At 42.3% G+C, this 63,980-nt stretch overlaps 2 protein-coding genes across 4 annotated transcripts; one reads left to right on the top strand and one right to left on the bottom strand.

The window, feature by feature from the left end:
* The first annotated feature begins 3,262 nt into the window (after positions 1 to 3,262).
* On the top strand, positions 3,263 to 61,270 carry LOC139915470 (HMG box-containing protein 1-like). Of its 3 annotated transcripts, none has more exons than XM_071904109.2 (13): positions 3,263 to 3,377; positions 4,217 to 4,324; positions 5,298 to 5,520; positions 6,233 to 6,362; positions 7,210 to 7,321; positions 7,842 to 7,951; positions 8,410 to 8,566; positions 8,803 to 8,947; positions 9,491 to 9,609; positions 10,782 to 10,965; positions 11,377 to 11,518; positions 11,624 to 11,975; positions 61,178 to 61,270. In XM_071904109.2, exons 1-12 carry the CDS (start codon positions 3,284 to 3,286, stop codon positions 11,639 to 11,641), a joined length of 1,542 nt encoding a protein of 513 aa, XP_071760210.2. In that variant the 5' UTR covers positions 3,263 to 3,283; the 3' UTR covers positions 11,642 to 11,975; positions 61,178 to 61,270. The 3 variants fall into 3 exon arrangements, with proteins under 3 accessions (XP_071760210.2, XP_078138301.1, XP_078138302.1); XM_078282175.1 differs by having other exon boundaries at positions 10,779 to 10,965; XM_078282176.1 differs by lacking the exon at positions 61,178 to 61,270 and having other exon boundaries at positions 10,779 to 10,965; positions 11,624 to 11,994.
* On the bottom strand, positions 18,415 to 55,087 carry ptprz1b (protein tyrosine phosphatase receptor type Z1b). The gene is made up of 31 exons (XM_078282227.1): positions 55,078 to 55,087; positions 54,760 to 54,936; positions 52,293 to 52,444; positions 51,524 to 51,619; positions 50,563 to 50,629; positions 49,234 to 49,391; positions 48,137 to 48,287; positions 45,219 to 45,403; positions 43,094 to 43,220; positions 42,927 to 42,967; positions 41,863 to 42,375; positions 40,790 to 40,955; positions 39,844 to 40,065; positions 34,724 to 34,868; positions 34,509 to 34,600; positions 33,620 to 33,705; positions 31,254 to 31,274; positions 29,018 to 29,114; positions 28,848 to 28,930; positions 27,377 to 27,511; positions 25,951 to 26,082; positions 25,173 to 25,330; positions 24,845 to 24,980; positions 22,624 to 22,770; positions 21,895 to 21,988; positions 20,071 to 20,144; positions 19,665 to 19,793; positions 19,378 to 19,530; positions 18,899 to 19,041; positions 18,664 to 18,799; positions 18,415 to 18,558 (listed from the first exon to the last, which is right to left on the bottom strand). The coding sequence occupies exons 1-31, from the start codon at positions 55,085 to 55,087 to the stop codon at positions 18,415 to 18,417; spliced, it is 4,170 nt and encodes a 1,389-aa protein (XP_078138353.1).
* Positions 61,271 to 63,980: the final 2,710 nt, after the last annotated feature.

Genomic DNA, 63,980 nt, shown 5'->3' with positions numbered 1-63,980 from the left:
TATGATTAAACATCAAAATCATGATGATGATATTCAGTTCAATCCCTAAACCCAGAACTCTGCAGATTAGAGCAGTCAGCTGCTTACTTCCTGCCAAATGGTGTCATAATTTTATGACACGTGAACAACTGACATTAAACACCTCCTCACTAGTAAATAAGCAGTTCATCAATGTGTGGACTCACCAAATAACACATCAACATGATTACACATTTGCTCTCTCTGAATTTTATGATATTAGAGCAACTACTGAACTTTTACCCAACTATTCTGTACCATTTCAGTCAATTTGCAATTTTACAACAGCAAGGAAACTTCAGTTTTTTTTGGTTGAAGTGCATATTTACCTCTGGAAACACACCTTCCTCATGTGTGACACTTCTCACTCTACAGTTTAGTCTCTATTACAGCAGTATTAGCTGAGAGGGCGTTGCTTACTGGAATTATGAGTGCAGTCATGTCACTGAAGCACCTATAAAAAATGTCCTTAGGGGTATTATGGGTTTTATACAACAGCTACCAACATGTGTAGTGTTTGAAAGGTTTTCTCCAAATGAGTGTAGGTGTACATACTTAAGATTGAAAACAATACAGAAGGATGACTGGATACCACAAGAACTGACACAGCAGCCACGTCTCGCCTTGTTTTGTGGGAATTATACACAGTTGAAACATGTTTTTAAACAGTCAGACTTGGCTGAAACTACCGGTTTTACAAGTTGCATTAAATCCATTTGGATACATAACAAGGCAGGAGAAGAGATTTTTATATATTTGTCTACATCTGCAGACGGAACAGCAGGTATGTATTTGCTTGTTTTGACAATATTACTGTGTAATTGTGCAGCCACACTTTTATTGTTTGGAGTGTTTACTATCTGTTTTTATTGATTTCTCTCTGTTCACACATGCACACACACACACACACACACACACCCTTAATTGGCACCCTTGTAATGCTGTTCAACTTTTAATATGTAGTAAATGAGTCATTTTTTAGGTGTTATTTTCACTGCCATTGCAATAAAGTTATTTTTTCTAGCACAAAGCACGCTGTCGCCTCTATCTCACAGACTCACCAACTTAGTCTGGTGTTCATAATATTGTCATTACAACCTCTACATGTTGGAAAATAGATATAGAATAGAATAGAAAGTAGATATACAGATTATAAAGGAGATTCAATATCGTTTCATTGTTACTTTCAAAGATTTTACTGTTTTTCCTCATTTTAACCCACCCATTGTTTTATTATTGTGGCGATGATAACAAGAGGACAATCCAGATCTCTCTCGACCAATGAGAGCGAGAGAAGCCGCGGATTGACGTGGCATCTGACCAATAGCATCGCTCGGGGAAACATGTTTACACCAGCCCCCCTCCCTGTACAAGGCGACTGTTTCGGTGAGTTCAAGAAAGTTCATTGAAATCTTTTTGTTTAAAAGCGTTAAATTCAGAACTAATTGCACCGTTTAAATGATTTCATTTTCAACCGAGTACACGACAAAAAACGTAGAAATGACAACGCTTACTTTTGTCGTAAATGACATTTCAATGGTCGCTCCGTAAATGTTCATTGTTGACGTTTGTTGTTTTGTTGTAGCAGCTTTGCGCAAGACGGGAGGCTGGCTCGTCCATTTTTAAAAACATTTAGTGACATTTTCCAAGTCTGATTCTCTAAATATCGTTTATTAATTTGTTAGTGTACATTCAGACAGTAAACTCGGGCTCATTTTCGTCGACGTATTTCAACGGTACTTTGTTTCGTGACAGCCAACACTGCTTCGTTTTAAGCTAACTTTTACGAAACAGAAACACTGTCATCATTAGCACTTTGTAGCAACATATTACCGTGACGCATTTCAGCATAGTCTGATTATATTGGGTATATATTTTCATGTTTTTTTTTCATTACCAACTACTTATTTCAAATGAATTATCGCTGCCCTTCTCAGCATTGAATGAATGAGTTTTTAATGCGCATGCGCGAAGGATCTGAAAGTTTATAAACAAGCAGAGATCACATGACAAGCATATTGCGAAATTGATAAGAGACTAATATACACGTTCCTGTCATGTTTACACTTTTTAAAACGCTCAAAATATGCAGATATATCACGTATGTTTATAAATGCATTGTAAATATATTAAATAGTGGACTGGGGCAGCTGAAATGTTTTGACACTTGGGTGAGATATTACATAATGACAGCCAGCCAAGTGCCCCTATCTCACCCTCTGTCACCCTATGTCACCCTATCCATTTATAGCCTATACATTGGAGCTGGGTGTGTGTGTGTGTGTGTGAGAGAGAGAGAGAGAGAGAGAGAGGGAGGGGTGGATAGAGAGTAGAGTTTGACTGATATGGGTTTTGGAAGGCTGATACCAAAACCAATATCTTTAGATTGAAGTCGCCAATAGCTGATATTTTGTGCTGATGTTGAATATCTTCACATTTGAGCATTTTTATGCCAAAAAATTACAATTATTCAGAGTTTCCCCCCCAGGATTTTCTTCTCATCTGGGTGGAAAAGCTTCTGAAACAGCATTCAGAGCATCATGTGACACTAAAACTCTCCACTGAAACCCAGACTGATGAAAGTCTTTTAGTGTCAGCAGCTCTTTAAGGCAGAGAGACCCAACCACACCTGTTCAATGGTAGAGAAACTCTGGGAGACAGTATTGCCTTTAAAGGAATTAATTTACTTCCAACATAATTGGACAATTAAATGAATAAATAAAATGTGGAAAGAAAATGAAATTCTGCTGCAGGGTTTACAGGCTGTTTTTCTGTAGCTGTGGTCGAGAGTAGAGAGAGAGAGTGTGTGTGTGTGTGTGTGTGTGTGTGTATCTGTAATACCTGAATCCGATATTCTTAAGTGCATACGGCAGGGTGAAGTAGTGATTTAGTGGGGTGAAGTAGTGACTATTTTATGTTTTGTTTTGCTTTATCTTACTTTATTTTATTTATTCACTTTATGCCTTGTGTTGTGATGTTATCTACTATTTGTTTTGTGGCATGATTGTTTTATTACATTGTCATTTTATATACTGTGAAGCATTTTGTAAACTATGTTTTAGAAAAGTGCTATATAAATACAGTTTATTATTTTTATTATTATTATTTTTATTAGACCATCCCTCAACCTGATGTACTTTTTTCCGTAATAATATAATGAAAACCGACTCTTTAGTTCAGATACAGTACAGTAAAACTGTGTGTGTGTGTGTGTGTGTGTGTCAGCAGCAGGAAGAGAGTGTTTACGCCTGTGAACGTCCCTAACATGGTGTGGGAGGTCGTGACCCCAGCCGTGCTGTCCAGTGACCCCAGACACCGCGACCCCCTTCCGGCCCCCGAGCCACAGTTTGAACACACAGGTATCCACGGGCCAGAGGACAGAGATCATGTTCATGCATTTGTCCTGCATCAATACTGCAGACAGTTCTAGTAGTTGAGACAAACTAGTAGATTGTAACACAGAACTCTTACTGTAGGATAGAGATAGATCACAATTGTGCAACTTAGAACTCTATAATCTACTAGTGGTAGGATAGTAAATAATCATCAAATAATCATAGTTGTAGTGACAAATTTGTCATTTTATTTCAAGTGGGTTCCCTTTTCCACAATCAGGCCATTTTCCTGGAAATAGCAGGAATGAGAAATTACACCAAATGGCCACTGGAGGAAATAGTGAATAGTAAGATCAAATAATCTATTATTCAATATTTGTAATAGCCTAGAAGTGTGATGTAATTTAGGAGAAATAAAATAAGATACAAAAAAAAAGTAAAAAAATAACCAAAAAAAAATGGCGATAATATTGTATACCGCGATATTTTGGCGGGAGTAAATATTACATTTTGGATATTGCCCAAGCCTGTTTGTTAATGAAGATGAAAAAAAGTCCAAAAGAGGAAATCAGATGCATCCAAGTTAATTCAGCTGATTGAAGACAGTGTGTAGTGTGTGTGTGTGTGTGTGTGGTTTCTGGGAAAAGAATACAATAAACAAATCAAGTGGACGTGTTTTCATCCACTATAATATAATTACTTTAGTTGACTAAAATCACAGGCTGCGTTTAAATAATTGATCAATGGACGAATTAATCAATATGTCACAACTGAAATGTGACTCAGTTACAAAGCCGCTTTCGTCAGTGACTACATTTCTAAAAGCTGACGATTTCCTCCTGTCGGTGCGTTCTGCCTCCCAGGCGTGATGACGGACGCCGACAGAGACCAATCACAGGACGAGCTGCGCTGTGAGGAGCGCCTCCCCTCCTCGCCCGGCGGCCCCACCAGCGACACGCACATGGACTACGGTACGGAAGACTTTACACAGGTTTAACATGTTGGTGGCAAAACGCACCCAAAAACAAAAGTGTGGGACAATTACAGAGGATCAAAGAAGGGATTTATGGATGTTTTATATTTGACATTTCATGCATTTTTATATAAAGTACATTATATTGTGCTGTCAGTCAGTGTTGTAAGAGTAAAGGCCCATTCACGTCTAAAACGATAATTATAAAGATATACTATATACTAGATATACTATAACTATAAAAAGATTTAAATTGATCTAAGTAACTACAATGTCTGTGTTCCCATGACAACGATACCTATAAAATCATCCAAAACCATAACTAGAACTGTATTTTTGTGTCGATCTCAGAGCAAATTTTTGGATGCAAAGCCAACGATAGAACATTTTCGACCAATCAAATTAAAGTTTTAAGAAAGATTGTAGTGTTGTTGTAGTGTGAATATATGTAGTTATCGTTCTAGATGTGAATGAAAGAGTACTTTTTTTTTTTTTTCACCTTTTTGCCGATGTTGCTGGACTCAGTGTCTCAGTCTTTCCGGTAAACAGCACATTTCTGTTGATGACTCATCCTGCACTCAGGGGGCGGAGGCAAAAATGTCATCCAATCAAATTTTGATAACTGTCGGAATTATTCCCCCCACCGCCCGCTGTTTTTTCCCAGCATGCAGCTCAGTTCAGCTGCAGCATGGACAAAGGAGTGTTTCTATTTCTGGCTGCTTCACCTAAAACTCTTTTCCCAGACGGGCGACGGAGGCGTAGAATATTCCTCCACAACCACTTCCTTCCTCCATATCATTAATATTCAAATAAGCCCCTCCCACTGACACTTCCCGCCCGAACTTTTTGTTTCATTCAGAAATATGTCAATACACAGAAGCAAATCACGCTCTCCTCATGCTCTTAAGTGTGAGTTTTGTCGTGGAAACAAACAATTTGAGTGGCGATGTTGGTTTGTTTTCTCCTCCCAGACGACCTGCCGGAGCTGCAGGAGGTGCAGGAGGAGGTGGAGCAGACGGCGCCTCCCGCCTACCAGGTGGAGGTGGGCGTGTCGCACCAGGAGCGGCAGGGACACACACACTCGCACACACACACACACAGCCCGGCGCCTCCCGACACACACTGGCTCACACAGCTGGCTCACATCGCCACCGGACCGCAGAGCCCGCTGCTGCAGGGGTCTCCTCACAGCAGGTAGGCACACACACACACACACACACACACACACACACACTCACACATTGCTGTTGACTCATCTACAGTGTTATATGGATTTCACATTCAGGAATACATAGAAGATAAAAACTTACTTGGTCTTTGGATGAAGGGTGTTTGTTGGCCTCCATGTTAAATCCTGCTAAAACAGAAACGGCTAAGACACACACACACACACACACACACACACACACACACACACACACACACTTCCCTCTGGTCTGCTACCAGCAAAAGTCAATAATAGATGAGGGTGTTCAGCGTTTTACATTGCTACCATATATACAAATACAGATATACAAATATATCCCCAAAATGTCAACTTTTCAGGAATGAAGACAAGAGCAGAGTCTTGTTTTTAACTTGATGATAATGTATTTTTCATTTTATCCTACGGGGTTTGAAAGGCTTTCATCAGCCCAAGAGACTGGGCAATTTTCTAAACCCATAGAGCAGTATGGAGTATATTAGTCAAGATTGTAGTTTATCAGGTTTTCACATGACAACAGCGAAATGCTCCTAAAAGAGCCGGCTGCTGGAAAAATGAAAAAGCAGCACATGTGCAACTTGAGAAACAAAGTAGGGATTTATGGTTATTCAATCATTTTTGCAGCTAAATTTGCTTCCAGTATTCTTAAACTTGATTTGGAGTAAAACAAGCTGAGGTCAGTTGTTGTTCTGTGGTTTTCAGCTCGTCTCCGGTCCACATCTTGGGCACCAGCAGTAACCTGCACTCCTACGCTCGTCCTCCTCCTGTGTGCAGCAGCGGCAGCGCCCCGTCGCCCCCCAGAGGCCGGGGCAGGCAGCGCAGGCGCAGCAGGGTATGACGCTTCCGCCTCCGCTTCCTCCGGTGCTTCACCGTTACCCGTCCTCTCTGTATTTACATCCAGACTCAAGTCCTGATTCTTCAGTGTTGCCTACATCTTACCTTAACTCCCATCTTATCCGCCATTTATTTCTGTTTGTCTACTTCGCTGCAGTCTGTCATCCACTTATTCTTCTTCGGAGCGTCTGGTATTCTCACATCCACTCAACACACAACTAAGATAAGATAAGATAAGATGAACTTTATCGATCCCCTAGGGGAAATTCGGGTGTCACAGCAGCGATGTACAGTACAGTAATAGAACAAAGAGAAGGCAATAAAAAAAAAAAAATAGAATAAGAATAGTGCAGAAAGGATATAGGCAATATACATAAACAATATAACAATATAAATATAAAAGGATTAAAAAGTGTCTCAGTGTTCAAAGTGTCTGAGTGCTGGTTCTGTCTCTTTTTTTAGCATCCTTGTTTTTATCTGTCTGGTGTCTTTTATTTTCTGTGAAGCACTTTGTGACAATCCTGTTGGTTAAAAACATGAACTTGACTTCCTGAGTTCCTGCACTGTTAGCATGCACACATTGACACTAAAACTGTTACAATATTAACAGGCCATTTTTGAAAAACCGCAGGACAAACTTAGTTATTTATCTCACAGTGTGTCACAAAAATGCTAATTTAAAAATGCTAAACACTAATTTAAATATTACTGTTAGCTGAAAATCACTTCAAGAGCTATATGGCAAAAGAATAACATTTTTTGTTATTATTATTTATTATTATAATGAATAAAAAATGACAGATGTATTGAAGTGGCTGTAACGCACGGCTGATTTGTCTCCACAGACGAGCAGTGAGAGCGGCTCTGCAGTTTCCACCAGATCCTCCCTGTCTGATGATGAAGACATGGGCTGGAGCTTCTCCTGGCCCCCCACCGCCTGGCACTGCTTCCTCAAAGGTACACACACACACACACACACTCTCACACACACATATATATATATATATATACTATGGTTGAACGATCAGATTCCCTTGCCATTTTTTGCCAATTTAAATAGCCTTGACCTTTGGTAATTTAATAATAATAATAATAAACTTTATTTATATAGCACTTATCAAAACGCTTTATTTTTTTGTGCTTTACAAAACAGAGAGAAAAATAAGTACATAAAAAAGACATAACAATAAAATGCATATACATAAAAAGCTAAGACATCAGAGGTTAAAATCACAAGGTAATAAAGAAAACAACCCAAAAATTAAATGTAGCCTAGTGCAGGACGGTCAAACCAGGAAGCACACAGGGATGAAAATTACACTCAGGTTGATTTAAAATGTATTTGAACGTAAACACTGCTGCCTCATAACTGCTTCACCAGTTTCTTTCTTGCCTGCAAAGGTTTATGCTGTAAAATGTGTAAAATTTCAGTTCATGTCGTCATGTTGGTTTGTGAGCAGCTGTTCTCTGCTGTCAGGCACTCGTCTGCGTTTCCACAGGGGCTCGAACGTGGAGTGGCAGGACGCCGAGGACCTGGACTCTGCTGAGGAAGACTCCGGTGAGGAGGAAGAGTCTGGATCTCTGAAGGTACGAACGCAAGCAGTCAGCGGCTGAATTGATCTGGAATTGATTTAAAATTGTTTGAATTGCGAGTCCATTGTTTTTTTAAATTTAGTCTCCATCTTTGTTGCTCGGCCTCATTGCTGTGGTGTTTCGGCACTGCTCTTCCCGCAGATCACCTGTCAATCAAACAGTGTGGGCGGAGCTCGGATTTCTCTTTTCTTTGTCTGTTCAGTTCTTCTTGAATGCGTTTTCCGGTTTGTTTGGAATCAACAGAAGAAGAAGAACTGGGTAGTTAGCATGAGCAGTGATAGCCACCATGACTGAACAGACAAAGAAGAGAGAAACGCAAACTGCATCGACAGTAAATCCAAGCTCCGCCCACACTGTTTGATTGACAGGTGATCTGTGGGAAGAGCAGTGCAGAAACATCACTTCAACATCTTGAGTAAAACCCTCGGTGAAAGCTCCTCTGCGTCCTGCAGGGTTACGGCTCAGAGGGTCTTCAGCTGGTGGAGCATGTGGAGGTGGTGTTGTCCGGTCAGTCCGTGCTGCAGCTGACCTTTGACCCCGGTGCGTTCGGACACGCCCCCCTGACCGCCCAGTGCCAGCTGGACCACCCCTTCTACGTCAGAAACAAAGGTAGACAAACCAGATTAAAATGTATTGGATGGTGTGTGTGTGTGTGTGTGTGTGTGTGTGTGTGTGTGTGTGTGTGTGTTTACAGTATAAAGAAACTGTAATTTATTCAGTTCAATTCAAACAACAGCATTGACTCAATTATTTCTTAATATACGGGTTAAACTCAAGCTAGAAAGTTTTCACCATTTGAATTTCTCTCCCTCTCTTTTTTCTTTCTCTCTCTCTCTCTCTGTCAGGATGGTCGTCGTTCTACCCCAGCCTGACCGTGGTGCATTATGGGATACCCTGCTACGAGGTGGAGGTAGGAGATGTGTGCCTGCCTCCGGGACACAGAGACGCCGTACACACCGACGACTCGCTGGTCTTTGACACGTTCAGGAGGTAAAACACATCTTTATGACCAAAAAAAAACACACAATCTTTTCAGAAAATGCTTCCAGACAAGGTGGGTGGTGCTGGGATGCATGAACTTACTGTTTTGGCGACTTATAATCAGTGCAACACAAGAATAAGCTTCAGTGTAAATTACTTAAACCAACGGGAAATGGAGGGATAATTAAAAATACAAGAAGGAATGAGTTGCATAAATATCTGAGGGTGTGATTTTGTAGGGTCATGAAACTGGGAAGGAAACAGAAATAGTAGGAGCAGGAAAGAAATAACTAGCAAACATATAAATGGCGTAAATATCAATTCTAACCAATATAGAACAGTCCCGCCCCTCCGCCCCTCCCGTCAAATCAAGCTGCCCTTCTCTCCCTAACTGATATTCCATTGGTTTAGACATACATCAAATTAAGGAAGTAAAGATGCTGTTTCTTTAAACTGGTATTCTCCTTTCAGTGAATGGTCTTAAGGGTAATGTATAAAACGGTTGACCAGCAGCTGGATGAGTGTGTGTGTGTGTGTTCCTGTCCTCCTCAGTTATGACTTCACCCCTCTGGACTCCTCGGCGGTCTACGTGTTGAGCAGCATGGCCCGCCGGCGGAGAACCTCCCAGTCCAGCGGGGGCGCTGTGTCCCCAGACAGAGACACGATGCAAGGTAATCCATGTGAAAGGTCTTAAAGGTCAGTCAGAGAGTTGTCGTTGAGTTGAGCCGCCCTGCTGGCTCCGGTGTCTTTGGGTAGTCTATATGAAGTCCGTATGAAGTGCCCATAATAGCTTTGTTTAACTGTTGTCCTCTACTGTCGAGCACCAAATCCTTCTTTTTCAAAAAACTTAGTTGGAGCGCATTGGACATATATTTGGGTTGATCAGAGAGTAGCCTGGTTCCAGACTCCTGAATCGCTCGAAGAAACAGTTGAGCCAATCAGTGCCTTTGTGGGCGGGACTAAAGTTTTAACCGTTTGTGCGACGGTTTTTCATTGGTGTTTCGGCAGAATAGATTTGTTGAAATTACCTTAACCAACATATTGTCTGCAAAAGTGATATTTTTGTCAACGACCAACATTCTTGGTGCAGTTGGTAAACGTCTGGCTAACCATGATGTAGAGGCTGACTGGCTGCAGCATCATGTGACTGAAGTGACGTCAGAGCTGCTGGATACATCAGTCACTAGTGATCGGTTCAGATACGTCGGTCGCTAGCGATCGGTTCAGATACATCAGTCACTAGTGATCGGTTCAGATACGTCAGTCGCTAGCGATCGGTTCAGATACATCAGTCACTAGTGATCGGTTCAGATACATCAGTCACTAGTGATCGGTTCAGATACGTCGGTCGCTAGCGATCGGTTCAGATACGTCGGTCTCTAGCGATCGGTTCAGATACATCAGTCACTAGTGATCGGTTCAGATACGTCGGTCGCTAGCGATCGGTTCAGATACGTCGGTCTCTAGTGATCGGATCAGATACGTCAGTCACTAGTGATCGGTTCAGATACGTCGGTCTCTAGTGATCGGTTCAGATACGTCAGTCACTAGTGATCGGTTCAGATACGTCGGTCTCTAGTGATCGGTTCAGATACGTCAGTCACTAGTGATCGGTTCAGATACGTCGGTCTCTAGTGATCGGATCAGATACGTCAGTCGCTAGTGATCGGTTCAGATACGTCGGTCTCTAGTGATCGGTTCAGATACGTCAGTCACTAGTGATCGGTTCAGATACATCAGTCACTAGTGATCGGATCAGATACGTCGGTCTCTAGTGATCGGTTCAGATACATCAGTCACTAGTCACCTCCGGTCTCAAAGTGAACTTGCTTTAACCCAGCAGGCGGCCGCAGCCCCGGCCCCTCCCACTCTCCTCACCGGAAGCCAATCAAGAGCCAGAACGCCGGCGCACCAGGAAGTAATAATGCCACGCCCACTAAGTGCAAGCGGCCAATGAACGCCTTCATGCTGTTCGCCAAGAAGTTCAGGGTGGAGTATACACAGATGTACCCGGGCAAAGACAACAGGTAGGGGTGTGTGTGTGTGTGTGTGTGTGTGTGTATAAATGCGTATGTGTATGATTTTCTGAATGTGTGATGTGCATGTGTGTATGTATCTGTATATAAACGTGTGTTTGTGTGTTCATATATGTGTGAGTGTATGCACGTGTGTGAGTGAGCGCTGTGTGTGTGTGTGTGTGGGGTGTGTTTGGTGTGTATTATGTTTGGTACGTGTGTGTGATTTGTCTGTGTATGTGTGTGTGGTGTATGTATGTTAGTATATGTTTATATGTGTGTGTGTGTGTATGCATGTAAAGCAGTCTACATCTCAATCTTACCCATCTCTCCTGTGTGTGTGTGTGTGCGTGTGCGTGTGCGTGTGCGTGTGCGTGTGCGTGTGTGTGTGCGTGTGTGTGTGTGCGTGTGTGTGTGCTGCAGAGCGATCAGCGTCCTCCTGGGTGAGCGCTGGAAGAAGATGCGCGGCGAGGAGCGGCGGGCGTTCACCCTGCAGGCCAAAGCCCTCGCCGACGAGCAGAAGAGACTCAACCCAGACTGCTGGAAACGCAAGAGAACCAACTCTGTGAGGACACACACACACACACACACACACACACACACACACACACACACACACACAAAGTAGTGTGTTGTATGTCTGTCTAACTTGTATTCTCTGTCCCAACAGGGCTGTCAGGGAAATTAAGGCTACAGACAGGAAGAGAGGACAACTGACAGAGACTGCAGGAGCGCACACACACACACAAACACACACACACACACACACACACAGAAACAATTCCTTAAGAAAAGAGGACTATGCCTAATTTACTAACTGTGCTTGAATATTACATATATATTTTATTCTATATTTTTAATGACAGACTTGCCTTAATCTCCCAAAGTGAGGATTTTATTCAGTTTTTTTCGAGGATTCCCTCAAAGCTCGTTGCAGTAAAGTGAAGCACGACCAACAAGCTCTGTGTTTGGCGGCCATTTTGAGCCGCTCTGAAGATGTCCCTTCCTCTCGCTTTTTAAAGGTGCGATGTGTTACATTTTAACATCAATAAATCAGTTCTTCCAGAGCAAACGGAGCTAAAGCTGAAAGAGTTTCTGGCAGCAGATGGTGGAAGGAGGGAAAGGAAGATGGAGAAATCACTTCCAACATGTTGATCCTCTTCAGGGAGGGGGAGTGGGGGGGGGCAGGAAGCAACGGGGCTGATGGGAAATGTAGTCTGATAGAGGAGTGAGATAGAGAACAATCGGCTCCAACATGGACTCACTGGTTTACAGTCATTAGACCAAGATATATTGATGTTTAAATATGCGACACAGCACCTTAGCATCACTCTTTAGAGGAAGTCCTGACATTTTAACAGAAAATTCTACTCAAAACTTATTTTTCCAAATCAAACCAAGGAGCAGATCATCAGGGTTTTAGCTGCCATTGGATTTCATCTCCACCAGTGATTTTACAGCAATGTGGTAATGAAAAAAAATTGCTTCTTTTAAAATGCTTCTCAGAATTTTTCAGTTCAGGTTATTTCATACCAGAGGCTTGAAACAGGTGGAACTTGTGGTGCTGTAGTGATCCTTTTTTTAAATTTTTTTTATAGCAAAAGTAGCAAGGGAGTTTGGTGAATATAGAAAGTCTATTTTCTCAAAATAAGATATTAAGAAATGTATTATTATGCAGTATATGCCTGTATTTGTACTAGACTATATATTTTAACTCTGCTGGCCAAGGGGACGTTTACTAAAAACCCAGAACAGTGAATTTGTGCGACCTGTAACCTCTCTGGGAGCCCGTTTACCAAGCCTCAGCTCAGAGGGTTCAGAAAACAAAGTCAAAGTTGTTCAAATGAGAGAAACTGATGGAATGAATCCACTTAAATTATGTAGTTATTGAGTAAATTGAAATATGCTATTATGTAAAAAAGTATTGTCATAAAAGTAAGAAATTGACATGGGTATGTTACAGAATAGTGCCACTGCAGCAGAGGCAGCAGGGTGAAGCAGTGCAGGACTGGAGTCAGTCAGCATCCTCCCTGCTGAAGTGTCCCTGAGCAAGACACTGAATCCCTACCAGCTCCAGACCCTGACCCCTGACCTCTGACCTCTGACCCCTGACCCCTGACCTCCCCAGAGAGGAGCAAGAGAAAAGAGAATTTCCCTACAGGGATCAAGATAGTGTCATATTATTGTTTTTGAATCTAACATCTCCATGTGCCATAATATAATGAGAATATAACATAGGTTGTGTTTTATAAAACTATATCAGCGTATAATTAAGGACATTTAAGTAAACACAGTTTACTAAAAGTCAAGGAGCACAGTGCAAAAATTGGAGTTTTAGCTAAATATTTCTCAGAGGTAAAAATGATCTGATTGGTTGAGTTAAACCTCAGTGGGCGGAGCCAAAGAGCCACAGTTTTTCGGAGCGGAAGTTAGCTAACTGACAAACTTTAATAGCAAAGAAGGAACTCTGGTCAAAATATACATAAAAATATAAATGCCATTGACTTATTTTTTCATTCCTTCATGACCATGGCATCATGATGTTGAAGGTCAGCAGCTAGCTAACTAGCTTACCTAGCTAGCTATAGGCTAGTATGGCTAGTTTGAACTTGAAGGTCAGCTAGCTAACTAGCTAACCTAGATGACTTAGTATGATAGATTGTATTTTTTCAGTTAGCAGCAGAGCGCTAGGCTTCATAATATTAGCTTCCTCCTCTCTTACCTCTTGTCTTTTTCACTGAGCTTCAGTCTAATGTTACTTAGCCAGAAAAACTGTGGTTCTTTGGCTCCGCCCACTGAGGTTTAGCTCAACCAATCAGATTATTTCTGCCTCCAGAGCAGCTCTGCCTCTGAGAAATGTCTGTAGAACTAAAACTTCAATCTGCTGCAATCTTATTTTCTTCCATATAAAACCAATGAATGAAGACAACAGCGGTGTCATGAGGGTTTCGTGAAATGAAGTTCATACAGCGGTGAGAAAGTTTGAGAAACATCCAGAATTTTCTGCATGAAGTTGACCTCAAATGTGTTTATACCTTCACCTCAGTCCGTCTAACAGATAAAGACAACCTGACTTAACAAATGACACACAAACATTTCACTTTTTCATTTATTTGGTGAGGAAATTGACAGCATCTGATGTCTTTGTATGTGAGGTTCATCAGTTTAAAGGAAGATCTGCTCACAGTTCAGGTCATGTTTATGCAAAAATGGGATCACAAACCTTTTCTCACCACTGCATCTGAGTGTGTTTAAATGCAAATATCCTGGAGTCATTTTGGTATTCAGTTGTGTGTTGGCTCATGTAAACATCATATCCCGTTTACAGTAACTCCAAAGACTCTTAAGAGTAATTGGGAGAAAATGTGCCAATACACAGAAAGTGTGAGGTGTGAGGTTGTGGGCTGTGGTGACGGTGTGGTGTAGATGTGGGTGTGGAGAAAAAGATTTGGTTCTAGGATGCCAGAATTTACCATCAAGCCTTCTCTAGGTGTTGTGGATCTAGTTCAGCCTAATCCGGTGTGGCCGAACCTCCGGACTCAGCTCAGAATTTGAATAGAATTTTTCACAGCGACAGAAAAAAAACATTTTGCGTAACTCATACTCTCACTGCACAACAAGGTTTATCTTCTACGCACTATATACACTTTATCTTACATGACTGCTACAGTGTAATGTGTAATGACAGATATTGATATGAAATACAGAAATATATATATTTTTTGGTTTTTGACTTAATCTTTGTTAACCGGTCATGGTTGTGCATTGATTATTTGACCTTTTGGTTTTTTTTTTCTTTACTATCACACCATGTACAGGTCCTCTTGAAATAATGGCACACAATGCAATGTAATATAGTATAAATAAAAGCATGATGAATCTGTCATATTATTCGTCCTGTGGTTTTTACATTGTTGAAGTCAAACCCCGCCCACCTGGGACTCCAAGCACGTTAAAACAAACACCCACCCAGACCTTTTTTCACATTTTTCATTTAAAAAATTGAGGATTATTCCGCCACCAAACCTCCTCCTGAGAATAGGAAAGTGACAACAAATAAGACAAGTTTAAATCACAAATGAGGTTTGAACCAAATCTTTAATCTTGTTGCTTCAACCTTCTCTATATACATACTGAGCCGAGTCATGGCTGGAGAAAAAGGTGTAGACATTAAGCTCCTACTGTGATCATAAAGATAAAAAAAGAGAAAACATTCCATTATAACTATAAACGTGATCAATATTTCCAGCTAAAATTATCAAATTGAATCCACACAGTTATATATTTGTAAATGACTAGAAAACCACTTTTATAGTAAAATAGAAAATATATAGAGGTATAAACATAATTTGGCCTTTCGATGTATTCAGGGATATTTACATAAAAAGAGTTAACGAGCAATTCCTCCACTTTAAGATGTCTCTCTCCCTCCTCGGACGTATTACAGTTAGACAATCTGAATATTCAGTCGCGATTCGTGCCATTTTGCATCCCCGGGCGAGTTAAACAGAGACGGTATGCTAGGAGGGACGCAAAACGCTTACAGACAAGACAGAAGCTGCAACATCGAGTGAAAGCAAAGGGTTCAGAGGTCGACCGATCGCGTCTGGGGAACCGTTCGGATTCCCTAAAGATGCGTGAGCCCTGCTGGTTTTGCAGTCCAGGCAGGCTGAAGCGAACACGCACGGCAACGAGCGCCGAGGTGAATCCGGCGATGTGATGTCACAGCCGACACGAGCAGAGCGCCACGCAAAAGCCGCGTTCACACTGCAGGACGACATGATTTTGTTTGGATGACTGTTCACATCCGGTCCAGGATGAAACCCAGATCTGATACTAATATGAACCGACAGTAAGACGCCACATCTGTTTTCGTACCTTACGTTTCTTCTGGTTTCGAACACATTTCGGTCACAGTTCGCGTCTTCAAATTTTGACTGAATTGAGTCGTCTTTCCAAATACCGATCGAGCTATCTGACTCTCTTTTCATTGTTTTGTCTCGGTGTCCTCCATGCTAAATGCTGCTAAATTATGACACCCGTCTCAGATGAATGATGTAAGATTTATTTGTTGCCATGGTAACAGTGGCATTGTGATTTGAGCGTTCAAGGCCTCGGGATCCGATGTGACTCTGATTAGAAAACATCAGATCTGAGTCACGTGTGAAGGAAAAATCTGAATTGGTGAAGAAACTCGCAGCTGCAGTGTGAACGGAGCCGAAGGTCCACGAGTGAAACGTGGCTGTGTGTTAAAATATAACAGATCACCTGCTTTTACTACCTACTCATTATTTGCTGTCCAGGCAGGTCAGCTAAGAGCGAAGTCTTATTTACACTGATGACACAGTAAAAGATGTGAAGGCATATTTTCATTCACTTCAGTCTGGCAGTATTTTTCTCTTTCCATACCAAGAGCTTTCAGATGCGAGCGGTTAAATTCAAGACAAACCCAGAGACTAACGAGCGCAACGAGACAGAGTTCACCTTTAAGAAAATAGATAGAGATCACAGATCATTATTTTGGCATATTAGTCACATAGCCGTTGTATCAAAACAGGTTTTAAAGTACAATAACATGAATTACAAAAGGCACAGAGCAGCAGAGAGCATGGAGCCGGCTGCAGCAAGACCTGGACAGACTTTAACAGCCAATAATCATCAATAAAGTGTCACATTATTACTCTTATTATTATTAAACTGAAATCGAAACAAATCATTCAATCTTGCTTGAATGATGAAGAGATTTTGGTGATAAAGGCCCCAAAAACAACGTCCAAAAAACGTAATTTCCTGCATCGGGTCTATTTTAATTTATTTTATTTCCTGTATTTGTCATTAAATTCATCTTGTTTTTCTACTGTTTTCCCACTGTGTTGTGTTACATTCTGCTATCCAATTCATTTGGACGTTTGCTGTATTTTGGGTTGTTTTTGTTTTTGATAATTTCTGCTTTTTGTCGGTTTCTGTCAAAAGAAAGGGATGGAATAATAGAAAGATAACAGGCATAAAAGAGAGTAAGAGAGAGATTAGGGATAAAAGAAAGAGTGAAAGAGACCAGGAAGAAAATACAAAAAAGGTGAAAGAAAGAGATTCGGAATAAAGACAAGAGTAACAAAGAGATAAGCAATAAAAGAAAAAGAAATTATGAATAATGGAAAAGTAAGAGAAGGGCACTGGGAATAAAAGAGAGTAAAACAAGACCAAGAATGAAAGAAAGAGTAAAAGAAAGAGACCAGGAATAAAAGAGAGAGAAGGAACGGATGTAAACTATTGGAATTAGAGTTAAGAGTTAGAATTAAGAGTTTTTTTTGTAATCTAGGATGCATCACTGAAATGTTGAGTGACGTATTTTGTAGGAATTCTTTTTGAAAGTGGTTTACTTTTGAACTGAAGCCCTCGTCTGTGTGAGCTCTGCTGCTCCGGCTCCATGCCGTCCAGCAACAGCTACAACCAAGTTGGAAAGTTTGTAGGTTTTTGTTGGAAAGGCAATGATGCTTTTCCTCCCTTAAAGGACGACTACACATTTTTGGGAGTTTGTCTGATTGGTCTTCTTACCCGGTGTGTGACGAGAGGATTGACACCAAAATCGTCTCTGTAAAGTATTTAGTTCTGTCCGGTGCGCATGCTAACGCTTTAGCATACCGTGCGTTAGCGACTAGCATCATCCTGAAAGTGAGAAAATGAGAAGTTGCAGCAGCTCTAAGCCGGATGGTTCATTTTAGTGAATGCCGGGCTTGTTTAGAGGATTGGTAAAGTAGACAAAAGTTCGGCAAAAAGAATGGCAGAAAATCTCTCTTCCTACGAGACTCTGAGTGTAACTTGTTTTGTTAGCCAGAGAGCTAAAGGTTTTTACACTGTTGATTCGTAACGGACTTCACTAATGATGAAGATTGAGATTTTGTTTGCAGAATAAAAACCAACACCAACTCTGGATTACTGAAAGGTTTACCTTCTTACTTTAGATAATGCTAGTCGCCTACTGTTACTGAACACACTGAATGCTAAAGCGTTAGCATGCTAACCACCAGAGACACAGAGGTGATTGGGTGATGGGTGAGGAGAGCAACGGGACAAACTCCAAAAAACTCTGAGTCGTCCTTTAAAGAAAGAACTTCGTACTTTTCACCGCATCAGTGAATCTATTCTAGTGTGTATGCAAGTGTCTAAATGTGTGTGTGTGTGTACATGTATGTTGTAGTTTGTGTACATGCCTGCCTACCATGTGACTGTTTTGTATCAGTGTGTATGTTGCATGTGCGCTTATACGTGTCTAGGTGTGGCTTCATTTATGTGTGTGTGTGTGTGTGTGTGTGTATATATATATATATATATATTAGCATGGGTACCTTCTATACCTGTGTATGTGTGTTTTTGTGTTTATGCATACACATACTTTCCTTTAAGTGTGTATGTGTGTTCCTTTGTACCCTGGTGTGTGTGTGTGTGTGTGTGTGTGTGTGTCTACATGAGTGACTCCAGGCTCTCGGCGATGTTGGTCTGTCCCAGCGGCACAGACCCGTTGGTTTCTGGAGACTGCAGCGCTCTCTGGTCTTCCTGACTGCTGACCAGACTCAGCACGGCGCGGTACAGATACTGGTACTGCTCCTGCAGAAACATACTGGACCTGATCAGTCTCATTCATAAAGTGGGGCTGCAGTAGAGAAGAGACGCTGTAGATGTGTGTGTGTGTGTGTGTGTGTCAGTACTTACCACATCATTGAACACCCCGGGCCTCATGAGGTTGGTCATGCGAGCCACCTGGTAGACGTCCACCACCCCCTCCTCCTCCAGCTGGCTGGACAAGGTGGTGAGAGCACAGAACAGCCCCGATGTAGCGCCGCCCAGCCTGGACACACACACACACACACACACACACACAAATAAAATGTCTGGGCGTAGGAACAAACAAACAAACACATGCTCCAGTGGGTCCTGCTGTACTCACGGGTCGTGGACCACAGTGGGTCCGTCTGTGTGTCTGCTGTGCTCTCGGACGGTGTTGACCAGCTCGAAGCTGTTCCTGATGGGACTGTCCGGGTTGGGCCAGCAGGGGGCGCTGTACTGACGCACCTCCAACACATAGTCGTTCTGGACGGACGGAGAGAAAAACACACAGGAGGGATCGAGGAGTGAGAGAGAGAGGAGAAATATCTGAATGTCTGTATATGTCCAGTAGAGATAAAGGTCTTTCAGGTAACATAAGACCCTCTCTGGCGGCCATATTGGAGGTCCGGCTGATTGGATTTCTAAACTTACGACTCAACAATCTCAACCAAACTGAACAGACATGGTTAATTCTGCAGTACTAGTGCAGGACAGATGCAGCATGAATGCATGAAGCCGCACTTCTATGTACAAAGGCTACAGCTGTGTATTCCTGTGTATTCCTGTGTATTTGTGAGTATATTTGTGTGTGTGCGCTACCTGTGGAGACTCCAGGATAAAGTCCTGGACCAGAAGTCTCTCGTCATTGGACAGACAGACATGCTCCTCCCCCGAGTACGACACGGTGAAACCCTCGAAGCTGATTGGCTGGTCTTTACTAGGCCAGTAGACGCAAGACTCCTCCCCTTCGCTCTGAGGGAAGCAGGGAAACAGGTAAGGGTGTGTGTGTGTGTGTTTATGTAAAGTCCATTTGTATATTGTATCTTTGAAGGAGAGTATAAATGACTGTGAGTATATATGCGTGTGTGTGTGTGTGTGTGTTATACCTGACTGTGTGCGTCGGGCAGGCGGACGACGGTGTGTGTGTTGTGTTCCCAGACCATTCTCCAGAAATCTGCCACGGTGCTGCTGAGAGGAGTCTGGCTCACGATGAACTCTTTACTGTGGTGATGGCCCTGAGGGAGGAGACACAGCATCAGGACCAGCTGAGCTCTCCAGGAAATACCCCGGACCCGTCCTATTTATTAGTACCTAGCACTGTTCGCACGATACGATGGTGCATCAAGAAAACAACAATACACTGGAAAACACAAAGGTAGCTGCCAAAGAATTTGCACTTAAAGGATCAGTTTGTCGATGTTGGACCTATAAATAATGAGTCTCTTCCATCCCTGTAGTACTTGGAGCCACAGACAGTGGTGAGCGTGTTGGGCTGCTAATCGTCTGTCTCACCATGACGTAGGAGGCGTTGATGAAGCCGGTGGAGTTCGTTTCCGATGAAGACAGACAGACTCTCGATCTCTCCACTGGATAGAAACACAACAGAGACGCAGGTTACGACCAAAACACCTCGAGAGCCTCTTGTCCCGTTTCACCACACTGAAACGCCAACAAACCCAGACTCATTTACATAGCATTACCTGGTCTAGGACCGCGATAAATCACTGACTTGAGGGTGTGATCACATGGGATACTTTTTGAATGTGCCTGCGCCTTTTTTCTATTGTTTCAGTGGTTTGGTTGTAAGTTGTTGTAAAACTTTGTGTTTGCGTTTGAGCAGGAGAAAAAAGTGTCCTATGCTACTGTTGGGATGACTGTATAGACAAAATCACAAGATCTTTTGCTTAAAGGGGGGGTATTCTAGTATTTCTGGTGATTTTGGTACTTGGAGGTGTGAAGTAATCACAGTAAAAAAATTGAATCATGTTACTATGCCATTTCCCCACAGTCACTAACTATAAAACACGCCCCCTTGTACGAGCCAGTCAGATTTTGCTCCAGTTTCTATGTAGACGCTGGACTGTCTGAAATCGACCAATCAGCGCTAAGTGGAGGGCGGGCCTTCCAGAATGGCCAGCCAATCAGAGCAGTAGCTCATTAGCATAAGAAGCTGCTTATGTAAAACGACCTGTTTTCTTGTAGGTGGGAAACAAACACCGGGAAGTGAATAGCTAAAGCTATAACTTAACGATTTTTACTGAAAAAAACTTCACAGATGTATTTTATAGATGCCAGGTAATTATATAAAACTTGACCATCTTAGTGATTTTTTTCTGGCTAGATGATTATGAAAAACTTGAACTTTGTTTTAGAAAGGGCGGTTTCCATATTGCTCGCTTCATTTGTAAAGCATGGGAAAAAAGGCTAAATATTTTGTTTGTGTGTGAGTTTGCTGCATCTTTTTCCGTCTTTTACTATTATGTTGTACACCCATGTGATTAAGTGATAGTGTCATGTAAGTCCATGTGGGCTGGGCATCCAGTGTGTATGACACTTAAATAAACTAAATCAAAATCACTGACTTGTTATAATAATAGCCTGTCGATTGATCACACAGGAGTACGTCTAATTGATCCGATATGTGTGATATTCTTATTTCCACATGTTGGAGCTTTCACAGCAATCAGGAACAGGAAGGTGAAGTTGTTCCAGACAGGATGATGGATTAGTAAAATGGTCTTTCAACATATTTTCTATCAGAAATAAAGTTTACTATTATTATTACTGAATCAAACAGCACCTGGTGCACCTGGTCTACGCCCAGAAGCTAGTTCTCAGGTAGCAAAACAGGCTTCTTTCGTTTTTGTTTTCTTACTATTTTATTTTCTGTTTTACAAAGGAGAAAAAGTCCTTTATAAATGTTGTATCTGCCGTTTCTGACCAGGAAAACAAAGGATGTCTTATACTTCCGTTTTCCATTTGTCGATTTTTAAATGAAAATGAAATCACCATTCCTTTTTCATTTTTTGATTTCTATTTCTGAAAAAGAAAATAGAATGACCAAAAAATACACGGACAGAGCACGAGAAAACGGTGAAAATCTCACACTGATTTTAAATAAAACTCTGAAAAATCTACGTCTAGGAGAAGTAAATGGGAGGAAGAGGAGATCTTATTTAGGATATTGCTTCCTGCACCTACGCCAGTGTTGAATCTAAGCTGTGGGACACCTGGCTCTCCGCTGTAAGTCTGTGTAAACTCTTGGCGCACTCTGAGAGGTTTGGTCACCGAGGTAAGAACTGATCTGGGGTTTTGTCGGCCATGTTGTTTCCTCACCAGGCATCAGAGCTCGGGCCCTGTTCCTCTCGGCGTTGCCCTCCCTCAGGGCGGTGCTGTAGTCGGCATGCTTGGCTTGACGCTGGCTGATCAACTGAAATGCAACAAAAAGGGTTCAACTAATAATCTCATTTTAAACTGATTAAAGTAATAATCCACGACATTTTGATGTAAATAACCCAGCAGTGATTCAACCTATATCCAGTTTCCATTTGCTGTTTTCGCCTTTGTCTGATTCGCTTTTTTTTTTACTTCATTGATCTTGTTGCTGTAGTTGTGTTTTATCAAAGCCTTTTTCTATGAGGCTTTCATAATGATATTTGTGTTTATTTTCTATCCCTTCTTTTAGTGTTGTTCTATTATTTACTTAATTGTTCTTGTTGCTTTATTTGAGTTTTTAACGACTCTACCATATATTTTTACTCTCTGCTTTTATTTGTTGTGAAGCACTTTGTAACAATTGTTTTGAAAGGTGCTATATAAATAAAGTTTTTTATTGGGATAAATTATTATTATTATTATACTCTGATTTATCCTTGCTGTTTGCAATGTTGGTGACTGAAGCTCATTACTGTTGTGCTTATTTCTAATTATTCAAGAGCGTCAGCTACATGCCAAAAATGTAAAAATGTAAAATCTGTACATTCACGTTAATTTCAAAACCGTTTATCTGGTTCTTGGACCTTGGGCTTCATTTAATATGGAAAACGAAGAAGTGGCGTCCCGCACCTTGAACTGTCTGTCCATGCGCGTCCTGCCCGAGGCGCCGGGGGTCAGGAGGTCGGACACGTAGGCGTGGAGGAGGTCAGAGGTCACCGAGGTGTCGCGGCTCAGGACGGCCTCCACCAGAGCGTCGTGGATGAACACATACTGCTCCTGCAGGGAGGGAGAGGGAGAGGGACTGTTGTAAAACCTCCTGTAGGGGGCGCTCTCAGGATTCTGTAATGGGTTTAACTGTACCTATGTTGTTAGTGGAAGAAGAGTGATAGGAAGTGATTCTTTTTTCTTTTTTTTTTTCATCTGGGCTGTGGCCGGAATGGATCGCTATTCCCTCATTTGTATTTCCCTATATAGTGCTGCTCTATTAGTGCACTTAAGCGGTAAATCACACATGATTAATGAGTGAATTCGGACACTTCATTCATCATCATTCATCATCAACCTGCGTCCACCAGTCGCATAAACAAATGTTTCAACTAACATTTGACAAGTTACCAATATTCCTTCAAAGCAAACCATATCTGTGTCACTAGCTGACATTACACAGAAAAAAAATATTCACCGACGTTCCCATCTAGGCGTTTTCTGACCATATGTCGGTGAATAAATATTCTATGCATCGGAGGTGTGTGCGGCTTCTTTTTTCTGTTTATTTTCACACAGCCAGCACTTCACCAGTCCAGGTGTGCGGTTTCCTTCATGTTTTGGACTTCTCACTAGAGAGAGATAAATACCTTCCTGAACAACAGACCTACATGTTAATGTTAGCGTTAACAAGCTCAAATTAGCGTAACAAAATGTGCGCTTATAATTAGTTATGAATTGGCAGTTACAAGAAAACATCTTTAGAATAGCTTGACATCTTTTTGGTACCAAAAATTTATTTACTTGCATTTGTAAACGAGGTTTGGTGAAGAAGAGGATGCCATCATTATAAAACCACGGAAGGGTTACAACTTGGTTGCTTGGTAACGGCCAGGTGACGACAGACTCGCAATGCATTTTGGTAAACTTTCACCGTTTTAGTGACCAAGCTTGTTCACTAGATATTACAATGCATTGTGGGAAATATGTAGTGCCCTCAAAATCATTCCACAATCTCATTTTGCGATTCGGACACTAACAAAAAATGTCTGACGTACGTATCAGTGCCCTAAAACACAGATAGTGATCCATTCCGGCCACAGCCCTGGTTCATTTTAAATCTTGCTAAATGCGAGACACTTCCTTTAAAAGTCTCCAACAGCTCTGGTTTATGTGGTGAAATCCAATATCATTTTTTGGGGGGATTAAGTTTACAAAGAATGTTCAAGAAATGAAGTCTTTGAATACGGATCCAATGGTGGAATCGATCAGAAACATATTCCCCACATTAGTTATGGATCTAAGCTTGCAAGGACGTGTTTTCCTGTCAAACGGCCTCTTATATCTTTTCTTCAATGGATGAGTCAAAATCTACTTGTATTGTTTTGGACAAATTATTATATAACTTAATTTGGAGAAACAAATCACATAAAATTAAGAAAGAGGTGATTTCTAACTAAATTTGTTACGATGGACTAAATGTTTTAGATCAAAGGCTTTCTTAAAAATCCTCTCAGTCTATGGAATATTTAAAGATTAAATTTCTTTTCTGTCAGCTGAGACGTTCAGACGGTGAACACTATCCAGTTCTATCCTTTTGTTGTTTTTTACCCTTTCAGTGGCAATATATGTAAGTAATATTCATTTAGAGCATTATAATGATGTTGCGTATCATGTTGCGTTTTTGCATTTTGTCACTTTTTTAGATGTTAAACAGGCTGCATGTTTCAGTTTGGGCTAGCGTACTTTTGCAAGCTAACATAACATGCTAATGATTGTTTTTATGTTATTGATTTGAGTTTCTGTAAAATACTTACTTGTTTACTTACCTATATAGTAAGCTATGCTCACTTAATTGATACTTTCCTTAACACTTACCAGTATAACTCTAAAATAGGATTAACCTAGTTTATCTATATCTGCCTCTATTACTTACCTGTTAGTGTCCAACTAGATTCATGTAACTTTTATGTATTTTGCCTTGTATATTTTTCAGATTTTTTCACCTTTCTGCATTAAAAACATGCTGTGAAGCCTCAGTACAGCTCATTATGAGAGATATCAGTACAGACAGTATGCTTTCATCGTGTGTGTGTGTGTGTGTGTGTGTGTGTGTGCGTGCGTGTGTGTGTGTGTGTGTGTTTACCTCCGTCTGAACCAGGAAGTTCCTCTGAGTTCGGACGTGTTTCAGGAAGCCCAGAACGTTGACCGTCCCCTGATCCTGGATCTGCTGCAGCATGCTGTCTATCACGATGTAGGTTCCTGTCCTACCCACACCGGCACTGTAACACACACACATACACACACACACACACACACACACACACACACACACACACACACACACACACACAGCATGTACAGTATTAGATGGATTTGCTGTTGGATGCTGTCAAAAGTAAAGTGGGATCTGTCAATTCCACACCAGCACTTTTAACACACACACACACACACACACACACACACAGCCCTACCTGCAGTGCACCAGTACGGGTCCCATCTCTTGCGTCCGGGCCTGGGAGGAAGTTCTGATGAAGGACAGGACAGGCAGAGTGTATTCTGGGACGCCCATGTCCGGCCACTGGGTGTAGTGGTAGTGGAGGACGGAGTGTTCGACACGCTTCTGAACCGCCTGGGGGGCAGGAGAGGCTGTTAGTGTGTGTGTGTGTGTGTGTGTGTGTGTGTGTGTGTCCTATCCTTATATGTCCATACAAGGTTAGGACTTGGATTTAGGTTTAAGATTAGAATTTGGATTTTAGGGTTAGGGTTAAAGGAAAACACCCTGGCTCCATTCAGTAGTTAGTTGTGTTTTTCTTCTTGGTGGATAACCGGCCAATCGTAGACGAGGTGACGTCACCTCCAGATGTTTCCAGCAGCTACAGTGGAGTTTGATATGAGAAAATGTTTCAGGATGTAAAACATCAGCGGTAAACGTCAGGTTTTGGTGTCAGTCCCTCAGAATCAAAGAGCGAGGGCTTCTTTCTAGAGCCGCCATTTTGCACCAAGAGACGTTCAACAATCATACAGGGAGAAATCCATCGTAGAAGAGGAGAGAGACCAGTTTCTCCACCACAGGAGCAGGAGAGAGACCAGAATGCACTGCAGCAGAGAGACAGGGTGGGGTTGGGTGGACTCTTTTATCCAAAGTGTGTCACAAAACCATGACCACTTATGAGTTGGAAGGAGGTAGGAGGGGGGAAAAGGTATATTTTTGTGCGTGTGTGTGTGTGTGTGTGTGTGTGTGTGTGATACCTTATTGCCGGTATCTCTGACAGTAAACGTCCGCAGTGTGTAGTAAGCGAGGGTCTTGCTGCTTTTCAGAGTCACCTGGTACGGACCGTACTCCTCCTGGTTCTCCTCAGGCCAGTACTGGTCGCATTTCGTCTGGAGGAGAGAAAGACAAGAACAGACGACCAATGGAGAGGTGTGGCTGAGAGGGAAAAACATGCTAACAACGTACGCACTTGTCCTCCGTTCGTACAGATGGAGCCGCTACAGAAGGCCCATTTTTTACTGTATGCTTCCTGAACTATTGCTGCACTTTGGCTCCGCCCCTGTGAGGAGCCAAAACATGAAAATTCAAGTTTTGTTCTTTTTTCAGCCATCAGAAATTACAAGGACTGGTCTGGAGACTAGCTGGTTAGGAGATATTTTACATTTAGAGCTTTTTAGAGTCCCAGCAAACATTCAACAGCCTGCAATGTTATAGTATAGTATATGAATATACTATACTATACTATATATATTATTATATACATCTTGCATATTCATATATCTTGCATTCTCATATCCACTGTTCATACTGTTGATACTGTTAATACTGTTCATACTGTATATATCTTAACACATTCATACTACCCTTATAGCTTATTTTATTTATATGTATATTTATATATGTACATACATTACACTGCACCTTTACTACTTCTTTTGCACTTCTGGTTAGATGCTAAACTGCATTTCGTTGTATTAGTACTTGTACTCTGTGCAATGACAATAAAGTTGAATCTAATCTAATCTAAAAAAAATACAGTGCCAAAATGAGTTGAGACGACGTCCGCAGTCGTTCCAGCTGCTGCCTGCAAGACCTAAACATCTTTGATATCGGCTCAAAACAGTTTCCAAAGTTTATTATACATTTTTTGCTGTAACATCATATTGTGAACATTTTCTGCTCATTTGTGTTGATGCTGAACTCGGCCTCCTCCTGCATGTAGCTGTCGGTCAGACACTTACTGGGAAGTTACGATATAATATTTTGGTTCTACTGCATAAAATTCAATTAAATAATCTCTCTGTCATACTAATCCAGGATGGATGAATGCTTAATCGGGGACTTCTACCATGGCTGTCGCTGTAAATTTTGTTTTTTCTCATTTATATTTCTAAAGCTAAAGCTAAGATTCCAGCATTCGCCGCTGACAAATCGCAACGCAAGAGCATCTTCTCCTTAGAAGAGATAATATTCAGTTTAAGCTAAATATCAGCATCTTGTTCTAGATAATATGAGTAACAAAGGTGGTAGGTGTTGAAATCTAGATGTACATAAACCCAAAACAACATTTCCAACCTCTACATGGTATTATGGTTGGAAAGTAATGCTTGGCTCCTACACCTGACCAAGAAAAGCAAGACGAAGCTGTGTTGGACCACAGGGTGAAGCGGTACGACCACCTACCCGTCCCTTCTCCTTGAGGTTGGTGATCATGATGATGACTCCAACGTTCTGCTGCCAGATCATCCTCCAGAAGTCCTCCCTGCCGGCTCTGAGCGGCCCCTGAGCCGCGATGTACGACCTCGTTCGCTCGTAACCCTGCGGAGAAAACGGCCGACGAACCAGCCGGTCGGTCAAGGAAGAGCCTGGGGTACGATGTCTGAACTCATACTGTAAATTCCTAATCCCAAAAATAATGGATAACGCAGCCAGTCAGTCAATCAGTCTTGCTAGAAAGGATCTTAGGATGCGATCACACCTACAGTTTGTTTTCTTTGGTCCGAACCATAGTAGGGCTGAACCATTTTGAAAAAATATCCAATTGCGATTATTTTGACTGATATTGCAATCGCGATATGATTTGCGATATTAGAGGGAATGATAATTTTTACATCATTATTCTCATTTTCATTGAAAAACGTATTAAAATGATTATGGTGTGATTTTTGCGGGGATCTGTACCAAACAAAGATGTTTTCTTAAGTCTGTAGAATATGATGTGTAGGCCAGGACATCTTTGCAGCACGACAATATTTAATTTAAAATGGTATTTTGACACACATTTCGCCTTAATATTGCGCCTCCCGCGATTTGAAAATTGCAGTAGGCCATATTGCGATTTCGATAAAATTTTGATTAATTGTTCAGCCCTAAACCAGAGTGGAAAAATTGACTTTGTTGCATTTTTGTATTTGGTTCGTTTGGGTTCACGCTGCCCAATTACAAGTGAACCAGGGCTTGTAAAGAAAACTCACTTGACTCATAAGCAGCTTGTTTATTAGACAGAGTTTTAGTAACCTGTCATCCTGCAGGTTAGAGTCAAAACAAATCTGATTCCAGTTCCTGTAACTTTATCTAACATGATGGACTTGTCTGTCTCTTCTTCTGTGGTGTTCACACCAGTTAGTTAGCTGAATATGAGCATCAGTCCAGACTTCATTTTGTTCTGCTAGGCTTTCCAAGCATGAGGAACTGCAGGCTATCATCATCATCTTAATGCTTCATGTTTCTACTGGATAAAAAGAGTTCTTTGTACAAGTATCTTCGGTATTTGTTGTTGGTCTTGACAGTCAACTACGATCTCTACAGTCTCTCAGTTGGACCTGGCCCTACTTTGGTCATTGGTCTTGACTCGCACTGGACTAAACCTGGTTTTGGTTCGTCTTGTACTGTGTTAGACCTCAATTCTCATCTGCACCAATGCAAATAAACTCTAAAAAAATCTGGGAATTATGTAAAAATCCTTGCTCTGGAATGTTATTTATGCTTAATGGATTACAATTTTCTCATCATGTTGTTTTGTTCTAGACTAAAAGACCCAACTGACCGATCCTCCGTCTCTGGTCTCGACTCAGCTTGGTCTTGGTTTGTCTCGGACTTGAGTGAAGCGGTCTGGTCTTCTCTAATCCTGCCAGTCACAAAAAATGTTACTTACGTCAACAAAGTTAGCATTGATGTAGTCTCCGGATTTCCCGTCTCTGTCCAGACTGTTGCAAAGCTTCACTCGGCTGTGGTCGTCTGGGAGGAGAAGAAGGTTCATGAGCTTTTTGTCACAGTTTGCTTGGACCTTAACCCAATGACTAAACATATTGATCGCTGACGTACAGGCCAGGATGTTGATGTATCGGTTCTTGCTCTTGTTGTCGGGGTGGTTGGAGCTGTCGGTGGTGATGCCCATGTCCACCGTGCACGCCTGCACCTCCTACAACACAACGCATCGCCATCGGTCAGCAAACAGCAGCAATGCACATTCTTCCAGGTGATAAGCTGCCGATAAGTGTCCTGCAGATACTTTGCATCTACAAAAACTTTTCAGGGATTGGTCAATACTTCTGCTTTTATTTCCCCATTGCTGCAGTCGATACGATACGATACGATTCGATTCAATACGCGATATGGGGTTCATGGACCGATACAACCACGATACGATGTAATAAATAAAACTTCAATGACAACAAAGTCTGACTGTGCAGAATTCTGTTTATTTATGAGACACAAATCTTTCTAGCGATGCCATTGGCTGCTAGAATGTAAACAACAATTTAAAAATGTCATTACAAAGTGACAATAATATAATTTGGATGGAGAGCTTGTGAAACTGTGATGGTCAAGAGTCTCATTAGTGATTACTACAGCAGAATAACATGGAGCTGATATCGCGATTGATTTTTCTGCTCCACAATACGTATTGTCACATTTTTGTATTGCGACATATTGAATTTCGATATATATCGTCCCATCCATAGTCCATTCCATTGTTGACATTTTATAAAACTTCCTGTTCTGAGAGCTGTTCTCTCTTTGTATGGGAGAGAACATCAAACTGCTAGTGCCGGGTGCAAACTACATGACTGTCTGATCTCTGTACCACTCACATTAAACAACCTTCTTTCTATAACCAGCTCTCTCTTTCCCTCTATATTGTATACTAGTCTACATTGAGTGTCTTTATTGTTGGGTCTACATTGAGTGTCTTTATTGTTGGGTCTACATTGAGTGCAAAACACCAAAGCAAAGACCGCTTATCACCAAACCAAGAAAAAACAAGAATCTTGTGAATTATTACTTTAAACTGCCAAATTTTGACATGCAGTTAAATGTGACATTCTCTCCCATAAAAAGAGAAAAAGAAAGCATGGTGTGTATTCGGGCCATGACAGTCCTTGGGTAATAAAGTATTTTGTAGACACAGGGGACCTTCAACTGCAGGAAAAATTACATAATTCCAGATATAAGGTGTCTGCAGAAGACTGATGCTACCTGACTGGATTTTAGAGCCTCACATGCCATAAAGATGTGGGGAAAAACTGGTTTGTAAATGTAAAATCACAATGCAGTTTCTTCACCATTACAAAGACTTCATCATGCACAGTAGAGCGACAACAAGAGAGAATAATTAAAACAAGATCACTGCAGTTGCAGAGACGGCTGGATGTTTTTGGATTTAAAATGTAAACTACCGCTCACTTAGCAAGATCTACAAGAGACTGTGACACATTTGGTTTAGGGTTCTGAGTTTGAAATCATGAATGTAAATAAGCTTCCAGTATGAATTGAAAACTGGATTGAACTGAACAGAATGGAATTTTAGTTCTACAAACATTTCTCGAAGGCAGAGCTGCTCTGGAGGCAGAAGTAATCTGATTGGTTGAGTTAAGCCTCAGTGGGCGGAGCCAAAGAACCACAAGTTAGCTAACTGGTAAACTTGAATGTCAAAGACGGAAATCTGGTCAAAATATAATAAAAAAATTGAAATGTTTGACTTTTTTTTTCATTCATTCATGCCCATGGCAACATATGATGTTGAAGCTCAGCAGCTAGCTAACTAGCTTACCTAGCTAGCTATAGGCTAGTAAGGCTAGTTTGAACCTGAAGCTCAGCAGCTAGCTAACTAGCTAACCTAGATAACTTAGTATGATAGATTGTATTTTTTCAGTTAGCAGCAGAGCGCTAGGCTTCATAATATTAGCTTCCTCCTCTCTTACCTCTTGTCTTTTTCACTGAGCTTCAGTCTAATGTTACTTAGCCAGAAAAACTGTGGTTCTTTGGCTCCGCCCACTGAGGTTTAACTCAACCAATCAGATTATTTCTACCTCCTGAGCAGCGAGAAATTTTGCATAACTAAACTTCCAATCTGCTCAAATTCGAGGGATGTAGCCTATTACAATATCCATTTTGAAAAAATAATTTCTTGAAGTTTATCATTCAATATCTCTAAAATACCAGAGGATCCAGTCTGTAAAATAGTAATAATTTTGTCAACCAAGGACCAAACGTTGGAGAAAAAAACATGAACACCTCTGCAACTGCACGTTGAATCCCAGGGGGGTTGGTGCCTTACCTCATAGGACTCTTTGACAATCTAATGGAGGGTGGTGAGGATGCAGAAAGCACGGCGATGGTGGTGGAGGTGGAGGAAGGGGGGTGGGGGGGGCAGGATGACAGACAGACAGACAGACAGACAGACAGACAGACAGAGGAGTCAGTGCAGGTACAGGAATATGGGGTTCAGATACACACAGAGAGGCGGTGCTACGCGGGAAATACACATATTTTCCCAATCAAACCAGGTATTTTATCTCGCCTGCGAACCAAACCTAAACATCTATTTTGTACCCTGCTATGATGCTAGCCACGTCCTCTTTAACATCTTACTTTCCACTGTAAACACACTGTAAAATGCTAAGTAGGCATCATTTTGTTACTGTGCAAATGCCCATGTGGCTCGTGTGTATTAATTCCAGAGAAATGTCTCAATTTTGACATTTGAGAAGTTTCTTCCTCTTGTTTTATGTTTTTATTTGTTTGTTTTTTCCAACACATATGACTTTTCAATGACATCTAACAGGTAAATCACAAGGGTGGAAGTAACAAATTACTTTTGTTACTGTAATTGAGTAGCTTATTTGTGTAGCAGTCAGTACCTTTTGGAACATTTTTTCCAAGTCAGTTAAAGCTGCTGTAGGTACGTTCTGGAGGATAGAGATCAAATCTCTGAGTGATTGACAGGACAGAGTCCCGCCTTCTGCTTCAGACTTCTCCTCATTGGTCGGATGGGTTTCCATACATTTCACTTTGAAATGAGAGCAGCAGAGGAACGAGGCTGCCGCTGTTTCTGAGATTCTGACATGTTATCCTGCTCGTCTTTGGCCACCAAATGCAGTGATTTATTTTATTACTTCTAAAGAAATGTTAATCCATAAAAGTTACCTACTGCAGCTTTAAGTACGCTTTGACTCAAGTATTGTACTTTACTACATTTTGTCGTAAATTGGCCAGTAGTGGAGCCATTAGTGGTGAAAGAAGAGTAATCTGACTTTACTTTGTTTATGCATTTGTTGAGGAAGAAATGGAAAAGTACTACACTAAGCAACATTCCTATCAAATGATCCTCTAAGTGGCCATTTTCCATTTCTTCCTCCAAGTTTTTTAAATTAAAACAACCTTGTTTCAACTCTCTGACTTCTCGTCTTATTTGCATTGCATGGGAAATATCATGTGTAACAATGTCTGTTTGTGTTTTGTTTGTGGGTTGTTTTTTTTGTGGGGGGGGGGTGGGGGTGATTGAGGGTACATGGGATAAATTGGCTTCAATGAAACGCAATGCATTCCCAATCTGTGTGTATTACTCTGCAGGTACGGTAGCTCAAGTGGTTCATGCTAGGAGAAAAGGGGACTAGTGTCATGCAGACGCACAGTTTGCTGAAAACTAACCCACAACCCATTTTCCTCAAGGCAACACTCGATGTGTTGTTTCATTTCATTTTACATAGATATGGGGATTTTACAAGCCTGAAAGCCTGCGACTAGTTTTCAGTATTCTCACTCTTGTCGTCGTTACAGTTTGGTGAGTTTGTCAGTTTTAGTTTGGAGTCTAATTGAGACGCTATGGAGATGGGAGCCAAATAACGGCAAAAATCCTTCCAAAATCCCGTTCCATACCTGGTTGTACATGGATGTTACGTGTCGACGCTGCTCTAATGATATTCCTAAAGGACATGATGTTAATAGAGGTATGGAGGAGCATTAAGGAGCTGTGACAGATGGGGAACTGTGGGTTTCTACAGCTGGATATACACAGGAACCAAAGATAAGTGCTGGCTAAACCATCATGCTGCGGGTCGGACAGCGGCAACGCTTGAAGAAATCCCTGACAACGCATCCATCTAGTGTCTTTCCCTGTAGGATTTTACCCAGAAACATCTTGTGGCTACATCTGTTCCTCTTTTAAGAAAAACCTTTATTTATCTAGGGAACGTTTGCTGAGCTCAAATACTCTTATTCAGGTTGTTGTTGAGGTTGGTGAGTGTGTTTCTCATTTGGTTTCTCCAGCCAGAACTTCCCAGCCTGGATTCAAACCGGCAACATTTGGGCCACTGGCTCTGAATCCAAATTAAAATCTCAATAAAACTTAAGGGTTGAGTGCCTGGGGGTTAAAAACAGATTCCATTTAATTTTCCTGTATAAATCCAGCCTATATTACTGTCGTTCGGTCAGTTATCTAGGTCGAAACCCGAGAGTCTGCAGGTTTTCATTCCAACCGAACTCTACAGCAGCTGATTTTCCTAATTAATCCCCTGTCTCTGGTTGCTAGTAAGTGAAAGTCAGCTGCTGTAGTGTTTAGTTGGAGTGAAAACCTGCAGATTCTCGGTCCTCGTGTTTGAGATCCACTGTTTTTAGGCGTTTTTTTTGTTGTTGTTTTTTTACCTCAAACTCCTTGCAGAACATGTTGGTGCTGTGCAGCTCCATGACGTGCTTCACAAACTGCTTCACTGTCAGCGGGTCGTGACCGTCTGCAACACAGCAGCGAACATTCAGGTGGAGCCAGTGTCAGAGTCCCACTTTATTACTGTTTGTTTAACTGAACTGCTGCTGCACTGTGGCTTTGTAGCAACTGATAATGTAATAACTCCTGGATAATGTAATAACATGTCAAAATGTAATAAAGAAATCCCCCTAAATGAGTCAAAATATATGATATTATACTATTGCTTTCCTCATAATGTAATACATTAACTGCCAATTACTACATAATAAGTGGTGTACATTTTTTAGATGATTACAATATCAGTCTGAAGACGTTATAACATTATCTGAAAATGTATGAAATTAACAGGTGTTATTACATTTTTGAGCCATTTAGCGATATTTTACTGCATTTTCGCAAGTTATTTCCTTTTTATATGACAACTTACATTATCATATAATCAGTTGCTAGATGAGTCTGAAACTGTTTGTAAAAATGATGTTTTGCTCACTAATAGGCTGAGAGACAGTTTTGTATTGCATGAGACAAATTTGATTCTACTGCGTCCAGACAGACGTGTTGTCAGCGCTAATGCAGGATAGATGCATGGAGGGACATCATGCACGTCCACAGGGAGGTCAGAGGTCAGAGGTCAGCTACAGAGCAGCACCTCTGGAGCTGGGAAGGGTTCAGTGTCTTGCTCAAGGACACTTCAGCTGTCTGATTCACCCTGCTGCTCCAAACTAACCTTAAAAAAGTGTTTTGGAGGGCCACTATTACCATGTTCTTCAAGCGTGTGTGTGTGTGTGTGTGTGTGTGAGAAAGAGTGTGTGTGTGTGTGTGTGTTACCTGTGGCCAGCAGCAGCGGTGTAGATGGAGCAGATATGACTTTAGGCGACACAGTGTCCTCTGGGTAGAAATTTGCAGTCTGGAAACAGTTCCTGTAACAAAACCACATCAGAACCAGAACCGCTGTAATCACCAAGTATAGGAAACACACAGGGATTTGTCCATATATTGTGTGACATGTATAATGATGTGTGTGTGTGTGTGTGTGTGTGTACCTCCAGTAGATGAGTATGCCCACCAGCACTAGCAGACAGAGGATGGTGAGGGTGGAGACGACAGCCAGAGGAACGACTGTCCTCCTCTCTCTCTCCACACCTCCGACCAAACCAACCCGAGACTCATGGCTGCTGTTACTGCCCTCTGGAGAGAGAGAGAGAGAGAGAGAGAGAGAGAGAGAGGGGGGGGGGGGGAGAGAGAGGGAGAGAGGGGGGGGAGAGAGGGAGAGAGATAGAGAGAGAGAGGGAGAGAGAGAGTCAGAGACAGAGAGAGAGAGACATACAGAGAGATAGAGGGGGGAAGGGAGAGGGAGGGAGAGAGGGAGAGACATAGAGAAAGAAAGAGAGAGACAGAGACAGAAAGAGAGACATAGAGAGAGAGAGAGAGAGACAGAGAGAGAGGGGGGAGGGAGAGGGAGTAAGAGAGAGAGAGAGAGACATAGAGAGAGAGGGAGAGAAAGAGAGAGAGACAGAGAGAGAGAAGGAGAGAAAGAGAGAGAGACATAGAGAGAGGGAGAGAGAGAGACATAGAGAGGGAGAAAGAGAGAGACATAGAGAGAAAGAGAGAGACAGAGACAGAGAGAGAGACATAGAGAGAGGGAGAGAGAGAGAGAGACATAGAGAGAGAGGGAGAGAGAGAGAGAGTCAGAGACAGAGAGAGAGAGAGAGACAGAGAGAGAGACATAGAGAGAGAGACAGAGAGAGAGATAGAGGGGGGAGGGAGAGGGAGGGAGAGAGAGAGACATAGAGAGAGAGAGGGAGAGAAAGAGAGACAGAGGGAGAGAAAGAGAGAGAGAGGGACAGAGCACACAGGGATCAAGTCAATACAATGATCTCTAAAATTTAGGTTAAAAGTAATAATCTGTGACATTTTCATATAAATAAATGTCTGCTTTTCTACTCTCTGTCTGCCTGCTCAACCGATATCCAGTTCATTCAACGTTGCAGAACTTGTACACAAAGCCATGTGGTTGGAAATTTGATTTTTGATTTGTTTGTCAGACAGTTGGTGGGGAAAAATACAACAAAACCCTCACAATTTCTGCCTCTACTATATCTAACACCATGGAGCATATCAGCAGACTCTAGGGGACCGTGCATATGAACATCTGGCAAGAATGCGTATTAAATAATTGAATAATACAGGCATTTTGAGGAAGATGCTCTGCAATCAGATGATGAGATCCTACCACCACTTGTTTGCATTTGCCATAAGTTGATCCATACTACAGAGCTGACAATTGCAAACATGCAAAAATCACACAAAGTTGGTCCATGCAAATAGGTTAACAAAGGCCTATTATAGAAGTCACCAAAACAGGATGTGAAGATGTCGTTTATAACCAATAAAATGCAGAGTCAATGGTACGCTCCCTGCGATTGGTTCGATTGGTGTTCTGACCAGAAACTAACCGCTCCACAGTTCACCTGGAACCGGCCTGAAACCAGTTCTTCAAGGCGGACCAGAGAGCGGCTGTTTGGTCCGCAGCAGGGTTCGATCAGGGTGCTCACACCACCCCAAACCATCCGAACCAAAGGGGTGAACGCTCCGGGGTTCGATTCAAACGGACTAGAAAGGCTGGTGTGAAAGCATCCTTACATTCTTATTTTTGCCCAGAACTTGTGACAAGGTGGGATACTGTAAATATATTTTCACTTTTTTATTTAAAACACGACAACATCTTTAAATGACACACATCAGCACACTAGCTTTAGTCCTTTAGTTTTGGCACTTGATTCAAGAAAAGTTTCACTGGAGTCAATTGACATTACCTCGCCCCATTTTCAGGCATCCTAATAAAAATGAGACTTTAGGACTGAATACGAGATTACATAACTTGTAAAATAGACAATTTCTGTATCGTCGTAGGGATTACCTTGCGTTTGTTCCTCCATGGCCCTGTTGGCGTCTGTCAGTCTGAGCAGAGGGACGAGACGCCCCAAGACAGGACGTCCCGCATCAAACAACCCGTCCGCATTGGAGAGCTGCTGCAAAGTCTCTCCATCTACAACCACGTCACCACCTCCCTCTCTATCCTCGCCATTTTCTTCGCTCTCAGTGCCTCCATTTTCTTCACCATCACCTCCATCATCTCCGTTCCTCTTGTCTTCGAGAGTAGGGACACTTGGCTCTAAAGCAAAACTACCCACAACAACGAGATTGTCAAGACTTTCTGTGTTTCCGCCTGTGACTCCATCTCGCTCCTCTTCGTCGTTTCCGTCACCACCTCCATCGCTGTCTTCTTCACTGTTGCCAGAGGCCATACGAACATTAGACTCTGCTGCGGAGGTACCCATCCTGACAACTCCATCTTCATGACTTTCTTCCCTTCCGTCACCGCTTCCCTTTGCATCTACAGCTCCGATGTCTTCTGTGCCCTCACTAACTCTGTCTCCGTTTTCCTCATCGCTACCCATCTTTACATTTCCTTCACCATCTCTCTTCCCATCTGCACCTCCGTCTCCAGAACCGCTGGCGTCCTCCGGCCAGCTAAAAACCCCTGGAAGAGTCTCAGCTCTCTTTGCGTCAAGGAGGACGTTCCCGGTCCCGATGATTGAAAGCTCCTGAGAGTCTCCGCTCGACTCGCTTTCGGTCCCACTTCCGGTCTCGATGTATGTCTCATTCTCACCCTTAGGTTCTCTCTCTTCTTCTTGCCTGACAATCTTATCTGTCCCACCCTCCGCTTCCCTCTCTCTCTCATTCTCGGTGTCATGTACTCTTTTGCCTCCCATCTTATTTTCTTCCCCGCCACCTGTCTCACTTGCATTCCCGTCTGTCTCCTTTCCTTCCCCAGCTGACTCCCTCTCCGTCTCCATTTTGGACTCCATCTTGACGCCAATTTTGTTTCCTATGCCATCTGTTTCACTGTCCATCTCCACTCCTGTCGCGCTCCTCCTTTTCTCTGTGTTATCCAGTTCAAAGACAGCAGCAGAAAGGTCGGTCTTGATTGTCACGGTAACTACTCCGTCCCATTCCTGACCGAGGCTGTTGCTGTGAAGGCCAGAGCCGGACCCACTGCCCTCTGTTGGTCTATCTGTGTTGGATTCCTCTGATTTATGGGGAAGAGAAGGTTCTAGGGTATCTAAAAAACTTCTAGAAGTGGAAAAAGATCGGGCTGAGGTGGAAAAGTGGCCTTCAACATGTCCATCCATTCTGGCTTCCTCTTTATTATGGGGAATATAGATTTGTGATTTCGAGGTTTTTTGAGCATCTTGAGAACTACCATCATTTTGAGTTGGAGCAGTATTTGGTGTAGTGCTTGTGGTATTTGTTGTATCAGAGTTTCTTTTTGAGTGCTCTTCAGAGGACTTGTCATTACGATGAGAGATAAGGCCACTCCTTCCATCTTCAAGGAGGGCAGGAGAAGGACGGAGGCTGCTGGTGTATTCCTTCAAGGGAGTGAGAGATGGCGGCATCGCACTGAATAAATCCTCTTCAACAGAGAATCCTCCTTCTGGGACAGAGAGGGCAGGGTTTGCATGGCTGGCTATCGCCTCATGAGGCACGATATCGGTTAAGCGTGAAGACTGGGCAATGGTTGACTCCTCAAACCTGGACGTGGGTGTTTTCGCTGAAAAAAAGCCACAGCAGAAGGCTAAAAAAAACTCAAAAAAGCCATGTGACGAGGAAATACACACCCTCAAAAGGATGTGTCATTTTCAGAGGTGTCATTTTCTGTGAGTGTAGTTTACGATGACACATGTTTCTCAATACACCCAAGGGTGGTTCGAGACTTTCAATGTCAATGTGTTTCTAATGCTAGGAACGATGTCCAGAATTAACTTCACCAATATGTTGGACATGACAAATCCTTTTGGAGGCTCAGCAAAGTCACAAAATCCATGGTTGATGATTACAGAATATAAAGAACAGGATCTTGGCTCTGCAAAGATAAAGCTCTAACTCGTCATCATGCCCACACCACAGACCAGAAGAAAGAGAGGATGCAAGGAGAGAGGACCGGAAAGTATTTATTGAGAAGCGCATGAGTTGAAAGATATGTACAAAGAGGACGGAGCATCCTCAGGTTGAACAGCAGTGGAAGTCTGTATTCTGATAAGCAGGAGCGAATATAAAAGCAACCACCAGAGTGCAGCCGTGAGCTGCAGAAGAGCGTGCAGACACAGAACGAAGGCAGAGGAGTCCCAGAGGTAGATGCAAATGCACAGAACTCAAGTAGATTCAAGAAGAAGAATACAGGGGGGAGAAAGAAATATGACCTTGTGTGGAGTTGGAGAAGCTCCGAGAGGAAGAACGCCACCGTCTATCACTCCGATCACAATCATCATCACCGCCACCTTGTTGTTTTTCCTCACCATCATCATCATCATCCCGGCCACCACCACCACCACCATAATCATCACCGCCACCACCGGTATTATCAATACAACATTATCAACGTAATACCATTGCACAACATGCCACCATAATCACAGAGCACAGCAATAATTGGCTGAGAAGTGGGCTATTAGAGGAGAAGAGCAACCATCCACCACAATTAAGTCCCAGCTGTCTTCCCACCACCACAATCACCACCACCACCACCCGTTTCTACCATGTAAAACCCTCATACTGTAAATTCCCAGCCATGTTTATGACTGGAATTGGAAGTTTACAAGGTCATTTACAGTTTATGCTGTGATTTTCTAGACCTTAGAGCCAATAATAGTCACTCAGCACCCGCTAAAATGCATGGTCTGACACAAGGTGCTCATGTTATTATATCCTTGCAAGTACATTAGGGAGATTTTCATTAAGCAGTTACAGAACATTATTGTGCATGTCAGAATACTTTTCCATATGAATACACACATTAGTGCACTGGAATAAGAAAAACATTTGCTCTCTAACTGTAAGTCTGTTGTTGCTCCTATCGTTGAAAATGGGCGAGATTGTTCTGTATGACACAACAGTTTATATTTTTAATTAACCTGGTGTATAGAACTTGGCCTGTGGAAAAGCACTGTAAATACACACTAATTCTTTGTTAGTATGTAATGAAAATCTCCCTAATAAGTAATGTACTTAAAAGGTATGAGAGCACAATGTAAGAACAAAGTGTGTAAACATAACCCCAGGGTCATGCTAGGAAAAGGCGTTTTAGGGGTGTTCCTCCTACCGTTGAACATGGGCTGGGTTGTTTGCATCAGGACCTTGACGAGGGAGGAGGCGGTGGAGGATTTGTAGGCTGCATTAGCGAGGGTGTTGCTGGGAGCTGCGGTCCTCGCCCTGATCCAGGGGGTGGAGGAAACTGACACGATGGTTTCTGGGAGAGGTTTGGTCACAGGGGCTGCGCTGTCTTCAGAGAGGGACGGCACCGACTCTTTGTCCACTCCATTACCTGCGGGACAAAATGTAAATAAGGATGTGACATGATGTGACGCAACGTGACACGATGTGATGTGACGGACATGATGTGGCACAACATGATTTGATGTGACGTGATGTGACACAATGTAATGTGACACGACGTGATTTGATGTGATGTGACATGTCGCTAAACCATGTGTTGTGATGTGACACGATGTGATGTGGCGTGACATGATGTGATGTGATATGACGTGACGCAATGTGACGTCAAATGTGATGTGATGAGACAACATGATGTGACATGGCGTGATGTGACATGGCGTGACATAACATGACGCAACATGAAATGATGTGATGATGACGTGACGTGACGTGACGTGACGTGACGTGACGTGATGTGATGATGCAGCGTGACATAGGTGGCTATATGTGATTATTTTACATTTAGAAAATGCTTTTCTAAACAGTTTAAGAGTGTCTGAGCTGGTATAAAGTAGAAGTCACTAGTTGTAATGGCTGTAGTCTGAAACAGAGTGTTGTTGACCATGTCGTCTTAGAAGACCTTAACAAACATCAGATTGGTTTGATTTCAACATAAAACCTAATGAAATGTAACCATGCCAGTTCTATCAGTAGTGGTGCATTAGTGGCAAGCATCCAATGGAACAAAATGTTCTGCTAGTACTTATTTAAACATTTATAAACTTTTGTAAAGGAGTATAGCTTAAGAAAAAGGTCTTCCGACCAAATCTGACCTGACACAGCAGTCTCAGTAGACGTAGCAGTGGAGGTTTCAAGCTGGGAGTTGCTGACCAAGTCTTCATAGAAGACATCTGTGACCTGGAAGTCCTCCACAGGGGGGGTGTAGAGGTCCGACTGGGGGGAAGGGAGGTCACCGTCGGCGGCTTGGTCTGGTGGATCCTGACCCCTCGTCTGGGTGTAGAAAAAGCGATACAGATCTGCTGAGTAGAAGTGTCATGCTTTTCTACCAAGATTAGTACACAGAGGTGTCTTTTTTTATCTTCCTTTCTTTTTTAATGTCATTTTTAGTGGCTTTTACTTGCATTTTGGATTTTGTCCATTTATTTTATGTAAAGCACTTGTGTTGCATTCAATGTATGAATGATGCTAAAAACAAAGTTATTATTATGATTATTGTAACGTGAACCGTGGTGCAGGTCAAGACTGGAACCCACCTCCCATCCTCCCAATGACGTCAACCAAGTCTCAAATATCTAACATGGAATTCAACAGTTATTCTCTGTTTGGCCACCAGAAGGCGTAGTGATGGCTCTAAGCCCTCATCACGTCGCCATCTGCTGGTGCTAAAATGTGTTTTCTTTCTCTCGCTCAGCCACCTGCATCTCAGAACGAGGCGAAGTGGAGGGAGCAGCTACACTGCAGGACTGTCATCAAGTTTTCATCGCTTGGCCGAAGACCGCTTCATCCGTCACAAATGGATTCACAACATAAGAAGAGATCCTGGTCGGCATTTCAGGTTAAGATCACAGGCTGTGAACCTAGCATTAGCACATAACTCATGTTATTAAGCTAACTCCAGTAGAAGTCTTGTTAACAGGCTAGGCTAACTTGCTAGTGTTACCTATCGCCACAAAAGATATGTTATATGTTAAGATCACTTTACTAAGGAGTCTGATGACTGACTGCACTGATATACTACTCTTGTAATTTTGGCACCCAATCCAATTTTGTGTCCCAATCCTTTGTTTATGGATTAGGTATAAGATTACATTAGGTTTTAGCCTAAACAGGATACTAAAAACAGATGAAGATATCAATATGAAGATCAACATGATGTCTTGCTAGCTACCTGCTGTGGCAGCATTGACAGCGAGGCCTCTTCTGTGATTTGCCGGCGGGCCGTTGGCAGGCTGGTTGTCCGGGCGACCGGAAACAAGAAGCCCGGCTGCTCGGTTACCATGGTGACCCAGATCGCACTGTTGCCGTCGGAGGCAGCGTTGGTGGACGGCCGGTGTGGCAGGATCCTCTGGTTGTCATCGATCCAGTTCTGGTCCAAACCGCTCTGATCGAGTTTGGACCTGTTTCGGTCTGGTTTCTTCTTCACGTTCTGCTCAAGTCGAGTTTTCGGTAGAACGGCAAACTCGGAGGAGGTCTTTGGGGTAGGACCGGTGCTGAACTGAACCGGGAGGTTCTGGTTTGCTTGGGATTGGTCTCTGGCCTGGTCCCGGTGGTCCGTGGGTTGGTTCTGGTAAACTCTGGTCTGCTCCGGTGGGATCTCCTCCACCGGACTCTGGTCCTCTGGAGACAAATCCACCTGATTGTGGTTCTCTGCCTTCTCCCGTCTGGCCTTTGATGAGGCCTACAGTGAGGGATAAGAGCGCTATAGTGTTGAGGTCTGTCATGGGATGTGTGGAGAGAGGTTTGCCAGGGGTTATGAGGGACGGGACGGGACAGGCCACCACGATGGAGGAAAGATCTCTCCCTCCCTGATCTTTTCCCCCTTTTATAAAATAATTTGAACATCCTTCCAATGCACAGAAAGTAGGTGATTTCCTCTTTGCCGCAGCGCTTCACCACAGCGCTGCGGTCTTCAAGAGCCAAAGTCAGGAAGAGTGAGGCACTTCAATCCTCCACATTCAAATAAATAGAAGATTTGACATATAGTCATGCGCCTTGGGAAAGCACCGAATCTGTACTTATGTCAGGGAGGAAAAGATGATCACATTACAGTCTTTTTCTCCTAAAACGTCCTCACAACCTTTTGTACCGTTCTCCAAACATTCTGTGACAAGCCTCTACTGACATAATTGCTATAATTTGCATAATAATTAGGCTCACTGACGATTAAATCCAAAGCACTACAAAATAATTCAGCAAAATGAATGCTAAAATGCAGAGTAGTAGTCTTACCTCCTGGTTACCTTCCGTCTCTGGTGAGCCGGTGTCACTTTCTGCAGAGACGAAAGAAATAAAGAAGAGAAACTTAACATTGTAGTGAATAGAAAAAATAAAGTATCTGTTATTAGTGTGTGTGTGTGTGTGTGTGTGTGTGTGTGTGTGTGTGTGTGTGTGTGTACCGGGGTCTTCTAACGGCATGTCCACTATAATCTGGTCACTCCATCGCCCCGTGAGCCCGTTGGTGCAGACAGCCACCACCTGAACTACATAACTGCTGTTGGACAGCAGGCTGGGGATGATGGCTCCCTGCAGAGACACAATCAACAGTTTCCTTCATAAATAAGATGTCCAACATTTTAAAAAGGTGACATTGCTCTTAGAAAATGATTGATAACAAAAAAATTAAAGAAATGATGCCAAGGAAAGTAGGTGACTTAATTTTGAAATCTGCTCTTGTCTCTTTATTTAATGTTTCATACACTACATGATTCTATACACAAAGCAGGGCAGGGTGACATATTTCTGTGAAAAATATCTATTAATTATTTTGGCCGGTAGAAATTATTCTTGGCAAGTGATTTTTTTTGTTTACCAGCCCTTGGCAGGTGATCCAAAAAGGTTCATTTCTCATAATCTCAGTAAATAGCGCGCTCTTGGATATTATTGCTACGGTATAGCCCGGTGCTAAGTGCTTCCCTGGGCTACCTTGTCTTTTAGCCCTGGGCTACCTTGTCTTTTAGCCCTGGGCTACCTTGTCTTTTAGCCCTGGGCTACCTTGTCTTTTAGCCCTGGGCTAACAAACGTTTTACACAGGCAAACTGCAAAGTGGGATAACCCTGACTTCAGCCCGGGGCAGCTGGCCCTGCTCCTGAGGAGGTTATCACCGACTTCTCAGGGTTATCCCTAGAAAATTGTTTAAAAGCGAGGTTATCTGTTGGCTGTGTGAAAAGGGTTAGAAGACTTTGTGTTACTTGTGTGTTGTCCAATCAAATAGCACAACGTTGCTAAGCAACGCTGCATGGCATCCCTGGACTCAAGTATTTTTATCACCACGGAACATTACACTATTGTGACAGCAGTCAAAAACAAAAATAAGAAAAAGACAAAATAAAGAAAGGAAAAGAAAACATGTCAAAGAGATGTAACTGGGCGCAGGCAGACGGGTTATTTTTATGTTTATGCACAGAAAGATCCGGACGGGATCTGCCGACATAAATAGCAGTGTGTTGGAGGCTTGCCACTGGCTGAAAAGGTAATTAAGCCTCATTTCTCTTTTCAAAATCTCTGCTCTCCGTTTTCTCTTAAACCGACGTGTGTGAACGGCGGTTAAGCTAACCGTGGGCCAGCCGGGTTAAGATAACTCCAGGCTAAGCGTGTGCTGTGTGTATGTGTATATGTATGTGTATGTGTATGCAGTATATCATACTAATACTGCATAATAACACACTGTGATCTCTCTGTCTCCATCTATCATCTAGATCTCTCATCACCACACATCACATGGCAGTCCATCACTTGTGACACATAGGTTGGTCCAACTATTGATGGCTGACTCTACACACATGCAAGAGCTTGCACGTGCAGACACACACACACACACACACACACACACATAGATATACAACATTGTAACACACACACACATATTTGTGGTCATGTCAGGAACACTCAGTGACCCGTAAGAGGCCAGGATTGATCTCCACTATCAATCAATCAATCGCTTTGGTCAACCTAGCAACTAACAGGGGTTTCCGCGTGAGAAGCATGCGCCGCGTGAGAAGAGGGCATGACTGTTATTTCTACCTAATTATCTATTCAAATGTCAATTGTATAGCTAGTGGACTGTAGATAATGGTATATGCAGCTCTGTTATTGTTGCTGACCGTGTGCACTGCAAAAATGTCTATTTTACCACTTAATTTATCTCATATTCAGTCTTAAAACCTTATTTTTCTAAAAAGCAGTGAAACATTCTGCTACTGGGTTCAGATAATTCTACTTTTTTCCAATACAGAGTCATTTGTTAGGGAATTTAAGAGTAAGTAAGTAATAAGAAGATAACATTAGAAAATTAATGATTTGCATTGGAAAAAAAGTTAAATGATCTCTCCCCAGCGGCAGATTTTTTTCATTTGTTTTAGGAGATAATATGATTTTCAAACTCAACACTCGATTAAACGACTTGCTAGGATGGATATTATTTAAACGAAGGGTGCTGGATTTTTTTTAAAGGTGATTTCAGTTATTTTTTCCTCTGTTTTGTGGTGAGATGTTTCATTAAAGGACGTCAAAAGTCCTCCGCACCACGTCTTGGTCTCCGTCGGTCCTGTACTCGTGTTTGCTCGGCGCTCGGCCCTGCAGCCTCTGGTAGGTGACGGTGTACCAGTCGATGGTCGTGTCGTACACGGCGCGAGGGCGCTCCCACGTCACCACGATGGTCGTGTCGTTCTGCGCGTCGGCCTGGACGTTCTCCGGCTCCGAGCTGCAGGCTGGGGAGGGGCGAGAGAGAGAGAGAGAGAGAGAGAGAGAGAGACAGAGAGAGAGAGAGAGATACAGAGAGGGAGAGAGAAAGAGAAAGAGAGAGACATAGAGAGAGAGACAGAGAGAGAGAGAGAGAGAGAGAGACATAGAGAGAGAGAGACATAGAGAGAGAGAGAGAGAGAGAGAGACATAGAGAGAGAGAGACAGAGAGAGACATAGAGAGAGAGAGAGACAGAGAGAGAGAGAGACAGAGACATAGAGAGAGAGACATAGAGAGAGAGAGACATACAGAGAGAGAGACATAGAGAGAGAGACAGAGAGAGAGAGAGAGACATAGAGAGAGAGAGAGACAGAGACAGAGAGAGAGAGACACAGAGAGAGAGAGAGACATAGAGAGAGAGAGAGAGACAGAGACATAGAGAGAGAGACATACAGAGAGAGACATACAGAGAGAGAGACATAGAGAGAGAGAGAGACAGAGAGAGAAACATAGAGAGAGAGAGAGAGAGACATAGAGAGAGAGACATAGAGAGAGAAAGACAAAGAGAGACATAGAGAGAGAGACATATATAGAGAGAGAGAGACATAGAGAGAGAAACATAGAGAGAGAGAGAGACATACAGAGAGAGAGAGAGAGAGAGAGAGAGACAGAGAGAGAGAGAGAGACAGAGAGAGCGAGAGACATAGAGAGAGAGAGAGACAGAGAGACAGAGAGAGACATAGAGAGAGAGAGAGATAGAGAGAGAGACAAAGAGAGAGAGACAGAGAGAGAGGGAGAGAGAGAAAGAGACATAGAGAGAGAGAGAGAGACATAGAGAGAGACAGAGAGAGAGAGAGACAGAGAGAGAGAGAGAGACAAAGAGAGAGAGACAGAGAGAGAGAGAAAGAGAGAGAGACAGAGAGAGAGAGAGGGAGAGAGAGAGACATAGAGAGAGAGAGAGAGAGAGGGGGGGAGGGAGGGAGGGAGAGAGAGACATAGAGAGAGAGAGAGAGAGAGAGAGAGAGAGAGGTGGGTTTTCCAACATAAGCAGCATAGTTTAGTTTAGATGCACAGTGATAAAACATTGAAGTGATAAAAAACCCAGTGGTACAAAACACACAAGGAAAAGATGTAAATTACTAATTTCTGCAGGTGAGATACAAACAACCCCAAGGGGCTCATAAGAACCTAAAATAAACAAAAAAAAAAAGAAAGAAAAAAACAACAAAAGAACAAGAGAAGCTAAGACAGAAGTGGATTGGACAAGAGTAAACGACGCAGAAACAACATGCTGCCACACAGCAGATTAACATTAAGATCCATGATACTGCGAGGGAAAGAAAATGGAAATAAATTAAAATTGCCCAACGCTGGAAACACAGTGGAGGTGAGTGTGGTAATGAGTGGGAGTGAGTGTGCGTGTGTGTGTGTGTGTGCGTTTCTGTGTGTGTGTGTGTGTGGGTGTGCGAATTCATTAAAGGCAGAAGGCCCTTTTCTGAATTTCTGAATACTTTATTTCAATTTCAAAAAGACCTCCAAAATAAATTGCCTATGCCGAGAGGAGAGGGGGAACCGAACTACAAAGTGAAGCTCCCCTAGCAACCCACGGGCCTACTTTACTTCAGGGTCGACTTCAGAAAGACGGCGAGCGGCGTAAATTATATCTTTTGATGATCACGACTCGGCCGACCTTGGAGGACGGCGGTACGACTACAGAGGAGCCAGAGAGAAACTCTGTTTAGCACAGAGGAAAACAGACAGGGCAGATGCTGAGGAGTCAGGTAACAACTTGTGTTATACTTTATTACTGTGAAGTGAAAGTGAAGTGAATTCAATTGAAAGTGAAGTGAAAGTGAAGTGAATTGAAAGTGAATTGAAACTAAAAGTGAATTGAAAGTGAAGTGAATTAAATTGAAAGTGAATTGAAACTAAAAGTGAAGTGAAGTGAATTGAAAGTGAATTGAAAGTGAAGTGAATTGAAATTGAATTAAACTGTGAAGTGAATTGAAAATGAAGTGAAGTGAATTGAAAGTAAATTGAAAGTGAATTGAAACTAAAAGTGAATTGAAAGTGAATTGAAACTAAAAGTGAATTTAAAGTGAATTGAAACTAAAAGTGAAGTGAAAGTGAAGTGAATTGAAAGTGAATTGAAAGTGAATTGAAAGTGAAGTGAATTGAAATTGAATTAAACTGTGAAGTGAATTGAAAATGAAGTGAAGTGAATTGAAAGTGAATTGAAAGTGAATTGAAACTAAAAGTGAATTTAAAGTGAATTGAAACTAAAAGTGAATTGAAAGTGAAGTGAAAGTGAAGTGAATTGAAACTAAAAGTGAATTGAAAGTGAAGTGAAAGTGAAGTGAAAGTGAAGTGAATTGAAAATGAATTGAAAATGAAGTGAAGAGAACTGAAAGTTAAACAAAACTAAAAGTGAATGGAAAGTCAACTGAAAGAAGTGAAAGTGAAGTGAATTCAATTGAAATTCAATTGAAAGTGAAATTTAAGTGAATTGAAAGTGAACTGAACTGAATGTGTGTGTTCCAGTGGCCATCGGTGTGGATGAGGGGGTTCGGTGTTTGGGTGGGTGTCTGAGTGAGTGTTTGGGTGTTTGGGTGGGTGTTTGGGTGTTTGGGTGTTTGGGTGTTTGGGTGGGTGTTTGGGTGTTTGGTTGGGTGTTTGGGTGTTTGGGTGTTTGGGTGTTTGGTTGGGTGTTTGGGTGTTTGGTTGGGTGTTTGGGTGTTTGGGTGTTTGGGTGACGACGTACTGGGTGCCAGGACCTCCTCCACTCCGGTGTAGGAGGCGAACACCTGACCCATGAACTGCTGCTGCTGCTCTCTGTAGTTGTTCTGCAGGTAATCAGTCAGCATCACGTACCCAGCCTGCTCCATGGTCATCACCTCACAAAACACCTCCAACTGGACACACACACACACACACACACACACAGAGAGAGAGAGAGAGAGAGAGAGAGAGAGAGAGAGAGAGAACAAAGTTAACAGAAAACAAGTCAAGACGCAAGTGAGACAGAAACAAAAAGAGAGAGAATATGTATCTGTTGCATCTTTCCTTTATGCAGTTGCTGTGAAATATTGATGCTTGTGGTGTGTGTGTGTGTGTGTGCGTGTGTGTGTGTGTGTGTGTGTGTGTTTAAAAGGCCTGCCATGGTGCCAGACAGAGAGAGAGAGAGACATTTGCTACTCTATTTTCGGTTAGCTAAAATGTGCCCACGTCATGCCTTGCCCCACACACACACACACACACACACACACACACACACACACACACGCAGACATGACTTCATCCACTCTCCATTATTCTGCTACATAATGAATGATTATTACACATCCAAAGTCGCCGTTACTCAGAGGTTCTTAAACTTTCTCAGGATGAAATTGCTGTAATTTCTTACTCTGGGGAGGCATCATACAACAAAAGAACGGCGGTTATTGAAAACAAATCGGACGGCCGAGACGCTCGCCGCTCGCCAAACAAAGCCAACACACTCGGTCTCTCTCTGTCAGTCAGCTCCACAAAAATGTCAAAGCCCGACTTGTGTCACAGCATCCAGTTTTATCACTTTTAGCTCTAGCATAGTACAGAAATAAGCAGAGATGCATGCTAGTAGCTAATAGCTAACTAGCATCACACATGACATCATATCCTTATTCAAAGATATTTTGTTGGGCGAAATCATGTGACTAAGCCTTTATAGGTAAATTACTCAACTTTATTTTCGCTTTTACACTAGCTAACACATTATCTTGCGAGAAGCGTATCCAGCACATCCAGAGGTGTGTATGAGTGCATGCATGTGTGTGTGTGTGTGTGTGTGTGTGTGTGTGTGTGATTAAACCTGCGGACCTGTGTTTCAGAGATGGCGACGGTGTGTTTGAAGACGACCCACTCCACCGTCTCGGAGCAGGGAGGCGCGGTGAGCGAGCCGTTGTAGATGTAATATTTATCTGTGTTATCCGGCAGCAGCGACCGCAAGGTGAACGCATCCATCGGCCCGCTCTTACCTGGAGAAAAGATAAACACAAAAAAACATCAAATTTACCGTTTACAGTATTTTTGCTCCTCGTGCTTCTTAGCTATTTGACTACTTGCTTTAATGATGATACGTTCATTTTTACAGACGGACAGTTCATGTTTTGTATGACTACTTTTACTTGAGTCTGTTTTCATTTTGGAGAAGGATTATAATCGCATCCATCGCAGAGCACAAATTTTGTAGCCTCATTGCATCAGAAATTGATCGTCGCATCAATCCAAAGTAAACGTTAACTAACTGTAACATTAAATGCTCAAATTATTATCATTATCATTAACCAAAAAGCCACCCATCCACCTACAGTTTTGGTTTGCATTAGCGTGGTTGTTGTCTAGCTAGTGCACCGGCCTTGCTAGCTAGTAGCTAATGGCTACATAGCTATTAGCAAAAGAAACATCAATATAGCAACTTTAGTAAAAGAAAAAAGAAAAAAAAAGGGATGGGTATGTTGCTGAATTAATTTTTACCGGTACACAGTATTGTTTTAGCAATTATTTTTGCTCCCAGCACTTCTTTATTATTCAATTACTCTCTTTGCTGATGATTTCTTCATCTTTATGGGTAACGCAACATTGATTGTACCGCTCGTTCTTTTGAGTAAAAACATCAAATTTACAGTTCAGTGTCTCCTGGCAAAAAAACATCGGGGTAAAGCACACAGAGATGATGACTATTCTTCAAGCGTAAATCATAATTTATTTTTTTTAAAAAGAGCCGCACAACACGTGACGTTTCGGCCATGTCTTCTTCAGTGGTGTCCCGTCCCCTGGTGTTTTGCTAGTGTTACAGTTTATTGGGATTTCAGCACTGTGAACATTTAGTGTGTACATTCAGCTTTGATGGGATGACTATTGTATACGTGTGAATTCTTTAATATTAGCAATTCTACTCATTTGTTGACGACATTAATTTTTACAGGTAACACAGCAATGTTCTTTTCCTGTTCTCACCTGTTAACAAACATCACATTTACTGGTTGATTTTGCTTCTCTTTGTTGATGTTTATTTCTTTTTTTACCAGCCAGGACACAAATATATTCTGAATCATTCTTAATTGGTAAAACATTTAGTTCATTATTACTCTATTTGTTGATGGTACATTGTCTTTGACCCAGTGATGTTCTGCAGCCGCGACTTACCGAACCTGCTGACGGTGTTGACGGCCTCGATGACGGGGTGGAGGTTCTCGTTGTCGTCCAGGCCGGTCTGCGGACGAGAAAATGACCCGCTGTTGTTGATGTCGTTATAGCAATAATACCCGAGAGGGCGTTCTTCACTGTCAGTAGAGATACGACGGTAATGCAGCTAGGTAGGATGCTCCGACAAGCATCCAGAAGCACAGTGAGGATCATATTACGGCTTTTATACAATAGCTACCAAAGCGACGTGTACACTGTTAGGTTTTCTCCAAAGTAGTGTACACAAAAGAATAAAAAAAGATCTCAAGTAGCTTTCTTACAGAACAATTAGCATGGAGACCAATTCCCTGGCTCGCTTTACTTAGATAGGAATTGCTTGATTGAAACTACCCATTGTATAAATATGATAATAGGAGTTATTATAGTAATAAGGATTAAATACATACACCATATGGGAGTGTTTAACTACTGACCGCATAATCAGTGAACCAATGATTAGCCTTGAGTTGCAGAAAGTCCTTTGAATGGTTAGGGGTCGATTTCCTTTCAGTGCAATCAACTGATGAAGTGGAATTATCATCCAACCCACGTCTGTTTCTCCTCTTGACTGTTTTCTATTTTTTTCTTTTGGGGTGGGATGCTTTTACAAGCTTACAAGCTTTTTTCTGTTTCTATCCTTTTGCATGTGAACATCAACAACAAAAGATCCCATGTTCATACTTTTGTGCCTCATCCTGACACACCTGCACGTTTGGATGATATTTTGCATATGTAAATAAACTAAACCTAAAAACCTAAATCGCAAAAGACATCTTCAGAAATCAAAAAAGGATAATTCCCTGTGTCATCTGTTAAACTGCTGTGCCATTTCCCTTTTCTGAAATGCCTGATCCCAACCTCCGAGCCGCATCTCATCATAATTAATATTACGTTCATTTATCCCACCGACGGGCCGACCCACCTCGAAGAGCACAGCCAGGGCGGCGATCCTCCCGCCCCCCCGGACGGCCTCGTCCAGACTCTGGACGTCTTCTGGGTCGTAACAGTAGATCTGCATCTGAGCGACAGGGAGAAACAGGAGAGATTTACAGCAGGAGAGTCATGGGAAGACAGAAAAACACGGACCTGAATGGCTTTGGGGGGAATTGGCACCCAAAGACACTATCTGCAGTAAAGAGATTAGCTGCATTAAACGATAATACTGGTATTTTTTTCCAGGTTCCTCTCTGTTTCTGCACACAGTCAGCACAGTTGTGGATATCAGCGCTCGTTTTCCTCCTTTCAGAAGAAGCCGTTTGCTGCCATTCATTTTTGTCCAGTATGAAAAACAACTTCCACAGAGCGAGAGAATCCATCGCAGGACACATGAAGCCAGTTGAGCTTCCTGTCAATCACCTATTTTTAAAAAGACGAACAAGTAAACATTAAGAAACCTAATTACATACAGTTTGAATTACAAAATGATCGGGGGAAAATGTAACCTGGGCGTAGACAGAAGTAAACGGGCTGCAACTCTAAATGATGCCGGTGTTTGGTTGGCAAAGCCTTTCCAAGATAGTATTCATGTGTCCTTAGATTTGTAAAAGAGAAGCGCTGGGAAAAGAAATGAGAGAGGTAGGAGCTTTAAAGATAAACTGGTGGACATGCAGACGAATGAATGAATGGATCGAGAGATGGAAAAAGAGGCAAAGACAGACAGATAAACAGATGAAAAGAGAGAGTGTCTGTACCTCCAGAGGGTATTTCATCCCGTTCAGGCTGTGCTCGGAGCCGTCTGACGAGGCGTTGCAGCGCCCCCAGTGGAAGGCGATGCTACCGACGCGAAACCTGGAGCTCAGCCCGCCTCCGCTCACAAAGAAGTCCCCCTCCACGCCGATGGCCACTGCAACACACACACACACACACATTCACTTCAGTTTTACCTTCATCTAAACTCAGAGTATTATTATTACAACCTAACAGCAAGCTGCTTTTGTTTGTGAAATATGGAAACTTGAAGCAGAACTTATTTTAAGAAGCAAATGATTTCACCTCCACATCTTCTCTTAGAAAGCAGACATTTTTCCATGCATATATCATCATACACACACACACACACACATTCATCATTCTATCACTATGTGAATTCAGGCACGTACATGCAGCAGGTTACAGCTGCAGGTGAGAGTTCAGCGGTGCAAATATTAAAATGATTGCATCCAGAAGAGACAAAATGAGCAGCAAACCTCACACAATTACTGTTAAAACCCATTCCTCCCTCCTCTCTCTCTCTCTCTCTCTCTCTCTCTCTGACTCACTCGCTCCCCAGCCCTCTCACTCTGCATATTATAATCTACATCTTCATCCATATAACAGAGAATAATATTCGCCAGCTAGGAGATATCTCACTGTAATCGGCAATTTCCTCTTTGACTTCGTGGAGAACAAAGAGATTCATTTTAATGACTATTAACGTACAGGAGGCACAGTCAGGAACGAACACACACACACACACACACACACACACACACACACACACACACACACAGCCCCAGCGATATTGGAAAGATGATAGCTCAGAAATCTTTCATTTGTTTAGGAGGGCAGACACATTTATCAGGCCAGACTTCACTTAACTCTCTCTCTCTCTCTCCTCTCGCTCTCTCTTCATATCTTCCTCAGTTTCATCTCTGCCTCCTGACATCCATCTTCTCTCTCTCTCCCTCTCTTGCTCGCGGTATCCTGCACGCTCTCTCTCTCTCTCTCTCTCTATTGCCATCCCTCCAGTTCCTTCTCTCTCAATTATTTCTGTCTTTCCCTCTCTCAGACTTTCCGTTCGTTTTAAATCCTACAGCACCTTCCTCCTTCCCTTCCTCATTAACTTCTGAGTTGTGAATCGCTTTCTCTGCTTCTGAAAAGTTAAGCTTCTTTCCACATCTGGGGATTAAAATGTTTTCATTGGGTTTGGGGTTTTTATCGTAGTATCCCAACAGCGGCAGAATACTGCAGAAATAATTTCCTTAGAGTGAAAGCCATATCCTCCTCCTCTACTCGCTGTAAAATGCTCTTGTCTGACGTTTAAGAGAAAAGGAAAAATCCTGTCTTCTTACACATTGGCAAAGTTATAAGAAAATATAAGAAAAAATATAAGCAAAACACCTTGTGGCGTGATTTTCTGCACAGAAAATGCAGTAAAAATATCTGCAAATGTTTTAAATCATTCACAAAATACTAAGCAATATAATGGGAGGAGGGAACCACTTGTACTTGTTTTTGCAAAAAGTAAAACAATTCAAGCTTAACATCACAAAAAATCACGTTAGAAAGCTGTGAAACATTTATATAAACACAAATTTTCTTACTTCCTGCATTAAAAGTGGTTTCCCTCCTCCCATTATTTTACTGAGTATTTTGACCCATTTTTGGAGCCATTTGTTGTTTTCCATCTGTTTACCTTTTACCAGAAGGATTCACCAAAGGAAATACTGATTATGGCTGAAAACGTCAAAAGCATTCATTTGCAAAATGTATGTATTTGCTAACAGCTGCTTACAACTACAAAATACATCACAAATTTCCAAATTGTATCGCACATTTTGCTTTTCAACTTTACGGACTGGAGTTCTCATTTACGCATTGGTGTTAGCAAATTTACAACCTTCTGCATCTTATAATACAAATACAACACATTTTGGCTGTTTCTTATTCCCATATCCCACTGCATACAGCATTAATGCAGGATAGATGCAGGATCAACACAGTCTCTTAAAATGTTGTGAAATGAGCATTACATTCTTCCACTGGAGGATTATGTGACAACAGCACAAGTTCGACATCCCATTCTCACGTGAAGAAGTTAGCTAACGGTTAAGTTTAGGCAAGAAAATAACAAATTTGGTTAGGGTTAGGCAACTAAAGGCACCAAATTCAGTCGAGGTTAGGGAAAAGTTCTGGTTTGACATGAAAAATTCACTCAAAACCTCAAAATCCTCTTGTTATGACTTGGGAATTGAACCCGGGTCGATGAAGCTGATGGTGAATGTGTCTGCCCATCACAACGCCCTTAGTTTCTATGCCAGACTACTTCATGTTTCTAGTCTTGCCTCCTCCACCTCATCCTTTCCTGCTGGATTTTAAGACATGGTGCTCTTTTCATGAAGTCAGGAGACCCGTCTCTGCAGGACAGATACATGAACTTGAACAACAGTTCAGACGTACCGGTCTTCCCGTTGTTGTGGACGGTGGCGGTCTCTGCCGCCCGGTCCCATCCCTCCAGCTGCAGGTTCTGGTACTGCAGCCGGACCTGGGTGAAGGTCTCGTCGATGTCCACAGGGGACTGCCTGGCGCTGTTGCAGGACGGGAACTTCTTACCCCAGTTACGCTGGTTCAGTGTTCCTGCACAGGCAGACAGTGAGGAGTAAAAGAAGATAAATGAGTTAATGTTAAAGGACTGCAATGAAGTTTTGGTTGTTTGGCCCAATATGTGAAGAAAGGATTGAGAAAATCAGCTCTGTGTCCCTGGTAGTTAGCTCTGACCGATGCGCATGCTAACGCTTTAGCATACAGTGTGTTCAGTAATCGTACGTCACTAGCATTATCCAAAGTATGAAGATAAACCTTTTAGTAATCCAAGTTGGTTTTTATTCTCTGTCTTGTAAATTCATAACTTCTGAAAACAAAATCTCAGTGTGAAGTCTGTTAGGAACTAACTCTGCTCAAGTTACGCTCCGAGTCTTCAGTCGGCCTTACAGCTGCTACAGGTTCTCATTTTCTCACTTTAAGGATAATGCTCGTAGCCTAAAATTACTTGTATACTTGTACAATTACTGCAGGCTAAACTGTGAGCTTGTGCACCGGATAGAGCTAACCACCTCACAGAGACGATTCTGGTGCCAATCCTCTCGTCACACACTGGGTAAACCGACAGACCAAACTCCTCGGTGCATCTTCCTTTCCCTCCTTCCACCATCTGCTGCCAGAAACTCTTTCAGCTTTAGCTCCGTTTGCTCTGGAAGAACAGAACCTCTTCCTGTTTTGTGCCGTAAAGCGATCCAGCAGATTTCCCTCCAGATCCACCAGGTGGAGAAACTATGGAGGATGCAGAGTAGAGGCCAGTAGAGACAGTATTATCTTATCGTCTCATTTGTTTATTACACTAATAAATGAACATGCTAATGATTCACTGATTGTTCAAATGTTAGACCTGGCACCTTCAATGGAAACTGCTAACACTTTACACTGGCTTTACTCTCACCTTCCCTACTTTCCTCCAACATCCAAGCCAGGTTTTAGACACTCAGTCTAATTAGCAGGATAGTGACATCACAGCTTGTGTTTTGGTGTGTTAACCTGTGTATGAACTGTGTGTGTTCAGTAAGCAGGCAGCGCAGCGTCTGTTAAGTAGGTCCAGCGCTAATGAGGGCAGATGGGAAAACTGTGGGTCAAACGTGACGGCTTGGCCTCTGGTTGCATTATCCTAGCTCACTGTGTGTGTGTGTGTGTGTGTGTGTGTGTGTGTGTTAATTGTTTATTCATGAGTGCATGTCAAATATTCTGTGAGTATGTATTCATGTGCTGTGTGTGTGTGTGCGTGTGAATTGTTCACTCATGAGTGGGTGTTTGCATTTATTCATGTGTGTGTGTGTGTGTGTGTGTTTTAACCTTTATTTATTTATTTATAACCAGGCTATGCTTTTGAGATCAATAATCTCTTTTTCAAGGAAGATAAGGCCAAGAAAGCAGCACCAGGACACACAGAGATGTTACAAATAACTTACAGTAATGCAAAAAATGCAAAATCAAAACAGCATAAAAATGAAGAGATAAAGTCAAAATTTCTATACAGTAAATGTTCAAAATGCAGCAGCTCAGTAGAAACCTGCTGAACAAAACACAGACAGTCTGCCTCTGCCTTGTGTGTTTGAGCGTGTGTGTGTGAATTTATTCATGAGTTCATGTCACACAATTTGCAATTTGTGTTTACATTTATTGGCATGCACTATGTATGTGTGTGTGTGTGTGTGTGTGCGTGTGTGAATAATTTATTCATGAATGCACGTCATCCGTTAACATTTCCTGACGCGCCGTGTGCTTTCATTTATGAATATATGTTACACTTTTTGCCTTCGCATTTATTGACATGCACCGTGTGTGTGTGTGTGTGTGTGTGTGTGTGTGTGTGTGTGTGTGTGTGTGTGTGTGTGTGTGTGTGTGTGTGCATATTGAAATGCTGTATGTATGCTGTGTGTGAGCAAGTTAATTGTCTATGCATGAGTGTATGTGCTGACATGGTGGGGCTTTATGTTTATTAATTCACCATGCAGCCGTTCACCCACTCACACACCCAATCATTTCCTCCACATGTAGCGTATTAAAGGGTGAATCCACCTAAAATCAGTTTTCCCACCTTTATTTAGGCTGTCATACTGTATTTCCTCTAATATTGGCCCGGGCCTTTATTTACCTCAACTGCAGAGGGTACCAGGCCTTTATTGGAAGCAGGCTTATATTAGAGACAGGCCTTTATTTCTAATTCCCTCTGTTTGATAAGTATATTTGCTCATATTTTAGTACGAAGCCTCCTTGTTTTCTGATCTGCTTCTGTTGGGGTACGTTAGGTAGACGTTTTTTTGTTACTGCGATGCATTACGATAATTACGGTAATCGACGACGGCACGCTCCAGAGACTTCCGCCGGCAGAGCCGTCTTGTGGCACTTGTACGTTACTACAAACTACAGTTACAAACAGGCACCAGGAGTTTACCGGTATCCACCGTTGTTTGCATGTAAGCTGAAGCTAACTGAAGCTAACTGAACCTGGGCGCCGATGCGTTCCCGGTGATCCGGCCGAGATTTCGGCGGGGGTCCGGGGCTCGGATCGGGAGGATCGATGCGGGCCGTGGGCGCGGTGGAGAGGACAGTGGCGGAGAGAGGAGACGGACACGGTCCAGCCATATACTAGGTTTTGACCTAGTCTTGTTTCCTTTGTTTTTTCCCCCGGCCTGTATTTGAGGCCGGCCTTTATTTGTTCGTGTCGACGACGGCCATTATCGGAGACCCGACTTTTAATTGACTACAGGCCACTATTAGAGGAAATACGGTAAATCGGTAAATTCATAAAATACAACATTGTCAAACCGATATAAGTTATATGAAGACAGGATATTTAAAGTAAAAAACATATAAACCATTAGATCACTGGTCAGGATAAACTACTCAGTAACAGAAGTTGGTTTCATTCCAAAACAGTGTGAATCTATTTTGGGGGGAAAATATTACCCGACATTCATTGCTCAATATATGAAAAACACAACAGGCAATTAAATCATTTGAAGTGTTGTTTTCCAGGTAAAAGGCTCACGCAATATTCAACAGTGAGTTTTACTTTCATGCCAGGAAACTTTTTATCCTACGAATTTTTTAAAAGGTGAACGTCTAAATTTGGAATCAAACTCTTCGCCTCTTTGCCACTTTTTCCAGAAGAGGCTGAGAGGAGGAAGATTTAAGACCAGAATGCATCACTGGATAACGGGAAGGTTTTGACGCGTCGTATCTGAAGCTTTGTCCTTAGATTGTGTGTGTGTGTGTGTGTGTGTGTGTGTGTGTGTGTGTGGTTTACAGTATGTAGAGTGTAACTGATAATGAACAGTGGAGATAATGGGTCTAATGAGGGGCGATGGGAGCAGATGGTTTAACTGTAACTGGTCACACATGACTTAACAGGTATTGGCTTCACATTCCTAACAGTGTGTGTGTGTGTGTGTGTGTGTGTGTGTGTCTGTGTGTGTGTAACCTTGTTTTACCCAAGTTTTACTGAATCTATTGAAAATTATTTTTGTTTTGTATGTTTACCGTCCTTTTTATTTATAGGAATTTGATCGTGTGTTTTTACTGCAAAGCAAATAAAGTTTTGAATCTAACTGAATTCTGTGTGTGTGTGTGTGTGTGTGTGTTCATGAACATACCATCACTTGTCTGTTTACCTCTTTATTTGCATTGTTTACTGTATGTATGTGTGTGTGTGTGTGTGTGTGTGTGTGTGTGTGTGTGTTCATGAACATACCATCACTTGTCTGTTTACCTCTTTATTTGCATTGTTTACTGTATGTATGTGTGTGTGTGTGTGTCGGTAAAGTGACAGCGGGTTGTCAGTTGTGACCACATCTGGCCCCCACGGCCTCATCCACCAGCATCATGACACACACACACACACACACACACACACACACACACACAGAGTGCTACTCTCCTGACAAGACGCTACCATGGCAACAAGTAGCTGACAGGTTGCAGAAAGGGAATCAAAAATCGGCTGCAAGCTACACACTCCTGTCTTCATTTAAATATATGAACACACACACACACACACACACACACACACACACACAGAAGGACCAAATTTAGATCATTAAATATGGAAATTGCATTTCATATCTCTGAGTTACACTCGTATTTTCATATTTCTCCCAGAATAATATCTGCTGATGCTGCCAAGAAGAGAATTTTGCACCTTTTTGTTGTCAAATTCATAAGAGAAACTTTAAAAGCAGCATGTGTGCAATTTGGCCAAAAAACATTTATTAATACGCTTCTCTCTCTCTCTCTCTCTCTCTCTCTCTCTCTCTCTCTCTCTCTCTCTCTCTCTCTCTCTCTCTCTCTCTCTCTCTCTCTCTCTCTCTCTATCCAAATATCAAGCGATTTCAGCTCATCCCTCGCTTTCAGGAGAGGAGGAGAGAGAGGAGGAGAGAGAAGGAGAGGAGAGAGGAGAAACAAGAGGAGAGAGGAAAGAGGAGGAGAAAGAAGACGAGGAGAAAGGAGAGGAGGAGAGAGAGGAAGGAGAGAAAGAACAGAAAGAAGAGGAGGAGAAACTAGAGGAGAGGAATGAGGAGGAGAAAGAAGATGAGGAGAAACGAGAGGAGGAGAGAGAAGAAGGAGAGAAAGAACAGAAACAAGAGCAGGAGAAACTAGAGGAGAAAGGAGAGGAGGAGAGAGTGGAGAGGGGAAGAAACAAGAGGAGGAGAAACAAGAGGAGAGAGGAAAGAGGAGGAGAAAGAAGATGAGGAGAAAGGAGAGGAGGAGAGAGAGGAAGGAGAGAAAGAACAGAAAGAAGAGGAGGAGAAACTAGAGGAGAAAGGAGAGGAGGAGAGAGAGGAAGGAGAGAAAGAACAGAAAGAAGAGGAGGAGAAACTAGAGAGAGAAACGAGAAGAGAGAAAGGAGAAAGAAGAGAGAAACGAGAGGAGAGAGATGAGAGGAGGAGAAACAAGAGGAGGAGAGAGAAAGGCGAGAAGAGAGGAGAGAAACGAGGAGGAAAAAAGAGGAGAGAAATAACAGAAAGAAGAGGACAAACTAGAGAAAGGAGAGAAGAAAAGAGAAATGAGGAGGAGAGAGGAGAAACGAGGAGAAACAAGGAGGAGAGAGGAAGGAGAGAAAGAACAGAAAGAAGAGTAGGAGAAAATAGAGAGAAACGAGAAGAGAGAAAGGAGAAAGAAGAGAGAAACGAGAGGAGAGAGATGAGAGGAGGAGAAACAAGAGGAGGATAAACAGAGGAGAAAGAGGAGAGGAGGAGAGGGGAGAAAGAAGAGGAGAGATAGAAGAGAGGAGACAGGAAGGAGAGCGAGAAAGGAGAGAAATAGCAAAGAAGAGGAGAAGCTAGAGAGGGAGAGAGGAAAGGAGTGAGATGAGGAGAGAAAGGATAGAGAGGAAGAAGAGGAGAAAAAGAGAGGAGAAAGGAGGAGAAATGAGAGGAGAGAGAGGAGAAAGGACAGACGGGACAGGAGAGAGAGAAAAGAGAAAGAAGAGAAGGAGAAACGAGAGGGAAGAGAGAGAAGAGTCTGTCATCTGTCATCGTTCAAGTGTTTAAATGACTCTCAAGAGATGAAAACACTCAACTCTCTCTCCCTCTCTCTCTCTCCCTCTCTCTCCCTCCCTCTCTCTCTCTAGACAGTCTCTTGCTTTATCTGTCTTTCCCTTTCTCTTTTCAAACAGTCTTTTCTCCCTCTCTCTCTGCCTTTCAGTACACACACACACACACACACACACACACTATCTCTCTCTCTCCATTTTTCCAAACACTCAAAGCTTCTGTGAAGATCCGCAAATGAATGCACACACACACACACACACACACACACACACCTACACACAATACAGAAGATACAGAAAGTCATGTGCACTTAGACTCTCTCTCTCTCTCTCTCTCTCTCTCCTCCTGCCCACGCTTACACCAATTAAGCTCCCTACGCACACACACACACACACACACACACACACACACACACACACACACACACACACACACACACACACAGATAGAGCTGATTTCAGCCTGTGTGAAAGAGTGGGCTAACCATTCAGAAAAACATGCAGGATTATTAAATTGAATAATGTAAGGCTTGACTCAGTTTTTTTTTTTATTTTTTTGGGCTGTCTGCTCCTGTTTGCCTCACGCCTGACAAAAATAGCTGAATATGTATCAAATATTAAAGACTAAAGGTCGGCTGCTCGGTTTAGCTTAACGCCGCAGAGACGGAGCGCGTTGAGAGTGTTAATGTCTGGCAGGGTGAAGCAGAGCAGAAGAGCAGAAGCAGTTTAACCTCATTTACTTATAACTCATCCACGCTCATCTGATGTTTAAAGGTGCGATGTGTAGCATTTTAACATCAATAAATCATCACCACATTCATTTAGAGGCTTTAGTATAATTACTGTAAACAAACCAGTCCATCAGTGGTCAGCCTGTCAGCCTCTCTCAGCCTCTACTCTGCGGGAAGCAACGGGGCTGATGGGAAATGTAGTCTTAATGTGGAGAAACACTAGAACTAATAATACTACTGGAGTGAGATAGAGGAGAACAATCAGCTCCAGCATGGACTCACTGGTTTACAGTCATTAGACCAAGATATCAGTTAATTTAACAATGATATATTAAAATGATACACATAGCACTTTGGCTTATTTAACATCGGCTCAGGTAAAACTCACATCTGAAGGGTTTATTTTCAAAATGTTATATAAAGGCATTTTGGAAATAAAACCTGTCACCTGATTTTCATCACCCAATATTAAAAAACAACAGATAATTATGTGCTCTAATATGTAAAATGTTGTAAAAGAGGGCTGCACATAGCTAATAACCTCAGTAAAATTTAACGGTGAGTTTTACTTTTCTATATATACACATGTTGGGTTTTTTTTTTATTGTTCACTACTCAATATATATATAAAAATATTTCATCCGCTGAAAACTTGTGATTTCTAGAAACGGGATTTCTACTTTCAGTTTACTTTGCTGTAATATTTTTCCAATCGATAATTAATTTTAAAACAAAACTCTTCAGTTTTAGGGAGGAGCCTGAGCAAAGACTGTGTTCTCTGTGGCTTTGATAAAAAATTATTATTCCTTTGTTGGACAGGAGACTTCAGTCCTTTTTATTCAACAGAATGAATGTCTATGAACGCATTCATTGGCTCACACACACACACACACACACACACACACACACACACACACGCACACACACACACACACACACACACGTTGACTGACATAAAGGAGTGAGCCTGGAAGCTGACAAGATCTAAGCTACAAAATGAATCTATTATGTATGGCATAGACAGGGCTACACACTCACACACACACACCCACACTCACACACACACACTCACACTCACACACACACACACACACACACACGCCTGTCAGTCATCCACCAGCATCTGTGTTAATGATGGACTGTCACACACATCGGCAGCCACTGAGTCTGACAATCAGGCCTGTCAGATTATTCAAGAAAAAAAAGCGAAAAAAAAACCCATCAGTCTTGAATCAGAATCCCCATCTGCTCTTCATCGTCTAGACGTGCCAACATGAAGAAGACTTTCAGGAGACGAGACTGTCTTGACACACACACACACACACACACACACACACACACACACACACACACACACACACACACACACACACACCTGGAGCTGCTCAGTTAAAAATTAAACAATGGAAGAGCGACTCTGTGGACTGATTTACTGTTGATCTGAACGTGTACGCTGGCTGCTAACATACAGCTCTGCTAACAGCAAAAAACAGGTGGTCACATTGTCTCTATTTCAGCGACATTTCACAGTTCACCTCGCCTCCAAACTGTGGCAGACTGGAGGTTTAGTTGTAAAAACATTTCTGGGGGCAGAAATGATCTAATTGGTTGAGTTAAACCTCACCCAATTAGATTATTGGTTGAGTTAAACCTCACCCAATTAGATTATTGGTTGAGTTAAACCTCAGTGGGCGGAGCCAAAGAGCGCAAGTAAGCTAGCTGACAAACTTGAAGGGCAAAGAAAGGACTCTTGTCAAAATATAAATAAAAAATATAAATGGTATTCATTCATTCCTGACCATGGCATCATGATGTTGAAGGTCAGCAGCTAGCTAACTAGCTTATCTAGCTAGCTACAGGCTATTATGGCTAGTTTGGAAGGTCAGCTAGGCTAACTAGCTAACCTAGATAACTTAGTGATAATATTAGCTACCTGCTGTCTTACCAGTTGCCTTTCTCACTGGGCGTCAGTCCAGTATTGCCTATTCTTTTCCAGGGAAGGTAGCTATTGGCTGCTCAAAAAGTCGCTCGAAGTCGCCAGATGACGTCATACGCTAATTTACATATCAACATATAACCTGCAGTCCCTGGATTCAATACAGTAACATTAGCAACACATTAGCAACAGTGCTTCAGTCTAACGTTACTTAGCCAGGAATCTGTGGTTCTTTGGCTCCGCCCACTGAGGTTTAACTCGGCCAATCAGATTATTTCTGCCTCTGGGAAATGTTTGTAGAACTAAAACTACAATCTGCCAGCCTGTGACGATTGGTGGAAAACAGATTAGACCGGCCGGGTCGGTAAACTTGAGCGTGCTGTGTGCAGTTTACTGACGCCATGATGCAGGATTTCTGGGTATTAAAACACCCAGGTGTTAAGGTATTAAGGTATTAAGTCTTCAAAATTCAAACAGTTACCTCTCACCAACGTGTGGAAATTACATCATGCAGTAAATAACCAGTTAACTCATTAACTCTGCCACAGACTGCAGAAGAGAAGAACGAGCAAGGAGGGAAGACAGAAAATGGGAGAGGAGAGAGTGTGTTTGTGAAAGAGGGAACACACACACACACACACACACACACACACACACCCTCCCATCATTACCTCATATCTCCCACAGGGCTCCAGTAGCAGCCACACAGATTGAGAAACAACTGGAGCAGAAGAGAGGCCAGCTTAAAGTATTTGGTGGTGACTAAGGGAACGGTTGAGAGCATCGGGTGCAGCAAACACACACACACACACACACACACACACACACACACACACATAAATGCAGTATGAATGCATGAAGCCGGACCTTTTCAATGGAAGCCACTGTGCTACTTAACCAACTATTTGAC

This window comes from Centroberyx gerrardi, chromosome 24, assembly GCF_048128805.1.
Source record: "Centroberyx gerrardi isolate f3 chromosome 24, fCenGer3.hap1.cur.20231027, whole genome shotgun sequence".
In the NCBI taxonomy this organism is placed as follows: Eukaryota; Metazoa; Chordata; class Actinopteri; order Beryciformes; family Berycidae; genus Centroberyx; species Centroberyx gerrardi.
Note: the sequence above shows the minus strand (reverse complement) of the source record. Positions and strands in the feature narration are given on the sequence as shown.

Bases quoted from the DNA above. Each gene is read 5' to 3' on its own strand.
- LOC139915470 (XM_078282175.1), top strand. From the start codon at position 3,284: ATGGTGTGGGAGGTCGTGACCCCAGCCGTGCTGTCCAGTGACCCCAGA. The intron at 6,363-7,209 runs GTATGACGCTTC...TTGTCTCCACAG, and splicing joins GGCAGCGCAGGCGCAGCAGG to ACGAGCAGTGAGAGCGGCTC. The intron at 8,567-8,802 runs GTAGACAAACCA...TCTCTCTGTCAG, and splicing joins CTTCTACGTCAGAAACAAAG to GATGGTCGTCGTTCTACCCC.
- ptprz1b (XM_078282227.1), bottom strand. The intron at 34,601-34,723 runs GTACACACACAC...GTTTTGTTACAG, and splicing joins GGCATACTCATCTACTGGAG to GAACTGTTTCCAGACTGCAA. The intron at 19,531-19,664 runs GTATAACACACA...TGCTTCCCTCAG, and splicing joins TGCCCGACGCACACAGTCAG to AGCGAAGGGGAGGAGTCTTG.